The sequence below is a fragment of the Passer domesticus genome, chromosome 3 (assembly GCF_036417665.1).
Source record: "Passer domesticus isolate bPasDom1 chromosome 3, bPasDom1.hap1, whole genome shotgun sequence".
NCBI lineage: Eukaryota > Metazoa > Chordata > Aves > Passeriformes > Passeridae > Passer > Passer domesticus.
Genome location: NC_087476.1, coordinates 81,941,801 through 82,012,692, shown reverse-complemented (window position 1 = coordinate 82,012,692; position 70,892 = coordinate 81,941,801).

The following is a 70,892-nucleotide window of genomic DNA, read 5'->3' as shown; positions in this document are numbered from 1 at the left end:
GGAGTGGCCGTCTGCCTGCTAAAATTCTGGATGGACCAGGATGCATCCCAGATGCAATGTGCCCCCAGAGGCAACTGTGGCTGGTTTGACAGTGCCAAGTGCCTCCTGCAAACTGACATCAGGAACCTGGCCTGGTGACATTTATTTCTCTGGGGAAAGGCCATTGTACGTGTCCAAGGCCTAGTGGCCCAGAGTGGCCGGCTGCTTGCTGGAATTCTGCATGGATCAGGATGCCGCCGAGATGCAAGGTGCCGCCACAGGCACCTGTGGCTGGTTTGACAGTGCCAAGTGCCTCCTGCAAACTGACATCAGGAACCTGGCCTGGTGACTTTTGTTTCTCTGGGGACAGGCCATGGTTCATATCCTACAAACTGTGGCCATGAGTGGCTGGCTGCCTGCTGAAATTCCGCACGGATCAGGATACCTCCCAGATGCAAGGCGCCCCACGGGAAACTGTGGCTGGTTTGACAGTGCCAAGTGCCTCCTGCCAACTGACATCAAGAACCTGGCCTGGTGACTTTTGTTTCTCTGGGGAAAGGCCATGGTTGGTATCCTGAGCCTGGTGTCCTGGAATGGGCGTCTGCCTGCTAAAATTCTGGACGGACCAGGATGCCTCCCAGATGCAAGGTGCCCCCAGAGGCAACTGTGGCTGGTTTGACAGTGCCAAGTGCCTCCTGCAAACTGACATCAGGAACCTGGCCTGGTGACATTTATTTCTCTGGGGATAGGCCATTGTACGTGTCCAATTCCTAGTGGCCTGGAGTGGCCAGCTGCTTGCTGGAATTCTGCATGGATCAGGATGCCGCCGAGATGCAAGGTGCCCCCATAGGCAACTGTGGCTGGTTTGACAGTGCCAAGTGCCTCCTCCAAACAGACATCAGGAACCTGGCCTGGTGACTTTTTTTTCTCTGGGGAAAGGCCATCGTTCTTGTCCGGGTTCCGCCGGCCCGGAGTCGCCGGCTGTCTGCTGAAATTCCACACGGTTGAGGCTACCTCCCAGATGCAAGGTGCCCCACAGGCAACTGTGGCTGGTTTGACAGTGCCATGTGCCCCCTGCAAACTGACATCAGGAGCCTGGCCTGGTGTCTTTTGTTTCTCAGGGGAAAGGCTTTCGTTCCTATCCATGGACGGGTGGCCAATAGTGGCTGGCTGCCTGCTGAAATTCCGCACGGTTGAAGATACCTCCCAGATGGAAAGTACCACCACAGGCAACTGTGGCTGGTTTGACAGTGCCAAGTGCCTCCTGCAAACTGACATCAGGAACCTGGCCTGGTGACTTTTGTTTCTCAGGGGAAAGGGCATCGTTCGTGTCCAGTGCCCGGTGGCCTGGAGTGGCCAGCAGCCTGCTGAACTTCCGCACAGCTGAGGATACCTCCCAGATGCAAGATGCCCATACAGGTACGTGTGGCTGGTTTGACAGTGCCAAGTGCCTCCTGCAAACTGACATCAGGAACCTGGCCAGGTGACTTTTGTTTCTCTGGGGAAAGGCCATCGTTCCACTCCACGGCCAGGTGGCCTGGAGTGGCCGGCTGCCTGTTGAAATTCCGCACGGATGAGGATAACTCCCAGATGAAAGGAGCCCCCAGAGGCAACTGTGGCTGGTTTGACAGTGCCAAGTGCCTCCTGCAAACTGACATCAGGAACCTGGCCTGGTGACTTTTGTTTCTCTGGGGAAAGGCCATGGTTCATGTCCACGGCCTGGTGGCCCGGAGTGTCCGGCTGCCTGCTGAAATTCCGCATGGATCAGGATGCCGCCGCGATGCAAGGTGCCCCACAGGCACCTGTGGCTGCTCCGACAGTGCCAAGTGCTTCCTGCAAACTGACATCAGAAACCTGGCCTGGTGATTTTCTTTCTCAGGGGAAAGGCCATGGCTCATGTCCAGGGCCCGGTGGCCCCTACTTGCCTGCTGCCTGCTGAAATTCCACACGGATCAGGATACCTCCCAGATGTAAGGTGCCACCACAGGCAACTGTGGCTGGTTTGACAGTGCCAAGTGCCTCCTGCAAACTGACATCAGGAACCTGGCCTTGTGAGTTTTGTTTCTCTGGGGAAAGGCCATCATTCTTGTTCAGAGCCCAGTGGCCCGGAGTGGCCGGCTGCCTGCTGAAATTCCGCACAGATCAGGATACCTCCCAGATTCAAGGTGCCGCCACAGGCAACTGTGGCTGGCTTGAGAGTGCCAAGTGCCTCCTGCAAACTGACATCAGGAACCTGGCCTGGTGACTGTTGTTTCTCTGGGGAAAGGCCATCATTCTTTTCCGGGGCCCGCCGGCCCGGAGTGGCCGGCTGCCTTCTGAAATTCCACACGGTTGAGGATACCTCCCAGATGCAAGGTGGACCCACAGACAACTGTGGCTGGTTTGACAGTGCCGAGTGCCTCCTGCAAACTGACATCAGGAACCTGGCCTGGTGACTTTTGTTTCTCTGGGGAAAGGCCATGGTTCTTGTCCACGGCCTGTTGGCCCGGAGTGTCCGGCTGCCTCCTGAAATTCCGCATGGATCAGGATGCCTCCAGGATGAAAAGTGCCCCCATAGGCAACTGTGGCTGGTTTGACAGTGCCAAGTGCCTCCTCCAAACAGACATCAGGAACCTCGCCTGGTAAGTTTTGTTTCTCTGGGGAAAGGCCATCGTTCTTGTCCGGGTTCCGCCGGCCCGGAGTCGCCGGCTGTCTGCTGAAATTCCACACGGTTGAGGCTACCTCCCAGATGCAAGGCGCCCCCACAGGCAACTGTGGCTGGTTTGACAGTGCCATGTGCCTCCTGCAAACTGACATCAGGAACCTGACCTGGTGACTTTCGCTTGTCTGGGGAAAGGCCATAGATGATGTCCAGTGCCCCCTGGCCCGGAGTGGCCGACTGCCTGCTGAAATTCCGCACGGATCAGGATACCTCCCAGATGCAAGGTGCCCCCACAGGCAACTGTGGCTTGTTTGACAGTGCCAAGTGCCTCCTGCAAACTGACATCAGGAACCTGGCCTGGTGAGTTTTGTTTCTCTGGGGAAAGGTCATGGTTCATATCCTGGACCCGTAGTCCAGGAGTGGCCGGCTGCCTGCTGAAATTCTGAACGGATTAGGATGCCGCCCTGATGCAAGGTACCACCACAGGAAACTGTGGCAGGTTTGACAGTGCCAAGTGCCTCCTGCAAACTGACATCAGGAACCTGACCAGGTAAGTTTTGTTTCTCTGGGGAAAGGCCATCGTTCTTGTCCGGGGCCGCCGGCCCGGAGTGGCTGGCTGTCTGCTGAAATTCCACAGGGTTAAGGCTACCTCCCAGATGCAAGGCGCCCCCACAGGCAACTGTGGCTGGTTTGACAGTGCCATGTGCCTCCTGCAAACTGACATCAGGAACCTGGCCTGGTGACTTTTGTTTCTCTGGGGAAAGGCCATGGTTCGTATCCTGGATACGTAGGACCGGAGAGGCCGGCTGTCTGCTGAAATTCCTCACGGATCAGGATGCCACCGAGATGCAAGATGCCCCCACAGGCACCTGTGGCTGCTTCGACAGTGCCAAGTGCCTCCTGCAAACTGACATCAGGAGCCTGGCCTGGTGTCTTTTGTTTCTCAGGGGAAAGGCTTTCGTTCCTATCCATGGACGGGTGGCCAATAGTGGCTGGCTGCCTGCTGAAATTCCGCACAGATGAGGATACCTCCCAGATGCAAGATGCCCATACAGGTACGTGTGGCTGGTTTGACAGTGCTAAGTGCCTCCTGCAAACTGACATCAGGAACCTGGCCAGGTGACTTTTGTTTCTCTGGGGAAAGGCCATCGTTCCACTCCACGGCCAGGTGGCCTGGAGTGGCCGGCTGCCTGTTGAAATTCCGCACGGATGAGGATACCTCCCAGATGAAAGGAGCCCCCAGAGGCAACTGTGGCTGGTTTGACAGTGCCAAGTGCTTCCTGCAAACTGACATCAGAAACCTGGCCTGGTGATTTTCTTTCTCCGGGGAAAGGCCATGGTTCATGTCCAGGGCCCGGTTGCCCCTACTTGCCTGCTGCCTGCTGAAATTCCACACGGATCAGGATACCTCCCAGATGTAAGGTGCCGCCACAGGCAACTGTGGCTGGTTTGACAGTGCCAAGTGCCTCCTGCAAACTGACATCAGGAACCTGGCCTTGTGAGTTTTGTTTCTCTGGGGAAAGGCCATCATTCTTGTTCAGAGCCCAGTGGCCCGGAGTGGCCGGCTGCCTGCTGAAATTCCGCACGGATCAGGATACCTCCCAGATTCAAGGTGCCGCCACAGGCAACTGTGGCTGGCTTGAGAGTGCCAAGTGCCTCCTGCAAACTGACATCAGGAACCTGGCCTGGTGACTTTTGATTCTCTGGGGAAAGGCCATCATGCTTTTCCGGGGCCCGCCGGCCCGGAGTGGCCGGCTGCCTTCTGAAATTCCACACGGTTGAGGATACCTCCCAGATGCAAGGTGCCCCCACAGGCAACTGTGGCTGGTTTGACAGTGCCAAGTGCCTCCTGCAAACTGACATCAGGAACCTGGCCTGGTGACTTTTGTTTCTCTGGGGAAAGGCCATCACTCTTCTCCAATGCCCGGTGGCCCGGAGTGGCCGGCCCCCTGCTGAAATTCCGCACAGGTGAGGATACCTCCCAGATGCAACGTGCCCATAAAGGTAAGTGTGGCTGGTTTGACAGTGCCAAGTGCCTCCTGCAAACTGACATCAGGAACCTGGCCTGGTGAGTTTTGTTTCTCTGGGGAAAGGTCATGGTTCATATCCTGGACCAGTAGTCCAGGAGTGGCCGGCTGCCTGCTGAAATTCTGAACGGATTAGGATGCCGCCCAGATGCAACGTACCACCACAGGCAACTGCGTCTAGTTTGACAGTGCCAAGTGCCTCCTGCAAACTGACATCAGGAACCTGACCTGGTAAGTTTTGTTTCTCTGGGGAAAGGCCATCGTTCCTGTCTGGGGCCCGCTGGCCCGGAGTAGCCGGCTGCCTTCTGAAATTCCACACGGTTGAGGATACCTCCTAGATGCAAGGTGGCCCCACAGGCAACTGTGGCTGCTTCGACAGTGCCAAGTGCCTCCTGCAAACTGACATCAGGAACCTGGCCGGGTGACTTTTGTTTCTCTGGGGAAAGGCCATGGTTCATATCCTGGACCTGTAGGCCAGGAGTGGCCGGCTGCCTGCTGAAATTCCGAACGGATCAGGATGCCTCCCAGATGCAAGGTGCCCCCAGAGGCAATTGTGGCTGGTTTGACAGTGCCAAGTGCCTCCTGCAAACTGACATCAGGAACCTGGCCTGGTGACATTTATTTCTCTGGGGAAAGGCCATTGTACGTGTCCAGGGCCTAGTGGCCCGGAGTGGCCGGCTGCTTGCTGGACTTCTGCATGGATCAGGATGCCGCCAAGATGCAAGGTGCCCCCACAGGCACCTGTGGCTGGTTTGACAGTGCTAAGTGCCTCCTGCAAACTGACATCAGGAACCTGGCCTGGTGACTTTTGTTTCTCTGGGGAAAGGCCATCGTTCATATCCTACAAACTGTGGCCCAGAGTGGCCGGCTGCCTGCTGAAATTCCGCACGGATCAGGATACCTCCCAGATGCAAGGTGCCCCACGGGAAACTGTGGCTGGTTTGACAGTGCCAAGTGCCTCCTGCCAACTGACATCAAGAACCTGGCCTGGTGACTTTTGTTTCTCTGGGGAAAGGCCATGGTTGGTATCCTGAGCCTGGTGTCCTGGAGTGGCCGTCTGCCTGCTGAAATTCTGGACGGACCAGGATGCCTCCCAGATGCAAGGTGCCCCCAGAGGCAACTTTGGCTGGTTTCACAGTGCCAAGTGCGTCCTGCAAATTGACATCAGGAACCTGGCCTGGTGACTTTTGTTTCTCTGGGGAAAGGTTATTATAATTGTTCAGAGCCCGGTGGCTCGGAGTGGCCGGCCCCCTGCTGGAATTCCGAACTGATCAGGATACCTCCCAGACCGATAGTACCACAACAGGCAACTGTGGCTGGTTTGACAGTGCCAAGTGCCTCCTGCAAACTGACATCAGGAACCTGGCCTGGTGACTTTTGTTTCTCTGGGGAAAGGCCATTGTTCCTCTCCAGGGCCCGTAGTCCAGAGTGGCCGACTGCCTGCTGAAATTCCTCATGGATCAGGATGCCTCCCACATGAAAGGTGCCCCCACAGGCAACTACGTCTGATTTGACAGTGCCATGTGCCTCCTGCAAACTGATATCAGGAACCAGGCCTGGTGATTTTTCTTTGTCTGGGGAAAGGCCATTGTACGTGTCCAGAGCCTGGTGGCCCGGAGTGGCCGGCTGCCTGCTGAAATTCCAAACGGGTCAGGATTCCTCCCAGAACGAAAGTACCACCACAGGCAACTGTGGCTGGTTTGACAGTGCCTAGTGCCTCCTGCAAGCTGACATCAGGAACCTGGACTGGTGACTTTTGTTTCTCTGGGGAAAGGCCATCGTTCGTGTCCAGGGCCGGGTGTCCCTGGGTGTCCGGCTGCCTGCTGAAATTCCGAAAGCATCAGGATACCGCCCAGATGCAATGTGCCCCCACAGGCACCTGTGGCTGGTTCGACAGTGCCAAGTGCCTCCTGCAAACTGACATCAGGAACCTGGCCTGGTGACTTTTGTTTCTCATGGGAAAGTCCATGGTTTATATCCTGGACCAGCTGGACCGCAGGGACCGGCTGCTTGCTGAAATTCCGAAAGCACCAGGATGCCTCCCAGATGCAAGCTGTCCCCACAGGTAATTGTGTCTGGTTTGAGAGTGCCAAGTGCCTCCTGCAAACTGACATAGGAAGGCTGGGCTGGTCACTTTGGTTTCTCTGAGGAAAGGCCACGATTCATGTCCAGGGCCTTGCGGCCCGGAGTGGCCCGCTGCCTGCTGAAATTCCGCACAGTTGAGGATACCTCCCTGACGCAAGGTGCCCCCGCAGACAACTGTGGCTGGTTTGACAGTGCCAAGTGCCTTTTGCAAACTGACATCAGGAACCTGGCCGGGTGACTTTTGTTTCTCTGGGGAAAGGTCATGTTTAATGTACAGGGCCGGGTGTCCCGGAGTGGCCAGCTGCCTGCTGAAATTCCGCACGGATCATGATGCCTGCCAGACCACAGGTACCAGCACAGTCAACTGTGGCTGGTTTGACAGTGCCAAGTGCCTCCTGCAAACTGACATCAGGAACCTGGCCTTGTGACTTTCCTTTCTCTGGGGAAAGACCATGATTCATGTCCAGGGCCTTGCGGCCTGGAGTGCCCGGCTGCCTGCTGAAATTCCGCATGGATCGGGATGCCTCCCAGATGGAAAGTGCCCCCAGAGGCAACTGTGGCTGGTTTGACAGTGCCAAGTGCCTCCTGCAAACTGACATCAGGAACCTGGCCGGGTGACTTTTGTTTCCCTAGGGAAAAGCCGTGGTTCTTGTCCAGGGCCTGGTGGCCCGGAGTGGCCGGCCGCCTGCTGAAATTCCGCATGGATCAGGATGCCTCCCAGATGTAAGGCGCCCCCACAGGCACCTGTGGCTGGTTTGACAGTGCCAAGTGCCTCCTGCAAACTGACATCAGGAACCTGGCCTGGTGACTTTTGTTTCTCTGCGGAAAGACCATAGTTCATGTCCACGGCCTGGTGGCCCGGAGTGGCCGGCTGCCTGCTGAAATTCCGCTTGGATCAGGATGCCTCCCAGATGAAAAGTGCCCCCACAGGCACCTGTGGCTGGTTTGACAGTGCCAAGTGCCTCCTGCCAACTGACATCAAGAACCTGGCCTGGTGACTTTTGTTTCTCTGGGGAAAGGCCATCATTCTTTTCCGAGGCCTGGTGGCCCGTAGTGGCCAGCAGCCTGCTGAAATTCCGAACGGATCAGGATACCTCCCACACCGAAACTAAAACCATAGGCAACTGTGGCTGGTTTGATGGTGCCAAGTGCCTCCTGCAAACAGACATCAGGAACCTGGCCTGGTAAGTTTTGTTTCTCTGGGGAAAGGCCATCGTTCTTGTCCGGGGCCCGTCAGCCCGGAGTGGCCGGCTGCCTGCTGAAATTTCACACGGTTGAGGATACCTCCCAGATGCAAGGTGCCCCCACAGGCAACTGTGGCTGGTTTGACAGTGCCATGTGCCTCCTGCAAACTGACATCAGGAACCTGACCCGGTGACATTCGTTTCTCTGGAGAAAGACCATGATTCATGTCCAGGGCCTTGCGGCCTGGAGTGCCCGGCTGCCTGCTGAAATTCCGCATGGATCAGGATGCCTCCCAGATGGAAAGTGCCCCCAGAGGCAACTGTGGCTGGTTTGACAGTGCCAAGTGCCTCCTGCAAACTGACATCAGGAACCTGGCCTGGTGACTTTTGTTTCTCTGGGGAAAGGCCATAGATGATGTCCAGTGCCCCCTGGCCCGGAGTGGCCGACTGCCTGCTGAAATTCCGCACGGATCAGGATACCTCCCAGATGCAAGGTGCCACCACAGGCAACTGTGGCTGGTTTGACAGTGCCAAGTGCCTCCTGCAAACTGACATCAGGAACCTGGCCTGGTGACTTTTGTTTCTCTGGGGAAAGGCCATGGTTCATATCCTGGATACGTAGGACCGGAGAGGCCGGCTGCCTGTTGAAATTCCTCACTGATCAGGATGCCGCCGAGATGCAAGATGCCCCCACAGGCCCCTGTGGCTGCTTCGACAGTGCCAAGTGCCTCCTGCAAACTGACATCAGGAACCTGGCCTGGTGACTTTTGTTTTTCTGGGGAAAGGCCATGGTTCATATCCTGGACCCGTAGTCCCGGAGTGGCCCGCTGCCTGCTGAAATTCCGAACGGATCAGGATGCCTCCCAGATGCAAAGTGCCCCCAGAGGCAATTGTGGCTGGTTTGACAGTGCCAAGTGCCTCCTGCAAACTGACATCAGGAACCTGGCCTGGTGACATTTATTTCTCTGGGGAAAGGCCATTGTACGTGTCCAAGGCCTAGTGGCCCGGAGTGGCCGGCTGCTTGCTGGAATTCTGCATGGCTCAGGATGCCGCCGAGATGCAAGGTGCCCCCTCAGGCACCTGTGGCTGGTTTGACAGTGCCATGTGCCTCCTGCAAACTGACATCAGGAACCTGGCCTGGTGACTTTTGTTTCTCTGGGGAAAGGCCATGGTTCATATCCTACAAACTGTGGCCCATAGTGGCCGGCTGCCTGCTGAAATTCCGCACGGATCAGGATACCTCCCAGATGCAAGGTGCCCCACGGGAAACTGTGGCTGGTTTGACAGTGCCAAGTGCCTCCTGCCAACTGACATCAAGAACCTGGCCTGGTGACTTTTGTTTCTCTGGGGAAAGGCCATGGTTGGTATCCTGAGCCTGGTGTCCTGGAGTGGCCGTCTGCCTGCTAAAATTCTGGACGGACCTGGATGCCGCCAAGATGCAAGGTGCCCCCAGAGGCAACTGTGGCTGGTTTGACAGTGCCAAGTGCTTCCTGCAAACTGACATCAGAAACCTGGCCTGGTGATTTTCTTTCTCAGGGGAAAGGCCATGGTTCATGTCCAGGGCCCGGTGACTCGCAGTTGCCTGCTGCCTGCTGAAATTCCACACGGATCCGGATACCTCCCAGATGCAAGGTGCCCCCACAGGCAACATTGGCTGGTTTGACAGTGCCAAGTGCGTCCTGCAAATTGACATCAGGAACCTGGCCTGGTGACTTTTGTTTCTCATGGGAAGTGCCATCGTTCGTGTCCCGTACTCGGAGGCCAGGAGTGGCCGGCTGCCTGCTGAAATTCCGCACGGATCAGGATACCTCCCAGACCGAAACTAAAAGCATAGGCCGCTGTGGCTGGTTTGACAGTGCCAAGTGCCTCCTGCAAACTGACATCAGGAACCTGGCCTGGTAGGTTTTGTTTCTCTGGGGAAAGGCAATCGTTCTTGTCCGGGGCCCGCCGGCCCGGAGTGGCCGACTGACTGCTGAAATTCCACACGGTTGAAGATACCTCCCAGATGCAAGGTGCCCCCACAGGCAACTGTGGCTGGTTTGACAGTGCCATGTGCCTCCTGCAAAATGACATCAGGAACCTGGCCTTGTGACTTTCCTTTCTCTGGGGAAAGACCATGATTCATGTCCAGAGCCTTGCGGCCTGGAGTGGCCGGCTGCCTGCTGGAATTCCGCATGGATCTGGATACCTCCCAGATGAAAAGTGCCCCCACAGGCAATTGTGGCTGGTTTGACAGTGCCAAGTGCCTCCTGCAAACTGACATCAGGAACCTGGCCTGGTGACTTTTTTTTCTCTGGGGAAAGGCCATCATTCTTTTCCGAGGCCTGGTGGCCCGTAGTGGCCAGCAGCCTGCTGAAATTCCGAACGGATCAGGATACCTCCCACACCGAAACTAAAACCATAGGCAACTGTGGCTGGTTTGACGGTGCCAAGTGCCTCCTGCAAACAGACATCAGGAACCTGGCCTGGTAAGTTTTGTTTCTCTGGGGAAAGGCCATCGTTCTTGTCCGGGGCCCGTCAGCCTGGAGTGGCCGGCTGCCTGCTGAAATTTCACACGGTTGAGGATACCTCCCAGATGCAAGTTGCCCCCACAGGCAACTGTGGCTGGTTTGACAGTGCCATGTGCCTCCTGCAAACTGACATCAGGAACCTGACCCGGTGACATTCGTTTCTCTGGAGAAAGACCATGATTCATGTCCAGGGCCTTGCGGCCTGGAGTGCCCGGCTGCCTGCTGAAATTCCGCATGGATCAGGATGCCTCCCAGATGGAAAGTGCCCCCACAGCCAACTGTGGCTGGTTTGACAGTGCCAAGTGCCTCCTGCAAACTGACATCAGGAACCTGGCCTGGTGACTTTTGTTTCTCTGGGGAAAGGCCATCGTTCTTGTCCGGGGCCCGCTGGCCCGGAGTGGCCGGCTGCCTGCTGAAATTCCACAAGGTTGAGGCTACCTCCCAGATGCAAGGCGCCCCCACAGGCAACTGTGGCTGGTTTGACAGTGCCAAGTGCCTCCTGCAAATTGACATCAGGAACCTGGCCTGGTGACTTTTGTTTCTCTGGGGAAAGGTTATTATTCTTGTTCAGAGCCCGGTGGCTCGGAGTGGCCGGCTGCCTGCTGAAATTCCGCATGGATCCGGATACCTCCCAGGTTCAAGGTGCCGCCACAGGCAACTGTGGCTGGTTTGACAGTGCCAAGCGCCTCCTGCAAACTGACATCAGGAACCTGGCCTGGTGACTTTTGTTTCTCTGGGGAAAGGTCATGGTTAATGTACAGGGCCGGGTGTCCCGGAGTGGCCAGCTGCCTGCTGAAATTCCGCACGGATCAGGATGCCTGCCAGACCAAAGGTACCAGCACAGTCAACTGTGGCTGGTTTGACAGTGCCAAGTGCCTCCTGCAAACTGACATCAGGAACCTGGCCGGGTGACTTTTGTTTCTCTGGGGAAAGGCCATGGTTCATGTCCAGGGCCCGCTGGCCCGGAGTGGCCGTCTGCCTGCTGAAATTCCGCACAGATCAGGATAGCTCCCAGATGAAAGGAGCCCCCACAGGCACCTGTGGCTGGTTTGACAGTGCCAAGTGCATCCTGCAAACTGACATCAGGAACCTGGCCTGGTGACTTTTGTTTCTCTGGGGAAAGGCCATGGTTCATGTCCACGGCCTGGTGGCCCGGAGTGTCCGGCTGCCTGCTGAAATTCTGCATGGATCAGGATGCCTCCCAGATGAAAAATACCCCCAGAGGCAACTGTGGCTGGTTTGACAGTGCCAAGTGCCTCCTGCAAACTGACATCAGGAACCTGGCCTGGTGACTTTTGTTTCTCTGGGGAAAGGCCATCATTCTTTTCCGGGGCCCGCTGGCCCGGAGTGGCCGGCAGCCTGCTGAAATTCCGCACGGATCAGGACACCTCCCAGACCGAAACTAAAATCATAGGCCGCTGTGGCTGGTTTGACAGTGCCAAGTGCCTCCTGCAAACTGACATCAGGAACCTGGCCTGGTGACTTTTGTTTCTCTGGGGAAAGGCAATCGTTCTTGTCCGGGGCCCGCCGGCCCGGAGTGGCCAGCTGCCTGCTGAAATTCCTCACGGATCAGGATACCTCCCAGATGCAAGGTGCCCCCACAGGCAACTGTGGCTGGTTTGACAGTGCCATGTGCCTCCTGCAAAATGACATCAGGAACCTGGCCTTGTGACTTTCCTTTCTCTGGGGAAAGACCATGATTCATGTCCAGGGCCTTGCGGCCTGGAGTGCCCGGCTGCCTGCTGAAATTCCGCATGGATCGGGATGCCTCCCAGATGGAAAGTGCCCCCAGAGGCAACTGTGGCTGGTTTGACAGTGCCAAGTGCCTCCTGCAAACTGACATCAGGAACCTGGCCGGGTGACTTTTGTTTCCCTAGGGAAAAGCCGTGGTTCTTGTCCAGGGCCTGGTGGCCCGGAGTGGCCGGCCGCCTGCTGAAATTCTGCATGGATCAGGATGCCTCCCAGATGAAAAGTGCCCCCACAGGCACCTGTGGCTGGTTTGACAGTGCCAAGTGCCTCCTGCAAACTGACATCAGGAACCTGGCCTGGTGACTTTTGTTTCTCTGCGGAAAGACCATAGTTCATGTCCACGGCCTGGTGGCCCGGAGTGGCCGGCTGCCTGCTGAAATTCCTCTTGGATCAGGATGCCTCCCAGATGAAAAGTGCCCCCACAGGCAACTGTGGCTGGTTTGACAGTGCCAAGTGCCTCCTGCAAACTGACATCAGGAACCTGGCCTGGTAAGTTTTGTTTCTCTGGGGAAAGGCCATCATTCTTGTCCGGGGCCCGTCAGCCCGGAGTGCCCGGCTGCCTGCTGAAATTCCGCATGGATCAGGATGCCTCCCAGATGGAAAGTGCCCCCACAGCCAACTGTGGCTGGTTTGACAGCGCCAAGTGCCTCCTGCAAACTGACATCAGGAACCTGGCCTGGTGACTTTTGTTTCTCTGGGGAAAGGCCATGGTTGGTATCCTGAGCCTCGTGTCCTGGAGTGGCCGTCTGCCTGCTAAAATTCTGGACGGACCAGGATGCCTCCCAGATGCAAGGTGCCCCCAGAGGCAACTGTGGCTGGTTTGACAGTGCCAAGTGCCTCCTGCAAACTGACATCAGGAACCTGCCTGGTGACATTTATTTCTCTGGGGAAAGGCCATTGTACGTGTCCGGGGCCCGTCAGCCCGGAGTGCCCGGCTGCCTGCTGAAATTCCGCATGGATCAGGATGCCTCCCAGATGGAAAGTGCCCCCACAGCCAACTGTGGCTGGTTTGACAGTGCCAAGTGCCTCCTGCAAACTGACATCAGGAACCTGGCCCGGTGACTTTTGTTTCTCTGGGGAAAGGCCATCGTTCATATCCTACAAACTGTGGCCCAGAGTGGCCGGCTGCCTGCTGAAATTCCGCACGGATCAGGATACCTCCCAGATGCAAAGTGCCCCACGGGAAACTGTGGCTGGTTTGACAGTGCCAAGTGCCTCCTGCCAACTGACATCAAGAACCTGGCCTGGTAAGTTTTGTTTCTCTGGGGAAAGGCCATCGTTCTTGTCCGGGGCCGCCGGCCCGGAGTGGCTGGCAGTCTGCTGAAATTCCACAGCGATAAGGCTACCTCCCAGATGCAAGGCGCCCCCACAGGCAACTGTGGCTGGTTTGACAGTGCCATGTGCCTCCTGCAAACTGACATCAGGAACCTGGCCTGGTGACTTTTGTTTCTCTGGGGAAAGGCCATGGTTCGTATCCTGGATACGTAGGACAGGAGAGGCCGGCTGCCTGTTGAAATTCCTCACGGATCAGGATGCCGCCGAGATGCAAGATGCCCCCACAGGCACCTGTGGCTGCTTCGACAGTGCCAAGTGCCTCCTGCAAACTGACATCAGGAACCTGGCCGGGTGACTTTTGTTTCTCTGGGGAAAGGCCATGGTTCATATCCTGGACCCGTAGGCCAGGAGTGGCCGGCTGCCTGCTAAAATTCCGAACGGATCAGGATGCCTCCCAGATGCAAGGTGCCCCCAGAGGCAATTGTGGCTGGTTTGACAGTGCCATGTGCCTCCTGCAAACTGACATCAGGAACCTGACCCGGTGACATTCGTTTCTCTGGAGAAAGACCATGATTCATGTCCAGGGCCTTGCGGCCTGGAGTGCCCGGCTGCCTGCTGAAATTCCGCATGGATCAGGATGCCTCCCAGATGGAAAGTGCCCCCACAGCCAACTGTGGCTGGTTTGACAGTGCCAAGTGCCTCCTGCAAACTGACATCAGGAACCTGGCCTGGTGACTTTTGTTTCTCTGGGGAAAGGCCATCGTTCTTGTCCGGGGCCCGCTGGCCCGGAGTGGCCGGCTGCCTGCTGAAATTCCACAAGGTTGAGGCTACCTCCCAGATGCAAGGCGCCCCCACAGGCAACTGTGGCTGGTTTGACAGTGCCAAGTGCCTCCTGCAAATTGACATCAGGAACCTGGCCTGGTGACTTTTGTTTCTCTGGGGAAAGGTTATTATTCTTGTTCAGAGCCCGGTGGCTCGGAGTGGCCGGCTGCCTGCTGAAATTCCGCATGGATCCGGATACCTCCCAGGTTCAAGGTGCCGCCACAGGCAACTGTGGCTGGTTTGACAGTGCCAAGCGCCTCCTGCAAACTGACATCAGGAACCTGGCCTGGTGACTTTTGTTTCTCTGGGGAAAGGTCATGGTTAATGTACAGGGCCGGGTGTCCCGGAGTGGCCAGCTGCCTGCTGAAATTCCGCACGGATCAGGATGCCTGCCAGACCAAAGGTACCAGCACAGTCAACTGTGGCTGGTTTGACAGTGCCAAGTGCCTCCTGCAAACTGACATCAGGAACCTGGCCGGGTGACTTTTGTTTCTCTGGGGAAAGGCCATGGTTCATGTCCAGGGCCCGCTGTCCCGGAGTGGCCGTCTGCCTGCTGAAATTCCGCACAGATCAGGATAGCTCCCAGATGAAAGGAGCCCCCACAGGCACCTGTGGCTGGTTTGACAGTGCCAAGTGCATCCTGCAAACTGACATCAGGAACCTGGCCTGGTGACTTTTGTTTCTCTGGGGAAAGGCCGTGGTTCATGTCCACGGCCTGGTGGCCCGGAGTGTCCGGCTGCCTGCTGAAATTCTGCATGGATCAGGATGCCTCCCAGATGAAAAATACCCCCAGAGGCAACTGTGGCTGGTTTGACAGTGCCAAGTGCCTCCTGCAAACTGACATCAGGAACCTGGCCTGGTGACTTTTGTTTCTCTGGGGAAAGGCCATCATCCTTTTCCGGGGCCCGCTGGCCCGGAGTGGCCGGCAGCCTGCTGAAATTCCGCACGGATCAGGACACCTCCCAGACCGAAACTAAAATCATAGGCCGCTGTGGCTGGTTTGACAGTGCCAAGTGCCTCCTGCAAACTGACATCAGGAACCTGGCCTGGTGACTTTAGTTTCTCTGGGGAAAGGCAATCGTTCTTGTCCGGGGCCCGCCGGCCCGGAGTGGCCAGCTGCCTGCTGAAATTCCTCACGGATCAGGATACCTCCCAGATGCAAGGTGCCCCCACAGGCAACTGTGGCTGGTTTGACAGTGCCATGTGCCTCCTGCAAAATGACATCAGGAACCTGGCCTTGTGACTTTCCTTTCTCTGGGGAAAGACCATGATTCATGTCCAGGGCCTTGCGGCCTGGAGTGCCCGGCTGCCTGCTGAAATTCCGCATGGATCGGGATGCCTCCCAGATGGAAAGTGCCCCCAGAGGCAACTGTGGCTGGTTTGACAGTGCCAAGTGCCTCCTGCAAACTGACATCAGGAACCTGGCCGGGTGACTTTTGTTTCCCTAGGGAAAAGCCGTGGTTCTTGTCCAGGGCCTGGTGGCCCGGAGTGGCCGGCCGCCTGCTGAAATTCTGCATGGATCAGGATGCCTCCCAGATGAAAAGTGCCCCCACAGGCACCTGTGGCTGGTTTGACAGTGCCAAGTGCCTCCTGCAAACTGACATCAGGAACCTGGCCTGGTGACTTTTGTTTCTCTGCGGAAAGACCATAGTTCATGTCCACGGCCTGGTGGCCCGGAGTGGCCGGCTGCCTGCTGAAATTCCTCTTGGATCAGGATGCCTCCCAGATGAAAAGTGCCCCCACAGGCAACTGTGGCTGGTTTGACAGTGCCAAGTGCCTCCTGCAAACTGACATCAGGAACCTGGCCTGGTAAGTTTTGTTTCTCTGGGGAAAGGCCATCATTCTTGTCCGGGGCCCGTCAGCCCGGAGTGCCCGGCTGCCTGCTGAAATTCCGCATGGATCAGGATGCCTCCCAGATGGAAAGTGCCCCCACAGGCAACTGTGGCTGGTTTGACAGTGCCAAGTGCCTCCTGCAAACTGACATCAGGAACCTGGCCTGGTGACTTTTGTTTCTCTGGGGAAAGGCCATGGTTGGTATCCTGAGCCTCGTGTCCTGGAGTGGCCGTCTGCCTGCTAAAATTCTGGACGGACCAGGATGCCTCCCAGATGCAAGGTGCCCCCAGAGGCAACTGTGGCTGGTTTGACAGTGCCAAGTGCCTCCTGCAAACTGACATCAGGAACCTGCCTGGTGACATTTATTTCTCTGGGGAAAGGCCATTGTACGTGTCCAAGGCCTAGTGGCCCGGACTGGCCGGCTGCTTGCTGGAATTCTGCATGGATCAGGATGCCGCCGAGATGCAAGGTGCCCCCACAGGCACCTGTGGCTGGTTTGACAGTGCCAAGTGCCTCCTGCAAACTGACATCAGGAACCTGGCCTGGTGACTTTTGTTTCTCTGGGGAAAGGCCATGGTTCATATTCTACAAACTGTGGCCCAGAGTGGCCGGCTGCCTGCTGAAATTCCGCACGGATCAGGATACCTCCCAGATGCAAGGTGCCCCACGGGAAACTGCGGCTGGTTTGACAGTGCCAAGTGCCTCCTGCCAACTGACATCAAGAACCTGGCCTGGTGACTTTTGTTTCTCTGGGGAAAGGCCATGGTTGGTATCCTGAGCCTGGTGTCCTGGAGTGGCCGGCTGCCTGCTAAAATTCTGGACGGACCAGGATGCCTCCCAGATGCAAGGTGCCCCCAGAGGCAACTGTGGCTGGTTTGACAGTGCCAAGTGCTTCCTGCAAACTGACATCAGAAACCTGGCCTGGTGATTTTCTTTCTCAGGGGAAACGCCATGGTTCATGTCCAGGGCCCGGTGGCTCGCAGTTGCCTGCTGCCTGCCGAAATTCCACACGGATCCGGATACCTCCCAGATGCAAGGTGCCCCCACCGGCAACTGTGGCTGGTTTGACAGTGCCAAGTGCGTCCTGCAAATTGACATCAGGAACCTGGCCTGGTGACTTTTGTTTCCCAGGGGAAAGGCCATAGATTATGTCCAGTGCCTTCTGGCCTGGAGTGGCCGACTGCCTGCTGAAATTCTGCATGGATCAGGATGCCGCCGAGATGCAAGGTGCCCCACAGGCACCTGTGGCTGGTTTGACAGTGCCAAGTGCTTCCTGCAAACTGACATCAGAAACCTGGCCTGGTGATTTTCTTTCTCCGGGGAAAGGCCATGGTTCATGTCCAGGGCATGGTGGCCCGTACTTGCCTGCTGCCTGCTGAAATTCCACACGGATCAGGATACCTCCCAGATGTAAGGTGCCACCACAGGCAACTGTGGCTGGTTTGACAGTGCCAAGTGCCTCCTGCAAACTGACATCAGGAACCTGGCCCGGTGACTTTTGTTTCTCTGGGGAAAGGCCATCGTTCATATCCTACAAACTGTGGCCCAGAGTGGCCGGCTGCCTGCTGAAATTCCGCACGGATCAGGATACCTCCCAGATGCAAAGTGCCCCACGGGAAACTGTGGCTGGTTTGACAGTGCCAAGTGCCTCCTGCCAACTGACATCAAGAACCTGGCCTGGTAAGTTTTGTTTCTCTGGGGAAAGGCCATCGTTCTTGTCCGGGGCCGCCGGCCCGGAGTGGCTGCCTGTCTGCTGAAATTCCACAGCGATAAGGCTACCTCCCAGATGCAAGGCGCCCCCACAGGCAACTGTGGCTGGTTTGACAGTGCCATGTGCCTCCTGCAAACTGACATCAGGAACCTGGCCTGGTGACTTTTGTTTCTCTGGGGAAAGGCCATGGTTCGTATCCTGGATACGTAGGACAGGAGAGGCCGGCTGCCTGTTGAAATTCCTCACGGATCAGGATGCCGCCGAGATGCAAGATGCCCCCACAGGCACCTGTGGCTGCTTCGACAGTGCCAAGTGCCTCCTGCAAACTGACATCAGGAACCTGGCCGGGTGACTTTTGTTTCTCTGGGGAAAGGCCATGGTTCATATCCTGGACCCGTAGGCCAGGAGTGGCCGGCTGCCTGCTAAAATTCCGAACGGATCAGGATGCCTCCCAGATGCAAGGTGCCCCCAGAGGCAATTGTGGCTGGTTTGACAGTGCCAAGTGCCTCCTGCAAACTGACATCAGGAACCTGGCCTGGTGACATTTATTTCTCTGGGGAAAGGCCATGGTTGGTATCCTGAGCCTGGTGTCCTGGAGTGGCCGTCTGCCTGCTAAAATTCTGGATGGACCAGGATGCATCCCAGATGCAATGTGCCCCAAAGGCAACTGTGGCTGGTTTGACAGTGCCAAGTGCCTCCTGCAAACTGACATCAGGAACCTGGCCTGGTGACATTTATTTCTCTGGGGAAAGGCCATTGTACGTGTCCAAGGCCTAGTGGCCCAGAGTGGCCGGCTGCTTGCTGGAATTCTGCATGGATCAGGATGCCGCCGAGATGCAAGGTGCCGCCACAGGCACCTGTGGCTGGTTTGACAGTGCCAAGTGCCTCCTGCAAACTGACATCAGGAACCTGGCCTGGTGACTTTTGTTTCTCTGGGGACAGGCCATGGTTCATATCCTACAAACTGTGGCCATGAGTGGCCGGCTGCCTGCTGATATTCCGCACGGATCAGGATACCTCCCAGATGCAAGGCGCCCCACGGGAAACTGTGGCTGGTTTGACAGTGCCAAGTGCCTCCTGCCAACTGACATCAAGAACCTGGCCTGGTGACTTTTGTTTCTCTGGGGAAAGGCCATGGTTGGTATCCTGAGCCTGGTGTCCTGGAGTGGGCGTCTGCCTGCTAAAATTCTGGACGGACCAGGATGCCTCCCAGATGCAAGGTGCCCCCAGAGGCAACTGTGGCTGGTTTGACAGTGCCAAGTGCCTCCTGCAAACTGACATCAGGAACCTGGCCTGGTGACATTTATTTCTCTGGGGATAGGCCATTGTACGTGTCCAATTCCTAGTGGCCTGGAGTGGCCAGCTGCTTGCTGGAATTCTGCATGGATCAGGATGCCGCCGAGATGCAAGGTGCCCCCACAGGCAACTGTGGCTGGTTTGACAGTGCCAAGTGCCTCCTCCAAACAGACATCAGGAACCTGGCCTGGTGACTTTTTTTTCTCTGGGGAAAGGCCATCGTTCTTGTCCGGGTTCCGCCGGCCCGGAGTCGCCGGCTGTCTGCTGAAATTCCACACGGTTGAGGCTACCTCCCAGATGCAAGGTGCCCCACAGGCAACTGTGGCTGGTTTGACAGTGCCATGTGCCCCCTGCAAACTGACATCAGGAGCCTGGCCTGGTGTCTTTTGTTTCTCAGGGGAAAGGCTTTCGTTCCTATCCATGGACGGGTGGCCAATAGTGGCTGGCTGCCTGCTGAAATTCCGCACGGTTGAAGATACCTCCCAGATGGAAAGTACCACCACAGGCAACTGTGGCTGGTTTGACAGTGCCAAGTGCCTCCTGCAAACTGACATCAGGAACCTGGCCTGGTGACTTTTGTTTCTCAGGGGAAAGGGCATCGTTCGTGTCCAGTGCCCGGTGGCCTGGAGTGGCCAGCAGCCTGCTGAACTTCCGCACAGCTGAGGATACCTCCCAGATGCAAGATGCCCATACAGGTACGTGTGGCTGGTTTGACAGTGCCAAGTGCCTCCTGCAAACTGACATCAGGAACCTGGCCAGGTGACTTTTGTTTCTCTGGGGAAAGGCCATCGTTCCACTCCACGGCCAGGTGGCCTGGAGTGGCCGGCTGCCTGTTGAAATTCCGCACGGATGAGGATAACTCCCAGATGAAAGGAGCCCCCAGAGGCAACTGTGGCTGGTTTGACAGTGCCAAGTGCCTCCTGCAAACTGACATCAGGAACCTGGCCTGGTAACTTTTGTTTCTCTGGGGAAAGGCCATGGTTCATGTCCACGGCCTGGTGGCCCGGAGTGTCCGGCTGCCTGCTGAAATTCCGCATGGATCAGGATGCCGCCGCGATGCAAGGTGCCCCACAGGCACCTGTGGCTGCTTCGACAGTGCCAAGTGCTTCCTGCAAACTGACATCAGAAACCTGGCCTGGTGATTTTCTTTCTCAGGGGAAAGGCCATGGCTCATGTCCAGGGCCCGGTGGCCCCAACTTGCCTGCTGCCTGCTGAAATTCCACACGGATCAGGATACCTCCCAGATGTAAGGTGCCACCACAGGCAACTGTGGCTGGTTTGACAGTGCCAAGTGCCTCCTGCAAACTGACATCAGGAACCTGGCCTTGTGAGTTTTGTTTCTCTGGGGAAAGGCCATCATTCTTGTTCAGAGCCCAGTGGCCCGGAGTGGCCGGCTGCCTGCTGAAATTCCGCACGGATCAGGATACCTCCCAGATTCAAGGTGCCGCCACAGGCAACTGTGGCTGGCTTGAGAGTGCCAAGTGCCTCCTGCAAACTGACATCAGGAACCTGGCCTGGTGACTGTTGTTTCTCTGGGGAAAGGCCACCATTCTTTTCCGGGGCCCGCCGGCCCGTAGTGGCCGGCTGCCTTCTGAAATTCCACACGGTTGAGGATACCTCCCAGATGCAAGGTGGACCCACAGACAACTGTGGCTGGTTTGACAGTGCCGAGTGCCTCCTGCAAACTGACATCAGGAACCTGGCCTGGTGACTTTTGTTTCTCTGGGGAAAGGCCATGGTTCTTGTCCACGGCCTGGTGGCCCGGAGTGTCCGGCTGCCTCCTGAAATTCCGCATGGATCAGGATGCCTCCAGGATGAAAAGTGCCCCCATAGGCAACTGTGGCTGGTTTGACAGTGCCAAGTGCCTCCTCCAAACAGACATCAGGAACCTGGCCTGGTAAGTTTTGTTTCTCTGGGGAATGGCCATCGTTCTTGTCCGGGTTCCGCCGGCCCGGAGTCGCCGGCTGTCTGCTGAAATTCCACACGGTTGAGGCTACCTCCCAGATGCAAGGCGCCCCCACAGGCAACTGTGGCTGGTTTGACAGTGCCATGTGCCTCCTGCAAACTGACATCAGGAACCTGACCTGGTGACTTTCGCTTGTCTGGGGAAAGGCCATAGATGATGTCCAGTGCCCCCTGGCCCGGAGTGGCCGACTGCCTGCTGAAATTCCGCACGGATCAGGATACCTCCCAGATGCAAGGTGCCCCCACAGGCAACTGTGGCTTGTTTGACAGTGCCAAGTGCCTCCTGCAAACTGACATCAGGAACCTGGCCTGGTGAGTTTTGTTTCTCTGGGGAAAGGTCATGGTTCATATCCTGGACCCGTAGTCCAGGAGTGGCCGGCTGCCTGCTGAAATTCTGAACGGATTAGGATGCCGCCCTGATGCAAGGTACCACCACAGGAAACTGTGGCAGGTTTGACAGTGCCAAGTGCCTCCTGCAAACTGACATCAGGAACCTGACCAGGTAAGTTTTGTTTCTCTGGGGAAAGGCCATCGTTCTTGTCCGGGGCCGCCGGCCCGGAGTGGCTGGCTGTCTGCTGAAATTCCACAGGGTTAAGGCTACCTCCCAGATGCAAGGCGCCCCCACAGGCAACTGTGGCTGGTTTGACAGTGCCATGTGCCTCCTGCAAACTGACATCAGGAACCTGGCCTGGTGACTTTTGTTTCTCTGGGGAAAGGCCATGGTTCGTATCCTGGATACGTAGGACCGGAGAGGCCGGCTGTCTGCTGAAATTCCTCACGGATCAGGATGCCACCGAGATGCAAGATGCCCCCACAGGCACCTGTGGCTGCTTCGACAGTGCCAAGTGCCTCCTGCAAACTGACATCAGGAGCCTGGCCTGGTGTCTTTTGTTTCTCAGGGGAAAGGCTTTCGTTCCTATCCATGGACGGGTGGCCAATAGTGGCTGGCTGCCTGCTGAAATTCCGCACAGATGAGGATACCTCCCAGATGCAAGATGCCCATACAGGTACGTGTGGCTGGTTTGACAGTGCTAAGTGCCTCCTGCAAACTGACATCAGGAACCTGGCCAGGTGACTTTTGTTTCTCTGGGGAAAGGCCATCGTTCCACTCCACGGCCAGGTGGCCTGGAGTGGCCGGCTGCCTGTTGAAATTCCGCACGGATGAGGATACCTCCCAGATGAAAGGAGCCCCCAGAGGCAACTGTGGCTGGTTTGACAGTGCCAAGTGCTTCCTGCAAACTGACATCAGAAACCTGGCCTGGTGATTTTCTTTCTCCGGGGAAAGGCCATGGTTCATGTCCAGGGCCCGGTTGCCCCTACTTGCCTGCTGCCTGCTGAAATTCCACACGGATCAGGATACCTCCCAGATGTAAGGTGCCACCACAGGCAACTGTGGCTGGTTTGACAGTGCCAAGTGCCTCCTGCAAACTGACATCAGGAACCTGGCCTTGTGAGTTTTGTTTCTCTGGGGAAAGGCCATCATTCTTGTTCAGAGCCCAGTGGCCCGGAGTGGCCGGCTGCCTGCTGAAATTCCGCACGGATCAGGATACCTCCCAGATTCAAGGTGCCGCCACAGGCAACTGTGGCTGGCTTGAGAGTGCCAAGTGCCTCCTGCAAACTGACATCAGGAACCTGGCCTGGTGACTTTTGATTCTCTGGGGAAAGGCCATCATGCTTTTCCGGGGCCCGCCGGCCCGGAGTGGCCGGCTGCCTTCTGAAATTCCACACGGTTGAGGATACCTCCCAGATGCAAGGTGCCCCCACAGGCAACTGTGGCTGGTTTGACAGTGCCAAGTGCCTCCTGCAAACTGACATCAGGAACCTGGCCTGGTGACTTTTGTTTCTCTGGGGAAAGGCCATCACTCTTCTCCAATGCCCGGTGGCCCGGAGTGGCCGGCCCCCTGCTGAAATTCCGCACAGGTGAGGATACCTCCCAGATGCAACGTGCCCATAAAGGTAAGTGTGGCTGGTTTGACAGTGCCAAGTGCCTCCTGCAAACTGACATCAGGAACCTGGCCTGGTGAGTTTTGTTTCTCTGGGGAAAGGTCATGGTTCATATCCTGGACCAGTAGTCCAGGAGTGGCCGGCTGCCTGCTGAAATTCTGAACGGATTAGGATGCCGCCCAGATGCAACGTACCACCACAGGCAACTGCGTCTAGTTTGACAGTGCCAAGTGCCTCCTGCAAACTGACATCAGGAACCTGACCTGGTAAGTTTTGTTTCTCTGGGGAAAGGCCATCGTTCCTGTCTGGGGCCCGCTGGCCCGGAGTAGCCGGCTGCCTTCTGAAATTCCACACGGTTGAGGATACCTCCTAGATGCAAGGTGGCCCCACAGGCAACTGTGGCTGCTTCGACAGTGCCAAGTGCCTCCTGCAAACTGACATCAGGAACCTGGCCGGGTGACTTTTGTTTCTCTGGGGAAAGGCCATGGTTCATATCCTGGACCCGTAGGCCAGGAGTGGCCGGCTGCCTGCTGAAATTCCGAACGGATCAGGATGCCTCCCAGATGCAAGGTGCCCCCAGAGGCAATTGTGGCTGGTTTGACAGTGCCAAGTGCCTCCTGCAAACTGACATCAGGAACCTGGCCTGGTGACATTTATTTCTCTGGGGAAAGGCCATTGTACGTGTCCAGGGCCTAGTGGCCCGGAGTGGCCGGCTGCTTGCTGGACTTCTGCATGGATCAGGATGCCGCCAAGATGCAAGGTGCCCCCACAGGCACCTGTGGCTGGTTTGACAGTGCTAAGTGCCTCCTGCAAACTGACATCAGGAACCTGGCCTGGTGACTTTTGTTTCTCTGGGGAAAGGCCATCGTTCATATCCTACAAACTGTGGCCCAGAGTGGCCGGCTGCCTGCTGAAATTCCGCACGGATCAGGATACCTCCCAGATGCAAGGTGCCCCACGGGAAACTGTGGCTGGTTTGACAGTGCCAAGTGCCTCCTGCCAACTGACATCAAGAACCTGGCCTGGTGACTTTTGTTTCTCTGGGGAAAGGCCATGGTTGGTATCCTGAGCCTGGTGTCCTGGAGTGGCCGTCTGCCTGCTGAAATTCTGGACGGACCAGGATGCCTCCCAGATGCAAGGTGCCCCCAGAGGCAACTTTGGCTGGTTTCACAGTGCCAAGTGCGTCCTGCAAATTGACATCAGGAACCTGGCCTGGTGACTTTTGTTTCTCTGGGGAAAGGTTATTATACTTGTTCAGAGCCCGGTGGCTCGGAGTGGCCGGCCCCCTGCTGAAATTCCGAACTGATCAGGATACCTCCCAGACCGATAGTACCACAACAGGCAACTGTGGCTGGTTTGACAGTGCCAAGTGCCTCCTGCAAACTGACATCAGGAACCTGGCCTGGTGACTTTTGTTTCTCTGGGGAAAGGCCATTGTTCCTCTCCAGGGCCCGTAGTCCAGAGTGGCCGACTGCCTGCTGAAATTCCTCATGGATCAGGATGCCTCCCACATGAAAGGTGCCCCCACAGGCAACTACGTCTGATTTGACAGTGCCATGTGCCTCCTGCAAACTGATATCAGGAACCAGGCCTGGTGATTTTTCTTTGTCTGGGGAAAGGCCATTGTACGTGTCCAGAGCCTGGTGGCCCGGAGTGGCCGGCTGCCTGCTGAAATTCCAAACGGGTCAGGATTCCTCCCAGAACGAAAGTACCACCACAGGCAACTGTGGCTGGTTTGACAGTGCCTAGTGCCTCCTGCAAGCTGACATCAGGAACCTGGACTGGTGACTTTTGTTTCTCTGGGGAAAGGCCATCGTTCGTGTCCAGGGCCGGGTGTCCCTGGGTGTCCGGCTGCCTGCTGAAATTCCGAAAGCATCAGGATACCGCCCAGATGCAATGTGCCCCCACAGGCACCTGTGGCTGGTTCGACAGTGCCAAGTGCCTCCTGCAAACGGACATCAGGAACCTGGCCTGGTGACTTTTGTTTCTCATGGGAAAGTCCATGGTTTATATCCTGGACCAGCTGGACCGCAGGGACCGGCTGCTTGCTGAAATTCCGAAAGCACCAGGATGCCTCCCAGATGCAAGCTGTCCCCACAGGTAATTGTGTCTGGTTTGAGAGTGCCAAGTGCCTCCTGCAAACTGACATAGGAAGGCTGGGCTGGTCACTTTGGTTTCTCTGAGGAAAGGCCACGATTCATGTCCAGGGCCTTGCGGCCCGGAGTGGCCCGCTGCCTGCTGAAATTCCGCACAGTTGAGGATACCTCCCTGACGCAAGGTGCCCCCGCAGACAACTGTGGCTGGTTTGACAGTGCCAAGTGCCTTTTGCAAACTGACATCAGGAACCTGGCCGGGTGACTTTTGTTTCTCTGGGGAAAGGTCATGTTTAATGTACAGGGCCGGGTGTCCCGGAGTGGCCAGCTGCCTGCTGAAATTCCGCACGGATCATGATGCCTGCCAGACCACAGGTACCAGCACAGTCAACTGTGGCTGGTTTGACAGTGCCAAGTGCCTCCTGCAAACTGACATCAGGAACCTGGCCTTGTGACTTTCCTTTCTCTGGGGAAAGACCATGATTCATGTCCAGGGCCTTGCGGCCTGGAGTGCCCGGCTGCCTGCTGAAATTCCGCATGGATCGGGATGCCTCCCAGATGGAAAGTGCCCCCAGAGGCAACTGTGGCTGGTTTGACAGTGCCAAGTGCCTCCTGCAAACTGACATCAGGAACCTGGCCGGGTGACTTTTGTTTCCCTAGGGAAAAGCCGTGGTTCTTGTCCAGGGCCTGGTGGCCCGGAGTGGCCGGCCGCCTGCTGAAATTCCGCATGGATCAGGATGCCTCCCAGATGTAAGGCGCCCCCACAGGCACCTGTGGCTGGTTTGACAGTGCCAAGTGCCTCCTGCAAACTGACATCAGGAACCTGGCCTGGTGACTTTTGTTTCTCTGCGGAAAGACCATAGTTCATGTCCACGGCCTGGTGGCCCGGAGTGGCCGGCTGCCTGCTGAAATTCCGCTTGGATCAGGATGCCTCCCAGATGAAAAGTGCCCCCACAGGCACCTGTGGCTGGTTTGACAGTGCCAAGTGCCTCCTGCCAACTGACATCAAGAACCTGGCCTGGTGACTTTTGTTTCTCTGGGGAAAGGCCATCATTCTTTTCCGAGGCCTGGTGGCCCGTAGTGGCCAGCAGCCTGCTGAAATTCCGAACGGATCAGGATACCTCCCACACCGAAACTAAAACCATAGGCAACTGTGGCTGGTTTGATGGTGCCAAGTGCCTCCTGCAAACAGACATCAGGAACCTGGCCTGGTAAGTTTTGTTTCTCTGGGGAAAGGCCATCGTTCTTGTCCGGGGCCCGTCAGCCCGGAGTGGCCGGCTGCCTGCTGAAATTTCACACGGTTGAGGATACCTCCCAGATGCAAGGTGCCCCCACAGGCAACTGTGGCTGGTTTGACAGTGCCATGTGCCTCCTGCAAACTGACATCAGGAACCTGACCCGGTGACATTCGTTTCTCTGGAGAAAGACCATGATTCATGTCCAGGGCCTTGCGGCCTGGAGTGCCCGGCTGCCTGCTGAAATTCCGCATGGATCAGGATGCCTCCCAGATGGAAAGTGCCCCCAGAGGCAACTGTGGCTGGTTTGACAGTGCCAAGTGCCTCCTGCAAACTGACATCAGGAACCTGGCCTGGTGACTTTTGTTTCTCTGGGGAAAGGCCATAGATGATGTCCAGTGCCCCCTGGCCCGGAGTGGCCGACTGCCTGCTGAAATTCCGCACGGATCAGGATACCTCCCAGATGCAAGGTGCCACCACAGGCAACTGTGGCTGGTTTGACAGTGCCAAGTGCCTCCTGCAAACTGACATCAGGAACCTGGCCTGGTGAGTTTTGTTTCTCTGGGGAAAGGCCATGGTTCATATCCTGGATACGTAGGACCGGAGAGGCCGGCTGCCTGTTGAAATTCCTCACTGATCAGGATGCCGCCGAGATGCAAGATGCCCCCACAGGCCCCTGTGGCTGCTTCGACAGTGCCAAGTGCCTCCTGCAAACTGACATCAGGAACCTGGCCTGGTGACTTTTGTTTTTCTGGGGAAAGGCCATGGTTCATATCCTGGACCCGTAGTCCCGGAGTGGCCCGCTGCCTGCTGAAATTCCGAACGGATCAGGATGCCTCCCAGATGCAAAGTGCCCCCAGAGGCAATTGTGGCTGGTTTGACAGTGCCAAGTGCCTCCTGCAAACTGACATCAGGAACCTGGCCTGGTGACATTTATTTCTCTGGGGAAAGGCCATTGTACGTGTCCAAGGCCTAGTGGCCCGGAGTGGCCGGCTGCTTGCTGGAATTCTGCATGGCTCAGGATGCCGCCGAGATGCAAGGTGCCCCCTCAGGCACCTGTGGCTGGTTTGACAGTGCCATGTGCCTCCTGCAAACTGACATCAGGAACCTGGCCTGGTGACTTTTGTTTCTCTGGGGAGAGGCCATGGTTCATATCCTACAAACTGTGGCCCATAGTGGCCGGCTGCCTGCTGAAATTCCGCACGGATCAGGATACCTCCCAGATGCAAGGTGCCCCACGGGAAACTGTGGCTGGTTTGACAGTGCCAAGTGCCTCCTGCCAACTGACATCAAGAACCTGGCCTGGTGACTTTTGTTTCTCTGGGGAAAGGCCATGGTTGGTATCCTGAGCCTGGTGTCCTGGAGTGGCCGTCTGCCTGCTAAAATTCTGGACGGACCTGGATGCCGCCAAGATGCAAGGTGCCCCCAGAGGCAACTGTGGCTGGTTTGACAGTGCCAAGTGCTTCCTGCAAACTGACATCAGAAACCTGGCCTGGTGATTTTCTTTCTCAGGGGAAAGGCCATGGTTCATGTCCAGGGCCCGGTGACTCGCAGTTGCCTGCTGCCTGCTGAAATTCCACACGGATCCGGATACCTCCCAGATGCAAGGTGCCCCCACAGGCAACATTGGCTGGTTTGACAGTGCCAAGTGCGTCCTGCAAATTGACATCAGGAACCTGGCCTGGTGACTTTTGTTTCTCATGGGAAGTGCCATCGTTCGTGTCCCGTACTCGGAGGCCAGGAGTGGCCGGCTGCCTGCTGAAATTCCGCACGGATCAGGATACCTCCCAGACCGAAACTAAAAGCATAGGCCGCTGTGGCTGGTTTGACAGTGCCAAGTGCCTCCTGCAAACTGACATCAGGAACCTGGCCTGGTAGGTTTTGTTTCTCTGGGGAAAGGCAATCGTTCTTGTCCGGGGCCCGCCGGCCCGGAGTGGCCGGCTGCCTGCTGAAATTCCACACGGTTGAAGATACCTCCCAGATGCAAGGTGCCCCCAGAGGCAACTGTGGCTGGTTTGACAGTGCCAAGTGCTTCCTGCAAACTGACATCAGAAACCTGGCCTGGTGATTTTCTTTCTCCGGGGAAAGGCCATGGTTCATGTCCAGAGCCTTGCGGCCTGGAGTGGCCGGCTGCCTGCTGGAATTCCGCATGGATCTGGATACCTCCCAGATGAAAAGCGCCCCCACAGGCTCCTGTGGCTGGTTTGACAGTGCCAAGTGCCTCCTGCAAACTGACATCAGGAACCTGGCCTGGTGACTTTTGTTTCTCTGCGGAAAGACCATAGTTCATGTCCACGGCCTGGTCAGCCCGGAGTGGCCGGCTGCCTGCTGAAATTCCGATTGGATCAGGATGCCTCCCAGATGAAAAGTGCCCCCACAGGCAATTGTGGCTGGTTTGACAGTGCCAAGTGCCTCCTGCAAACTGACATCAGGAACCTGGCCTGGTGACTTTTTTTTCTCTGGGGAAAGGCCATCATTCTTTTCCGAGGCCTGGTGGCCCGGAGTGGCCAGCAGCCTGCTGAAATTCCGAACGGATCAGGATACCTCCCACACCGAAACTAAAACCATAGGCAACTGTGGCTGGTTTGACGGTGCCAAGTGCCTCCTGCAAACAGACATCAGGAACCTGGCCTGGTAAGTTTTGTTTCTCTGGGGAAAGGCCATCGTTCTTGTCCGGGGCCCGTCAGCCTGGAGTGGCCGGCTGCCTGCTGAAATTTCACACGGTTGAGGATACCTCCCAGATGCAAGTTGCCCCCACAGGCAACTGTGGCTGGTTTGACAGTGCCAAGTGCCTCCTGCAAAATGACATCAGGAACCTGGCCTTGTGACTTTCCTTTCTCTGGGGAAAGACCATGATTCATGTCCAGGGCCTTGCGGCCTGGAGTGCCCGGCTGCCTGCTGAAATTCCGCATGGATCGGGATGCCTCCCAGATGGAAAGTGCCCCCAGAGGCAACTGTGGCTGGTTTGACAGTGCCAAGTGCCTCCTGCAAACTGACATCAGGAACCTGGCCGGGTGACTTTTGTTTCCCTAGGGAAAAGCCGTGGTTCTTGTCCAGGGCCTGGTGGCCCGGAGTGGCCGGCCGCCTGCTGAAATTCTGCATGGATCAGGATGCCTCCCAGATGAAAAGTGCCCCCACAGGCACCTGTGGCTGGTTTGACAGTGCCAAGTGCCTCCTGCAAACTGACATCAGGAACCTGGCCTGGTGACTTTTGTTTCTCTGCGGAAAGACCATAGTTCATGTCCACGGCCTGGTGGCCCGGAGTGGCCGGCTGCCTGCTGAAATTCCTCTTGGATCAGGATGCCTCCCAGATGAAAAGTGCCCCCACAGGCAACTGTGGCTGGTTTGACAGTGCCAAGTGCCTCCTGCAAACTGACATCAGGAACCTGGCCTGGTAAGTTTTGTTTCTCTGGGGAAAGGCCATCATTCTTGTCCGGGGCCCGTCAGCCCGGAGTGCCCGGCTGCCTGCTGAAATTCCGCATGGATCAGGATGCCTCCCAGATGGAAAGTGCCCCCACAGCCAACTGTGGCTGGTTTGACAGCGCCAAGTGCCTCCTGCAAACTGACATCAGGAACCTGGCCTGGTGACTTTTGTTTCTCTGGGGAAAGGCCATGGTTGGTATCCTGAGCCTCGTGTCCTGGAGTGGCCGTCTGCCTGCTAAAATTCTGGACGGACCAGGATGCCTCCCAGATGCAAGGTGCCCCCAGAGGCAACTGTGGCTGGTTTGACAGTGCCAAGTGCCTCCTGCAAACTGACATCAGGAACCTGCCTGGTGACATTTATTTCTCTGGGGAAAGGCCATTGTACGTGTCCGGGGCCCGTCAGCCCGGAGTGCCCGGCTGCCTGCTGAAATTCCGCATGGATCAGGATGCCTCCCAGATGGAAAGTGCCCCCACAGCCAACTGTGGCTGGTTTGACAGTGCCAAGTGCCTCCTGCAAACTGACATCAGGAACCTGGCCCGGTGACTTTTGTTTCTCTGGGGAAAGGCCATCGTTCATATCCTACAAACTGTGGCCCAGAGTGGCCGGCTGCCTGCTGAAATTCCGCACGGATCAGGATACCTCCCAGATGCAAAGTGCCCCACGGGAAACTGTGGCTGGTTTGACAGTGCCAAGTGCCTCCTGCCAACTGACATCAAGAACCTGGCCTGGTAAGTTTTGTTTCTCTGGGGAAAGGCCATCGTTCTTGTCCGGGGCCGCCGGCCCGGAGTGGCTGGCAGTCTGCTGAAATTCCACAGCGATAAGGCTACCTCCCAGATGCAAGGCGCCCCCACAGGCAACTGTGGCTGGTTTGACAGTGCCATGTGCCTCCTGCAAACTGACATCAGGAACCTGGCCTGGTGACTTTTGTTTCTCTGGGGAAAGGCCATGGTTCGTATCCTGGATACGTAGGACAGGAGAGGCCGGCTGCCTGTTGAAATTCCTCACGGATCAGGATGCCGCCGAGATGCAAGATGCCCCCACAGGCACCTGTGGCTGCTTCGACAGTGCCAAGTGCCTCCTGCAAACTGACATCAGGAACCTGGCCGGGTGACTTTTGTTTCTCTGGGGAAAGGCCATGGTTCATATCCTGGACCCGTAGGCCAGGAGTGGCCGGCTGCCTGCTAAAATTCCGAACGGATCAGGATGCCTCCCAGATGCAAGGTGCCCCCAGAGGCAATTGTGGCTGGTTTGACAGTGCCATGTGCCTCCTGCAAACTGACATCAGGAACCTGACCCGGTGACATTCGTTTCTCTGGAGAAAGACCATGATTCATGTCCAGGGCCTTGCGGCCTGGAGTGCCCGGCTGCCTGCTGAAATTCCGCATGGATCAGGATGCCTCCCAGATGGAAAGTGCCCCCACAGCCAACTGTGGCTGGTTTGACAGTGCCAAGTGCCTCCTGCAAACTGACATCAGGAACCTGGCCTGGTGACTTTTGTTTCTCTGGGGAAAGGCCATCGTTCTTGTCCGGGGCCCGCTGGCCCGGAGTGGCCGGCTGCCTGCTGAAATTCCACAAGGTTGAGGCTACCTCCCAGATGCAAGGCGCCCCCACAGGCAACTGTGGCTGGTTTGACAGTGCCAAGTGCCTCCTGCAAATTGACATCAGGAACCTGGCCTGGTGACTTTTGTTTCTCTGGGGAAAGGTTATTATTCTTGTTCAGAGCCCGGTGGCTCGGAGTGGCCGGCTGCCTGCTGAAATTCCGCATGGATCCGGATACCTCCCAGGTTCAAGGTGCCGCCACAGGCAACTGTGGCTGGTTTGACAGTGCCAAGCGCCTCCTGCAAACTGACATCAGGAACCTGGCCTGGTGACTTTTGTTTCTCTGGGGAAAGGTCATGGTTAATGTACAGGGCCGGGTGTCCCGGAGTGGCCAGCTGCCTGCTGAAATTCCGCACGGATCAGGATGCCTGCCAGACCAAAGGTACCAGCACAGTCAACTGTGGCTGGTTTGACAGTGCCAAGTGCCTCCTGCAAACTGACATCAGGAACCTGGCCGGGTGACTTTTGTTTCTCTGGGGAAAGGCCATGGTTCATGTCCAGGGCCCGCTGTCCCGGAGTGGCCGTCTGCCTGCTGAAATTCCGCACAGATCAGGATAGCTCCCAGATGAAAGGAGCCCCCACAGGCACCTGTGGCTGGTTTGACAGTGCCAAGTGCATCCTGCAAACTGACATCAGGAACCTGGCCTGGTGACTTTTGTTTCTCTGGGGAAAGGCCGTGGTTCATGTCCACGGCCTGGTGGCCCGGAGTGTCCGGCTGCCTGCTGAAATTCTGCATGGATCAGGATGCCTCCCAGATGAAAAATACCCCCAGAGGCAACTGTGGCTGGTTTGACAGTGCCAAGTGCCTCCTGCAAACTGACATCAGGAACCTGGCCTGGTGACTTTTGTTTCTCTGGGGAAAGGCCATCATCCTTTTCCGGGGCCCGCTGGCCCGGAGTGGCCGGCAGCCTGCTGAAATTCCGCACGGATCAGGACACCTCCCAGACCGAAACTAAAATCATAGGCCGCTGTGGCTGGTTTGACAGTGCCAAGTGCCTCCTGCAAACTGACATCAGGAACCTGGCCTGGTGACTTTAGTTTCTCTGGGGAAAGGCAATCGTTCTTGTCCGGGGCCCGCCGGCCCGGAGTGGCCAGCTGCCTGCTGAAATTCCTCACGGATCAGGATACCTCCCAGATGCAAGGTGCCCCCACAGGCAACTGTGGCTGGTTTGACAGTGCCATGTGCCTCCTGCAAAATGACATCAGGAACCTGGCCTTGTGACTTTCCTTTCTCTGGGGAAAGACCATGATTCATGTCCAGGGCCTTGCGGCCTGGAGTGCCCGGCTGCCTGCTGAAATTCCGCATGGATCGGGATGCCTCCCAGATGGAAAGTGCCCCCAGAGGCAACTGTGGCTGGTTTGACAGTGCCAAGTGCCTCCTGCAAACTGACATCAGGAACCTGGCCGGGTGACTTTTGTTTCCCTAGGGAAAAGCCGTGGTTCTTGTCCAGGGCCTGGTGGCCCGGAGTGGCCGGCCGCCTGCTGAAATTCTGCATGGATCAGGATGCCTCCCAGATGAAAAGTGCCCCCACAGGCACCTGTGGCTGGTTTGACAGTGCCAAGTGCCTCCTGCAAACTGACATCAGGAACCTGGCCTGGTGACTTTTGTTTCTCTGCGGAAAGACCATAGTTCATGTCCACGGCCTGGTGGCCCGGAGTGGCCGGCTGCCTGCTGAAATTCCTCTTGGATCAGGATGCCTCCCAGATGAAAAGTGCCCCCACAGGCAACTGTGGCTGGTTTGACAGTGCCAAGTGCCTCCTGCAAACTGACATCAGGAACCTGGCCTGGTAAGTTTTGTTTCTCTGGGGAAAGGCCATCATTCTTGTCCGGGGCCCGTCAGCCCGGAGTGCCCGGCTGCCTGCTGAAATTCCGCATGGATCAGGATGCCTCCCAGATGGAAAGTGCCCCCACAGGCAACTGTGGCTGGTTTGACAGTGCCAAGTGCCTCCTGCAAACTGACATCAGGAACCTGGCCTGGTGACTTTTGTTTCTCTGGGGAAAGGCCATGGTTGGTATCCTGAGCCTCGTGTCCTGGAGTGGCCGTCTGCCTGCTAAAATTCTGGACGGACCAGGATGCCTCCCAGATGCAAGGTGCCCCCAGAGGCAACTGTGGCTGGTTTGACAGTGCCAAGTGCCTCCTGCAAACTGACATCAGGAACCTGCCTGGTGACATTTATTTCTCTGGGGAAAGGCCATTGTACGTGTCCAAGGCCTAGTGGCCCGGACTGGCCGGCTGCTTGCTGGAATTCTGCATGGATCAGGATGCCGCCGAGATGCAAGGTGCCCCCACAGGCACCTGTGGCTGGTTTGACAGTGCCAAGTGCCTCCTGCAAACTGACATCAGGAACCTGGCCTGGTGACTTTTGTTTCTCTGGGGAAAGGCCATGGTTCATATTCTACAAACTGTGGCCCAGAGTGGCCGGCTGCCTGCTGAAATTCCGCACGGATCAGGATACCTCCCAGATGCAAGGTGCCCCACGGGAAACTGCGGCTGGTTTGACAGTGCCAAGTGCCTCCTGCCAACTGACATCAAGAACCTGGCCTGGTGACTTTTGTTTCTCTGGGGAAAGGCCATGGTTGGTATCCTGAGCCTGGTGTCCTGGAGTGGCCGGCTGCCTGCTAAAATTCTGGACGGACCAGGATGCCTCCCAGATGCAAGGTGCCCCCAGAGGCAACTGTGGCTGGTTTGACAGTGCCAAGTGCTTCCTGCAAACTGACATCAGAAACCTGGCCTGGTGATTTTCTTTCTCAGGGGAAACGCCATGGTTCATGTCCAGGGCCCGGTGGCTCGCAGTTGCCTGCTGCCTGCCGAAATTCCACACGGATCCGGATACCTCCCAGATGCAAGGTGCCCCCACCGGCAACTGTGGCTGGTTTGACAGTGCCAAGTGCGTCCTGCAAATTGACATCAGGAACCTGGCCTGGTGACTTTTGTTTCCCAGGGGAAAGGCCATAGATTATGTCCAGTGCCTTCTGGCCTGGAGTGGCCGACTGCCTGCTGAAATTCTGCATGGATCAGGATGCCGCCGAGATGCAAGGTGCCCCACAGGCACCTGTGGCTGGTTTGACAGTGCCAAGTGCTTCCTGCAAACTGACATCAGAAACCTGGCCTGGTGATTTTCTTTCTCCGGGGAAAGGCCATGGTTCATGTCCAGGGCATGGTGGCCCGTACTTGCCTGCTGCCTGCTGAAATTCCACACGGATCAGGATACCTCCCAGATGTAAGGTGCCACCACAGGCAACTGTGGCTGGTTTGACAGTGCCAAGTGCCTCCTGCAAACTGACATCAGGAACCTGGCCCGGTGACTTTTGTTTCTCTGGGGAAAGGCCATCGTTCATATCCTACAAACTGTGGCCCAGAGTGGCCGGCTGCCTGCTGAAATTCCGCACGGATCAGGATACCTCCCAGATGCAAAGTGCCCCACGGGAAACTGTGGCTGGTTTGACAGTGCCAAGTGCCTCCTGCCAACTGACATCAAGAACCTGGCCTGGTAAGTTTTGTTTCTCTGGGGAAAGGCCATCGTTCTTGTCCGGGGCCGCCGGCCCGGAGTGGCTGCCTGTCTGCTGAAATTCCACAGCGATAAGGCTACCTCCCAGATGCAAGGCGCCCCCACAGGCAACTGTGGCTGGTTTGACAGTGCCATGTGCCTCCTGCAAACTGACATCAGGAACCTGGCCTGGTGACTTTTGTTTCTCTGGGGAAAGGCCATGGTTCGTATCCTGGATACGTAGGACAGGAGAGGCCGGCTGCCTGTTGAAATTCCTCACGGATCAGGATGCCGCCGAGATGCAAGATGCCCCCACAGGCACCTGTGGCTGCTTCGACAGTGCCAAGTGCCTCCTGCAAACTGACATCAGGAACCTGGCCGGGTGACTTTTGTTTCTCTGGGGAAAGGCCATGGTTCATATCCTGGACCCGTAGGCCAGGAGTGGCCGGCTGCCTGCTAAAATTCCGAACGGATCAGGATGCCTCCCAGATGCAAGGTGCCCCCAGAGGCAATTGTGGCTGGTTTGACAGTGCCAAGTGCCTCCTGCAAACTGACATCAGGAACCTGGCCTGGTGACATTTATTTCTCTGGGGAAAGGCCATGGTTGGTATCCTGAGCCTGGTGTCCTGGAGTGGCCGTCTGCCTGCTAAAATTCTGGATGGACCAGGATGCATCCCAGATGCAATGTGCCCCAAAGGCAACTGTGGCTGGTTTGACAGTGCCAAGTGCCTCCTGCAAACTGACATCAGGAACCTGGCCTGGTGACATTTATTTCTCTGGGGAAAGGCCATTGTACGTGTCCAAGGCCTAGTGGCCCAGAGTGGCCGGCTGCTTGCTGGAATTCTGCATGGATCAGGATGCCGCCGAGATGCAAGGTGCCGCCACAGGCACCTGTGGCTGGTTTGACAGTGCCAAGTGCCTCCTGCAAACTGACATCAGGAACCTGGCCTGGTGACTTTTGTTTCTCTGGGGACAGGCCATGGTTCATATCCTACAAACTGTGGCCATGAGTGGCCGGCTGCCTGCTGATATTCCGCACGGATCAGGATACCTCCCAGATGCAAGGCGCCCCACGGGAAACTGTGGCTGGTTTGACAGTGCCAAGTGCCTCCTGCCAACTGACATCAAGAACCTGGCCTGGTGACTTTTGTTTCTCTGGGGAAAGGCCATGGTTGGTATCCTGAGCCTGGTGTCCTGGAGTGGGCGTCTGCCTGCTAAAATTCTGGACGGACCAGGATGCCTCCCAGATGCAAGGTGCCCCCAGAGGCAACTGTGGCTGGTTTGACAGTGCCAAGTGCCTCCTGCAAACTGACATCAGGAACCTGGCCTGGTGACATTTATTTCTCTGGGGATAGGCCATTGTACGTGTCCAATTCCTAGTGGCCTGGAGTGGCCAGCTGCTTGCTGGAATTCTGCATGGATCAGGATGCCGCCGAGATGCAAGGTGCCCCCACAGGCAACTGTGGCTGGTTTGACAGTGCCAAGTGCCTCCTCCAAACAGACATCAGGAACCTGGCCTGGTGACTTTTTTTTCTCTGGGGAAAGGCCATCGTTCTTGTCCGGGTTCCGCCGGCCCGGAGTCGCCGGCTGTCTGCTGAAATTCCACACGGTTGAGGCTACCTCCCAGATGCAAGGTGCCCCACAGGCAACTGTGGCTGGTTTGACAGTGCCATGTGCCCCCTGCAAACTGACATCAGGAGCCTGGCCTGGTGTCTTTTGTTTCTCAGGGGAAAGGCTTTCGTTCCTATCCATGGACGGGTGGCCAATAGTGGCTGGCTGCCTGCTGAAATTCCGCACGGTTGAAGATACCTCCCAGATGGAAAGTACCACCACAGGCAACTGTGGCTGGTTTGACAGTGCCAAGTGCCTCCTGCAAACTGACATCAGGAACCTGGCCTGGTGACTTTTGTTTCTCAGGGGAAAGGGCATCGTTCGTGTCCAGTGCCCGGTGGCCTGGAGTGGCCAGCAGCCTGCTGAACTTCCGCACAGCTGAGGATACCTCCCAGATGCAAGATGCCCATACAGGTACGTGTGGCTGGTTTGACAGTGCCAAGTGCCTCCTGCAAACTGACATCAGGAACCTGGCCAGGTGACTTTTGTTTCTCTGGGGAAAGGCCATCGTTCCACTCCACGGCCAGGTGGCCTGGAGTGGCCGGCTGCCTGTTGAAATTCCGCACGGATGAGGATAACTCCCAGATGAAAGGAGCCCCCAGAGGCAACTGTGGCTGGTTTGACAGTGCCAAGTGCCTCCTGCAAACTGACATCAGGAACCTGGCCTGGTAACTTTTGTTTCTCTGGGGAAAGGCCATGGTTCATGTCCACGGCCTGGTGGCCCGGAGTGTCCGGCTGCCTGCTGAAATTCCGCATGGATCAGGATGCCGCCGCGATGCAAGGTGCCCCACAGGCACCTGTGGCTGCTTCGACAGTGCCAAGTGCTTCCTGCAAACTGACATCAGAAACCTGGCCTGGTGATTTTCTTTCTCAGGGGAAAGGCCATGGCTCATGTCCAGGGCCCGGTGGCCCCAACTTGCCTGCTGCCTGCTGAAATTCCACACGGATCAGGATACCTCCCAGATGTAAGGTGCCACCACAGGCAACTGTGGCTGGTTTGACAGTGCCAAGTGCCTCCTGCAAACTGACATCAGGAACCTGGCCTTGTGAGTTTTGTTTCTCTGGGGAAAGGCCATCATTCTTGTTCAGAGCCCAGTGGCCCGGAGTGGCCGGCTGCCTGCTGAAATTCCGCACGGATCAGGATACCTCCCAGATTCAAGGTGCCGCCACAGGCAACTGTGGCTGGCTTGAGAGTGCCAAGTGCCTCCTGCAAACTGACATCAGGAACCTGGCCTGGTGACTGTTGTTTCTCTGGGGAAAGGCCACCATTCTTTTCCGGGGCCCGCCGGCCCGTAGTGGCCGGCTGCCTTCTGAAATTCCACACGGTTGAGGATACCTCCCAGATGCAAGGTGGACCCACAGACAACTGTGGCTGGTTTGACAGTGCCGAGTGCCTCCTGCAAACTGACATCAGGAACCTGGCCTGGTGACTTTTGTTTCTCTGGGGAAAGGCCATGGTTCTTGTCCACGGCCTGGTGGCCCGGAGTGTCCGGCTGCCTCCTGAAATTCCGCATGGATCAGGATGCCTCCAGGATGAAAAGTGCCCCCATAGGCAACTGTGGCTGGTTTGACAGTGCCAAGTGCCTCCTCCAAACAGACATCAGGAACCTGGCCTGGTAAGTTTTGTTTCTCTGGGGAATGGCCATCGTTCTTGTCCGGGTTCCGCCGGCCCGGAGTCGCCGGCTGTCTGCTGAAATTCCACACGGTTGAGGCTACCTCCCAGATGCAAGGCGCCCCCACAGGCAACTGTGGCTGGTTTGACAGTGCCATGTGCCTCCTGCAAACTGACATCAGGAACCTGACCTGGTGACTTTCGCTTGTCTGGGGAAAGGCCATAGATGATGTCCAGTGCCCCCTGGCCCGGAGTGGCCGACTGCCTGCTGAAATTCCGCACGGATCAGGATACCTCCCAGATGCAAGGTGCCCCCACAGGCAACTGTGGCTTGTTTGACAGTGCCAAGTGCCTCCTGCAAACTGACATCAGGAACCTGGCCTGGTGAGTTTTGTTTCTCTGGGGAAAGGTCATGGTTCATATCCTGGACCCGTAGTCCAGGAGTGGCCGGCTGCCTGCTGAAATTCTGAACGGATTAGGATGCCGCCCTGATGCAAGGTACCACCACAGGAAACTGTGGCAGGTTTGACAGTGCCAAGTGCCTCCTGCAAACTGACATCAGGAACCTGACCAGGTAAGTTTTGTTTCTCTGGGGAAAGGCCATCGTTCTTGTCCGGGGCCGCCGGCCCGGAGTGGCTGGCTGTCTGCTGAAATTCCACAGGGTTAAGGCTACCTCCCAGATGCAAGGCGCCCCCACAGGCAACTGTGGCTGGTTTGACAGTGCCATGTGCCTCCTGCAAACTGACATCAGGAACCTGGCCTGGTGACTTTTGTTTCTCTGGGGAAAGGCCATGGTTCGTATCCTGGATACGTAGGACCGGAGAGGCCGGCTGTCTGCTGAAATTCCTCACGGATCAGGATGCCACCGAGATGCAAGATGCCCCCACAGGCACCTGTGGCTGCTTCGACAGTGCCAAGTGCCTCCTGCAAACTGACATCAGGAGCCTGGCCTGGTGTCTTTTGTTTCTCAGGGGAAAGGCTTTCGTTCCTATCCATGGACGGGTGGCCAATAGTGGCTGGCTGCCTGCTGAAATTCCGCACAGATGAGGATACCTCCCAGATGCAAGATGCCCATACAGGTACGTGTGGCTGGTTTGACAGTGCTAAGTGCCTCCTGCAAACTGACATCAGGAACCTGGCCAGGTGACTTTTGTTTCTCTGGGGAAAGGCCATCGTTCCACTCCACGGCCAGGTGGCCTGGAGTGGCCGGCTGCCTGTTGAAATTCCGCACGGATGAGGATACCTCCCAGATGAAAGGAGCCCCCAGAGGCAACTGTGGCTGGTTTGACAGTGCCAAGTGCTTCCTGCAAACTGACATCAGAAACCTGGCCTGGTGATTTTCTTTCTCCGGGGAAAGGCCATGGTTCATGTCCAGGGCCCGGTTGCCCCTACTTGCCTGCTGCCTGCTGAAATTCCACACGGATCAGGATACCTCCCAGATGTAAGGTGCCACCACAGGCAACTGTGGCTGGTTTGACAGTGCCAAGTGCCTCCTGCAAACTGACATCAGGAACCTGGCCTTGTGAGTTTTGTTTCTCTGGGGAAAGGCCATCATTCTTGTTCAGAGCCCAGTGGCCCGGAGTGGCCGGCTGCCTGCTGAAATTCCGCACGGATCAGGATACCTCCCAGATTCAAGGTGCCGCCACAGGCAACTGTGGCTGGCTTGAGAGTGCCAAGTGCCTCCTGCAAACTGACATCAGGAACCTGGCCTGGTGACTTTTGATTCTCTGGGGAAAGGCCATCATGCTTTTCCGGGGCCCGCCGGCCCGGAGTGGCCGGCTGCCTTCTGAAATTCCACACGGTTGAGGATACCTCCCAGATGCAAGGTGCCCCCACAGGCAACTGTGGCTGGTTTGACAGTGCCAAGTGCCTCCTGCAAACTGACATCAGGAACCTGGCCTGGTGACTTTTGTTTCTCTGGGGAAAGGCCATCACTCTTCTCCAATGCCCGGTGGCCCGGAGTGGCCGGCCCCCTGCTGAAATTCCGCACAGGTGAGGATACCTCCCAGATGCAACGTGCCCATAAAGGTAAGTGTGGCTGGTTTGACAGTGCCAAGTGCCTCCTGCAAACTGACATCAGGAACCTGGCCTGGTGAGTTTTGTTTCTCTGGGGAAAGGTCATGGTTCATATCCTGGACCAGTAGTCCAGGAGTGGCCGGCTGCCTGCTGAAATTCTGAACGGATTAGGATGCCGCCCAGATGCAACGTACCACCACAGGCAACTGCGTCTAGTTTGACAGTGCCAAGTGCCTCCTGCAAACTGACATCAGGAACCTGACCTGGTAAGTTTTGTTTCTCTGGGGAAAGGCCATCGTTCCTGTCTGGGGCCCGCTGGCCCGGAGTAGCCGGCTGCCTTCTGAAATTCCACACGGTTGAGGATACCTCCTAGATGCAAGGTGGCCCCACAGGCAACTGTGGCTGCTTCGACAGTGCCAAGTGCCTCCTGCAAACTGACATCAGGAACCTGGCCGGGTGACTTTTGTTTCTCTGGGGAAAGGCCATGGTTCATATCCTGGACCCGTAGGCCAGGAGTGGCCGGCTGCCTGCTGAAATTCCGAACGGATCAGGATGCCTCCCAGATGCAAGGTGCCCCCAGAGGCAATTGTGGCTGGTTTGACAGTGCCAAGTGCCTCCTGCAAACTGACATCAGGAACCTGGCCTGGTGACATTTATTTCTCTGGGGAAAGGCCATTGTACGTGTCCAGGGCCTAGTGGCCCGGAGTGGCCGGCTGCTTGCTGGACTTCTGCATGGATCAGGATGCCGCCAAGATGCAAGGTGCCCCCACAGGCACCTGTGGCTGGTTTGACAGTGCTAAGTGCCTCCTGCAAACTGACATCAGGAACCTGGCCTGGTGACTTTTGTTTCTCTGGGGAAAGGCCATCGTTCATATCCTACAAACTGTGGCCCAGAGTGGCCGGCTGCCTGCTGAAATTCCGCACGGATCAGGATACCTCCCAGATGCAAGGTGCCCCACGGGAAACTGTGGCTGGTTTGACAGTGCCAAGTGCCTCCTGCCAACTGACATCAAGAACCTGGCCTGGTGACTTTTGTTTCTCTGGGGAAAGGCCATGGTTGGTATCCTGAGCCTGGTGTCCTGGAGTGGCCGTCTGCCTGCTGAAATTCTGGACGGACCAGGATGCCTCCCAGATGCAAGGTGCCCCCAGAGGCAACTTTGGCTGGTTTCACAGTGCCAAGTGCGTCCTGCAAATTGACATCAGGAACCTGGCCTGGTGACTTTTGTTTCTCTGGGGAAAGGTTATTATACTTGTTCAGAGCCCGGTGGCTCGGAGTGGCCGGCCCCCTGCTGAAATTCCGAACTGATCAGGATACCTCCCAGACCGATAGTACCACAACAGGCAACTGTGGCTGGTTTGACAGTGCCAAGTGCCTCCTGCAAACTGACATCAGGAACCTGGCCTGGTGACTTTTGTTTCTCTGGGGAAAGGCCATTGTTCCTCTCCAGGGCCCGTAGTCCAGAGTGGCCGACTGCCTGCTGAAATTCCTCATGGATCAGGATGCCTCCCACATGAAAGGTGCCCCCACAGGCAACTACGTCTGATTTGACAGTGCCATGTGCCTCCTGCAAACTGATATCAGGAACCAGGCCTGGTGATTTTTCTTTGTCTGGGGAAAGGCCATTGTACGTGTCCAGAGCCTGGTGGCCCGGAGTGGCCGGCTGCCTGCTGAAATTCCAAACGGGTCAGGATTCCTCCCAGAACGAAAGTACCACCACAGGCAACTGTGGCTGGTTTGACAGTGCCTAGTGCCTCCTGCAAGCTGACATCAGGAACCTGGACTGGTGACTTTTGTTTCTCTGGGGAAAGGCCATCGTTCGTGTCCAGGGCCGGGTGTCCCTGGGTGTCCGGCTGCCTGCTGAAATTCCGAAAGCATCAGGATACCGCCCAGATGCAATGTGCCCCCACAGGCACCTGTGGCTGGTTCGACAGTGCCAAGTGCCTCCTGCAAACGGACATCAGGAACCTGGCCTGGTGACTTTTGTTTCTCATGGGAAAGTCCATGGTTTATATCCTGGACCAGCTGGACCGCAGGGACCGGCTGCTTGCTGAAATTCCGAAAGCACCAGGATGCCTCCCAGATGCAAGCTGTCCCCACAGGTAATTGTGTCTGGTTTGAGAGTGCCAAGTGCCTCCTGCAAACTGACATAGGAAGGCTGGGCTGGTCACTTTGGTTTCTCTGAGGAAAGGCCACGATTCATGTCCAGGGCCTTGCGGCCCGGAGTGGCCCGCTGCCTGCTGAAATTCCGCACAGTTGAGGATACCTCCCTGACGCAAGGTGCCCCCGCAGACAACTGTGGCTGGTTTGACAGTGCCAAGTGCCTTTTGCAAACTGACATCAGGAACCTGGCCGGGTGACTTTTGTTTCTCTGGGGAAAGGTCATGTTTAATGTACAGGGCCGGGTGTCCCGGAGTGGCCAGCTGCCTGCTGAAATTCCGCACGGATCATGATGCCTGCCAGACCACAGGTACCAGCACAGTCAACTGTGGCTGGTTTGACAGTGCCAAGTGCCTCCTGCAAACTGACATCAGGAACCTGGCCTTGTGACTTTCCTTTCTCTGGGGAAAGACCATGATTCATGTCCAGGGCCTTGCGGCCTGGAGTGCCCGGCTGCCTGCTGAAATTCCGCATGGATCGGGATGCCTCCCAGATGGAAAGTGCCCCCAGAGGCAACTGTGGCTGGTTTGACAGTGCCAAGTGCCTCCTGCAAACTGACATCAGGAACCTGGCCGGGTGACTTTTGTTTCCCTAGGGAAAAGCCGTGGTTCTTGTCCAGGGCCTGGTGGCCCGGAGTGGCCGGCCGCCTGCTGAAATTCCGCATGGATCAGGATGCCTCCCAGATGTAAGGCGCCCCCACAGGCACCTGTGGCTGGTTTGACAGTGCCAAGTGCCTCCTGCAAACTGACATCAGGAACCTGGCCTGGTGACTTTTGTTTCTCTGCGGAAAGACCATAGTTCATGTCCACGGCCTGGTGGCCCGGAGTGGCCGGCTGCCTGCTGAAATTCCGCTTGGATCAGGATGCCTCCCAGATGAAAAGTGCCCCCACAGGCACCTGTGGCTGGTTTGACAGTGCCAAGTGCCTCCTGCCAACTGACATCAAGAACCTGGCCTGGTGACTTTTGTTTCTCTGGGGAAAGGCCATCATTCTTTTCCGAGGCCTGGTGGCCCGTAGTGGCCAGCAGCCTGCTGAAATTCCGAACGGATCAGGATACCTCCCACACCGAAACTAAAACCATAGGCAACTGTGGCTGGTTTGATGGTGCCAAGTGCCTCCTGCAAACAGACATCAGGAACCTGGCCTGGTAAGTTTTGTTTCTCTGGGGAAAGGCCATCGTTCTTGTCCGGGGCCCGTCAGCCCGGAGTGGCCGGCTGCCTGCTGAAATTTCACACGGTTGAGGATACCTCCCAGATGCAAGGTGCCCCCACAGGCAACTGTGGCTGGTTTGACAGTGCCATGTGCCTCCTGCAAACTGACATCAGGAACCTGACCCGGTGACATTCGTTTCTCTGGAGAAAGACCATGATTCATGTCCAGGGCCTTGCGGCCTGGAGTGCCCGGCTGCCTGCTGAAATTCCGCATGGATCAGGATGCCTCCCAGATGGAAAGTGCCCCCAGAGGCAACTGTGGCTGGTTTGACAGTGCCAAGTGCCTCCTGCAAACTGACATCAGGAACCTGGCCTGGTGACTTTTGTTTCTCTGGGGAAAGGCCATAGATGATGTCCAGTGCCCCCTGGCCCGGAGTGGCCGACTGCCTGCTGAAATTCCGCACGGATCAGGATACCTCCCAGATGCAAGGTGCCACCACAGGCAACTGTGGCTGGTTTGACAGTGCCAAGTGCCTCCTGCAAACTGACATCAGGAACCTGGCCTGGTGAGTTTTGTTTCTCTGGGGAAAGGCCATGGTTCATATCCTGGATACGTAGGACCGGAGAGGCCGGCTGCCTGTTGAAATTCCTCACTGATCAGGATGCCGCCGAGATGCAAGATGCCCCCACAGGCCCCTGTGGCTGCTTCGACAGTGCCAAGTGCCTCCTGCAAACTGACATCAGGAACCTGGCCTGGTGACTTTTGTTTTTCTGGGGAAAGGCCATGGTTCATATCCTGGACCCGTAGTCCCGGAGTGGCCCGCTGCCTGCTGAAATTCCGAACGGATCAGGATGCCTCCCAGATGCAAAGTGCCCCCAGAGGCAATTGTGGCTGGTTTGACAGTGCCAAGTGCCTCCTGCAAACTGACATCAGGAACCTGGCCTGGTGACATTTATTTCTCTGGGGAAAGGCCATTGTACGTGTCCAAGGCCTAGTGGCCCGGAGTGGCCGGCTGCTTGCTGGAATTCTGCATGGCTCAGGATGCCGCCGAGATGCAAGGTGCCCCCTCAGGCACCTGTGGCTGGTTTGACAGTGCCATGTGCCTCCTGCAAACTGACATCAGGAACCTGGCCTGGTGACTTTTGTTTCTCTGGGGAGAGGCCATGGTTCATATCCTACAAACTGTGGCCCATAGTGGCCGGCTGCCTGCTGAAATTCCGCACGGATCAGGATACCTCCCAGATGCAAGGTGCCCCACGGGAAACTGTGGCTGGTTTGACAGTGCCAAGTGCCTCCTGCCAACTGACATCAAGAACCTGGCCTGGTGACTTTTGTTTCTCTGGGGAAAGGCCATGGTTGGTATCCTGAGCCTGGTGTCCTGGAGTGGCCGTCTGCCTGCTAAAATTCTGGACGGACCTGGATGCCGCCAAGATGCAAGGTGCCCCCAGAGGCAACTGTGGCTGGTTTGACAGTGCCAAGTGCTTCCTGCAAACTGACATCAGAAACCTGGCCTGGTGATTTTCTTTCTCAGGGGAAAGGCCATGGTTCATGTCCAGGGCCCGGTGACTCGCAGTTGCCTGCTGCCTGCTGAAATTCCACACGGATCCGGATACCTCCCAGATGCAAGGTGCCCCCACAGGCAACATTGGCTGGTTTGACAGTGCCAAGTGCGTCCTGCAAATTGACATCAGGAACCTGGCCTGGTGACTTTTGTTTCTCATGGGAAGTGCCATCGTTCGTGTCCCGTACTCGGAGGCCAGGAGTGGCCGGCTGCCTGCTGAAATTCCGCACGGATCAGGATACCTCCCAGACCGAAACTAAAAGCATAGGCCGCTGTGGCTGGTTTGACAGTGCCAAGTGCCTCCTGCAAACTGACATCAGGAACCTGGCCTGGTAGGTTTTGTTTCTCTGGGGAAAGGCAATCGTTCTTGTCCGGGGCCCGCCGGCCCGGAGTGGCCGGCTGCCTGCTGAAATTCCACACGGTTGAAGATACCTCCCAGATGCAAGGTGCCCCCAGAGGCAACTGTGGCTGGTTTGACAGTGCCAAGTGCTTCCTGCAAACTGACATCAGAAACCTGGCCTGGTGATTTTCTTTCTCCGGGGAAAGGCCATGGTTCATGTCCAGAGCCTTGCGGCCTGGAGTGGCCGGCTGCCTGCTGGAATTCCGCATGGATCTGGATACCTCCCAGATGAAAAGCGCCCCCACAGGCTCCTGTGGCTGGTTTGACAGTGCCAAGTGCCTCCTGCAAACTGACATCAGGAACCTGGCCTGGTGACTTTTGTTTCTCTGCGGAAAGACCATAGTTCATGTCCACGGCCTGGTCAGCCCGGAGTGGCCGGCTGCCTGCTGAAATTCCGATTGGATCAGGATGCCTCCCAGATGAAAAGTGCCCCCACAGGCAATTGTGGCTGGTTTGACAGTGCCAAGTGCCTCCTGCAAACTGACATCAGGAACCTGGCCTGGTGACTTTTTTTTCTCTGGGGAAAGGCCATCATTCTTTTCCGAGGCCTGGTGGCCCGGAGTGGCCAGCAGCCTGCTGAAATTCCGAACGGATCAGGATACCTCCCACACCGAAACTAAAACCATAGGCAACTGTGGCTGGTTTGACGGTGCCAAGTGCCTCCTGCAAACAGACATCAGGAACCTGGCCTGGTAAGTTTTGTTTCTCTGGGGAAAGGCCATCGTTCTTGTCCGGGGCCCGTCAGCCTGGAGTGGCCGGCTGCCTGCTGAAATTTCACACGGTTGAGGATACCTCCCAGATGCAAGTTGCCCCCACAGGCAACTGTGGCTGGTTTGACAGTGCCATGTGCCTCCTGCAAACTGACATCAGGAACCTGACCCGGTGACATTCGTTTCTCTGGAGAAAGACCATGATTCATGTCCAGGGCCTTGCGGCCTGGAGTGCCCGGCTGCCTGCTGAAATTCCGCATGGATCAGGATGCCTCCCAGATGGAAAGTGCCCCCACAGCCAACTGTGGCTGGTTTGACAGTGCCAAGTGCCTCCTGCAAACTGACATCAGGAACCTGGCCTGGTGACTTTTGTTTCTCTGGGGAAAGGCCATAGATGATGTCCAGTGCCCCCTGGCCCGGAGTGGCCGACTGCCTGCTGAAATTCCGCACGGATCAGGATACCTCCCAGATGCAAGGTGCCACCTCAGGCAACTGTGGCTGGTTTGACAGTGCCAAGTGCCTCCTGCAAACTGACATCAGGAACCTGGCCGGGTAACTTTTGTTTCTCTGGGGAAAGGCCATCGTTCTTGTCCGGGGCCCGCTGGCCCGGAGTGGCCGGCTGCCTGCTGAAATTCCACAAGGTTGAGGCTACCTCCCAGATGCAAGGCGCCCCCACAGGCAACTGTGGCTGGTTTGACAGTGCCAAGTGCCTCCTGCAAATTGACATCAGGAACCTGGCCTGGTGACTTTTGTTTCTCTGGGGAAAGGTTATTATTCTTGTTCAGAGCCCGGTGGCTCGGAGTGGCCGGCTGCCTGCTGAAATTCCGCATGGATCCGGATACCTCCCAGGTTCAAGGTGCCGCCACAGGCAACTGTGGCTGGTTTGACAGTGCCAAGCGCCTCCTGCAAACTGACATCAGGAACCTGGCCTGGTGACTTTTGTTTCTCTGGGGAAAGGTCATGGTTAATGTACAGGGCCGGGTGTCCCGGAGTGGCCAGCTGCCTGCTGAAATTCCGCACGGATCAGGATGCCTGCCAGACCAAAGGTACCAGCACAGTCAACTGTGGCTGGTTTGACAGTGCCAAGTGCCTCCTGCAAACTGACATCAGGAACCTGACCTGGTGACTTTCGCTTGTCTGGGGAAAGGCCATAGATGATGTCCAGTGCCCCCTGGCCCGGAGTGGCCGACTGCCTGCTGAAATTCCGCACGGATCAGGATACCTCCCAGATGCAAGGTGCCCCCACAGGCAACTGTGGCTTGTTTGACAGTGCCAAGTGCCTCCTGCAAACTGACATCAGGAACCTGGCCTGGTGAGTTTTGTTTCTCTGGGGAAAGGTCATGGTTCATATCCTGGACCCGTAGTCCAGGAGTGGCCGGCTGCCTGCTGAAATTCTGAACGGATTAGGATGCCGCCCTGATGCAAGGTACCACCACAGGAAACTGTGGCAGGTTTGACAGTGCCAAGTGCCTCCTGCAAACTGACATCAGGAACCTGACCAGGTAAGTTTTGTTTCTCTGGGGAAAGGCCATCGTTCTTGTCCGGGGCCGCCGGCCCGGAGTGGCTGGCTGTCTGCTGAAATTCCACAGGGTTAAGGCTACCTCCCAGATGCAAGGCGCCCCCACAGGCAACTGTGGCTGGTTTGACAGTGCCATGTGCCTCCTGCAAACTGACATCAGGAACCTGGCCTGGTGACTTTTGTTTCTCTGGGGAAAGGCCATGGTTCGTATCCTGGATACGTAGGACCGGAGAGGCCGGCTGTCTGCTGAAATTCCTCACGGATCAGGATGCCACCGAGATGCAAGATGCCCCCACAGGCACCTGTGGCTGCTTCGACAGTGCCAAGTGCCTCCTGCAAACTGACATCAGGAGCCTGGCCTGGTGTCTTTTGTTTCTCAGGGGAAAGGCTTTCGTTCCTATCCATGGACGGGTGGCCAATAGTGGCTGGCTGCCTGCTGAAATTCCGCACAGATGAGGATACCTCCCAGATGCAAGATGCCCATACAGGTACGTGTGGCTGGTTTGACAGTGCTAAGTGCCTCCTGCAAACTGACATCAGGAACCTGGCCAGGTGACTTTTGTTTCTCTGGGGAAAGGCCATCGTTCCACTCCACGGCCAGGTGGCCTGGAGTGGCCGGCTGCCTGTTGAAATTCCGCACGGATGAGGATACCTCCCAGATGAAAGGAGCCCCCAGAGGCAACTGTGGCTGGTTTGACAGTGCCAAGTGCTTCCTGCAAACTGACATCAGAAACCTGGCCTGGTGATTTTCTTTCTCCGGGGAAAGGCCATGGTTCATGTCCAGAGCCTTGCGGCCTGGAGTGGCCGGCTGCCTGCTGGAATTCCGCATGGATCTGGATACCTCCCAGATGAAAAGCGCCCCCACAGGCTCCTGTGGCTGGTTTGACAGTGCCAAGTGCCTCCTGCAAACTGACATCAGGAACCTGGCCTGGTGACTTTTGTTTCTCTGCGGAAAGACCATAGTTCATGTCCACGGCCTGGTCAGCCCGGAGTGGCCGGCTGCCTGCTGAAATTCCGATTGGATCAGGATGCCTCCCAGATGAAAAGTGCCCCCACAGGCAATTGTGGCTGGTTTGACAGTGCCAAGTGCCTCCTGCAAACTGACATCAGGAACCTGGCCTGGTGACTTTTGTTTCTCTGGGGAAAGGCCATCATTCTTTTCCGAGGCCTGGTGGCCCGGAGTGGCCAGCAGCCTGCTGAAATTCCGAACGGATCAGGATACCTCCCACACCGAAACTAAAACCATAGGCAACTGTGGCTGGTTTGACGGTGCCAAGTGCCTCCTGCAAACAGACATCAGGAACCTGGCCTGGTAAGTTTTGTTTCTCTGGGGAAAGGCCATCGTTCTTGTCCGGGGCCCGTCAGCCTGGAGTGGCCGGCTGCCTGCTGAAATTTCACACGGTTGAGGATACCTCCCAGATGCAAGTTGCCCCCACAGGCAACTGTGGCTGGTTTGACAGTGCCATGTGCCTCCTGCAAACTGACATCAGGAACCTGACCCGGTGACATTCGTTTCTCTGGAGAAAGACCATGATTCATGTCCAGGGCCTTGCGGCCTGGAGTGCCCGGCTGCCTGCTGAAATTCCGCATGGATCAGGATGCCTCCCAGATGGAAAGTGCCCCCACAGCCAACTGTGGCTGGTTTGACAGTGCCAAGTGCCTCCTGCAAACTGACATCAGGAACCTGGCCTGGTGACTTTTGTTTCTCTGGGGAAAGGCCATAGATGATGTCCAGTGCCCCCTGGCCCGGAGTGGCCGACTGCCTGCTGAAATTCCGCACGGATCAGGATACCTCCCAGATGCAAGGTGCCACCTCAGGCAACTGTGGCTGGTTTGACAGTGCCAAGTGCCTCCTGCAAACTGACATCAGGAACCTGGCCGGGTAACTTTTGTTTCTCTGGGGAAAGGCCATCGTTCTTGTCCGGGGCCCGCTGGCCCGGAGTGGCCGGCTGCCTGCTGAAATTCCACAAGGTTGAGGCTACCTCCCAGATGCAAGGCGCCCCCACAGGCAACTGTGGCTGGTTTGACAGTGCCAAGTGCCTCCTGCAAATTGACATCAGGAACCTGGCCTGGTGACTTTTGTTTCTCTGGGGAAAGGTTATTATTCTTGTTCAGAGCCCGGTGGCTCGGAGTGGCCGGCTGCCTGCTGAAATTCCGCATGGATCCGGATACCTCCCAGGTTCAAGGTGCCGCCACAGGCAACTGTGGCTGGTTTGACAGTGCCAAGCGCCTCCTGCAAACTGACATCAGGAACCTGGCCTGGTGACTTTTGTTTCTCTGGGGAAAGGTCATGGTTAATGTACAGGGCCGGGTGTCCCGGAGTGGCCAGCTGCCTGCTGAAATTCCGCACGGATCAGGATGCCTGCCAGACCAAAGGTACCAGCACAGTCAACTGTGGCTGGTTTGACAGTGCCAAGTGCCTCCTGCAAACTGACATCAGGAACCTGACCTGGTGACTTTCGCTTGTCTGGGGAAAGGCCATAGATGATGTCCAGTGCCCCCTGGCCCGGAGTGGCCGACTGCCTGCTGAAATTCCGCACGGATCAGGATACCTCCCAGATGCAAGGTGCCCCCACAGGCAACTGTGGCTTGTTTGACAGTGCCAAGTGCCTCCTGCAAACTGACATCAGGAACCTGGCCTGGTGAGTTTTGTTTCTCTGGGGAAAGGTCATGGTTCATATCCTGGACCCGTAGTCCAGGAGTGGCCGGCTGCCTGCTGAAATTCTGAACGGATTAGGATGCCGCCCTGATGCAAGGTACCACCACAGGAAACTGTGGCAGGTTTGACAGTGCCAAGTGCCTCCTGCAAACTGACATCAGGAACCTGACCAGGTAAGTTTTGTTTCTCTGGGGAAAGGCCATCGTTCTTGTCCGGGGCCGCCGGCCCGGAGTGGCTGGCTGTCTGCTGAAATTCCACAGGGTTAAGGCTACCTCCCAGATGCAAGGCGCCCCCACAGGCAACTGTGGCTGGTTTGACAGTGCCATGTGCCTCCTGCAAACTGACATCAGGAACCTGGCCTGGTGACTTTTGTTTCTCTGGGGAAAGGCCATGGTTCGTATCCTGGATACGTAGGACCGGAGAGGCCGGCTGTCTGCTGAAATTCCTCACGGATCAGGATGCCACCGAGATGCAAGATGCCCCCACAGGCACCTGTGGCTGCTTCGACAGTGCCAAGTGCCTCCTGCAAACTGACATCAGGAGCCTGGCCTGGTGTCTTTTGTTTCTCAGGGGAAAGGCTTTCGTTCCTATCCATGGACGGGTGGCCAATAGTGGCTGGCTGCCTGCTGAAATTCCGCACAGATGAGGATACCTCCCAGATGCAAGATGCCCATACAGGTACGTGTGGCTGGTTTGACAGTGCTAAGTGCCTCCTGCAAACTGACATCAGGAACCTGGCCAGGTGACTTTTGTTTCTCTGGGGAAAGGCCATCGTTCCACTCCACGGCCAGGTGGCCTGGAGTGGCCGGCTGCCTGTTGAAATTCCGCACGGATGAGGATACCTCCCAGATGAAAGGAGCCCCCAGAGGCAACTGTGGCTGGTTTGACAGTGCCAAGTGCTTCCTGCAAACTGACATCAGAAACCTGGCCTGGTGATTTTCTTTCTCCGGGGAAAGGCCATGGTTCATGTCCAGGGCCCAGTTGCCCCTACTTGCCTGCTGCCTGCTGAAATTCCACACGGATCAGGATACCTCCCAGATGTAAGGTGCCACCACAGGCAACTGTGGCTGGTTTGACAGTGCCAAGTGCCTCCTGCAAACTGACATCAGGAACCTGGCCTTGTGAGTTTTGTTTCTCTGGGGAAAGGCCATCATTCTTGTTCAGAGCCCAGTGGCCCGGAGTGGCCGGCTGCCTGCTGAAATTCCGCACGGATCAGGATACCTCCCAGGTTCAAGGTGCCGCCACAGGCAACTGTGGCTGGCTTGAGAGTGCCAAGTGCCTCCTGCAAACTGACATCAGGAACCTGGCCTGGTGACTTTTGATTCTCTGGGGAAAGGCCATCATGCTTTTCCGGGGCCCGCCGGCCCGGAGTGGCCGGCTGCCTTCTGAAATTCCACACGGTTGAGGATACCTCCCAGATGCAAGGTGCCCCCACAGGCAACTGTGGCTGGTTTGACAGTGCCAAGTGCCTCCTGCAAACTGACATCAGGAACCTGGCCTGGTGACTTTTGTTTCTCTGGGGAAAGGCCATCACTCTTCTCCAATGCCCGGTGGCCCGGAGTGGCCGGCCCCCTGCTGAAATTCCGCACAGGTGAGGATACCTCCCAGATGCAACGTGCCCATAAAGGTAAGTGTGGCTGGTTTGACAGTGCCAAGTGCCTCCTGCAAACTGACATCAGGAACCTGGCCTGGTGAGTTTTGTTTCTCTGGGGAAAGGTCATGGTTCATATCCTGGACCAGTAGTCCAGGAGTGGCCGGCTGCCTGCTGAAATTCTGAACGGATTAGGATGCCGCCCAGATGCAACGTACCACCACAGGCAACTGCGTCTAGTTTGACAGTGCCAAGTGCCTCCTGCAAACTGACATCAGGAACCTGACCTGGTAAGTTTTGTTTCTCTGGGGAAAGGCCATCGTTCCTGTCTGGGGCCCGCTGGCCCGGAGTAGCCGGCTGCCTTCTGAAATTCCACACGGTTGAGGATACCTCCTAGATGCAAGGTGGCCCCACAGGCAACTGTGGCTGCTTCGACAGTGCCAAGTGCCTCCTGCAAACTGACATCAGGAACCTGGCCGGGTGACTTTTGTTTCTCTGGGGAAAGGCCATGGTTCATATCCTGGACCCGTAGGCCAGGAGTGGCCGGCTGCCTGCTGAAATTCCGAACGGATCAGGATGCCTCCCAGATGCAAGGTGCCCCCAGAGGCAATTGTGGCTGGTTTGACAGTGCCAAGTGCCTCCTGCAAACTGACATCAGGAACCTGGCCTGGTGACATTTATTTCTCTGGGGAAAGGCCATTGTACGTGTCCAGGGCCTAGTGGCCCGGAGTGGCCGGCTGCTTGCTGGACTTCTGCATGGATCAGGATGCCGCCAAGATGCAAGGTGCCCCCACAGGCACCTGTGGCTGGTTTGACAGTGCTAAGTGCCTCCTGCAAACTGACATCAGGAACCTGGCCTGGTGACTTTTGTTTCTCTGGGGAAAGGCCATCGTTCATATCCTACAAACTGTGGCCCAGAGTGGCCGGCTGCCTGCTGAAATTCCGCACGGATCAGGATACCTCCCAGATGCAAGGTGCCCCACGGGAAACTGTGGCTGGTTTGACAGTGCCAAGTGCCTCCTGCCAACTGACATCAAGAACCTGGCCTGGTGACTTTTGTTTCTCTGGGGAAAGGCCATGGTTGGTATCCTGAGCCTGGTGTCCTGGAGTGGCCGTCTGCCTGCTGAAATTCTGGACGGACCAGGATGCCTCCCAGATGCAAGGTGCCCCCAGAGGCAACTTTGGCTGGTTTCACAGTGCCAAGTGCGTCCTGCAAATTGACATCAGGAACCTGGCCTGGTGACTTTTGTTTCTCTGGGGAAAGGTTATTATACTTGTTCAGAGCCCGGTGGCTCGGAGTGGCCGGCCCCCTGCTGAAATTCCGAACTGATCAGGATACCTCCCAGACCGATAGTACCACAACAGGCAACTGTGGCTGGTTTGACAGTGCCAAGTGCCTCCTGCAAACTGACATCAGGAACCTGGCCTGGTGACTTTTGTTTCTCTGGGGAAAGGCCATTGTTCCTCTCCAGGGCCCGTAGTCCAGAGTGGCCGACTGCCTGCTGAAATTCCTCATGGATCAGGATGCCTCCCACATGAAAGGTGCCCCCACAGGCAACTACGTCTGATTTGACAGTGCCATGTGCCTCCTGCAAACTGATATCAGGAACCAGGCCTGGTGATTTTTCTTTGTCTGGGGAAAGGCCATTGTACGTGTCCAGAGCCTGGTGGCCCGGAGTGGCCGGCTGCCTGCTGAAATTCCAAACGGGTCAGGATTCCTCCCAGAACGAAAGTACCACCACAGGCAACTGTGGCTGGTTTGACAGTGCCTAGTGCCTCCTGCAAGCTGACATCAGGAACCTGGACTGGTGACTTTTGTTTCTCTGGGGAAAGGCCATCGTTCGTGTCCAGGGCCGGGTGTCCCTGGGTGTCCGGCTGCCTGCTGAAATTCCGAAAGCATCAGGATACCGCCCAGATGCAATGTGCCCCCACAGGCACCTGTGGCTGGTTCGACAGTGCCAAGTGCCTCCTGCAAACTGACATCAGGAACCTGGCCTGGTGACTTTTGTTTCTCATGGGAAAGTCCATGGTTTATATCCTGGACCAGCTGGACCGCAGGGACCGGCTGCTTGCTGAAATTCCGAAAGCACCAGGATGCCTCCCAGATGCAAGCTGTCCCCACAGGTAATTGTGTCTGGTTTGAGAGTGCCAAGTGCCTCCTGCAAACTGACATAGGAAGGCTGGGCTGGTCACTTTGGTTTCTCTGAGGAAAGGCCACGATTCATGTCCAGGGCCTTGCGGCCCGGAGTGGCCCGCTGCCTGCTGAAATTCCGCACAGTTGAGGATACCTCCCTGACGCAAGGTGCCCCCGCAGACAACTGTGGCTGGTTTGACAGTGCCAAGTGCCTTTTGCAAACTGACATCAGGAACCTGGCCGGGTGACTTTTGTTTCTCTGGGGAAAGGTCATGGTTAATGTACAGGGCCGGGTGTCCCGCAGTGGCCAGCTGCCTGCTGAAATTCCGCACGGATCATGATGCCTGCCAGACCACAGGTACCAGCACAGTCAACTGTGGCTGGTTTGACAGTGCCAAGTGCCTCCTGCAAACTGACATCAGGAACCTGGCCTTGTGACTTTCCTTTCTCTGGGGAAAGACCATGATTCATGTCCAGGGCCTTGCGGCCTGGAGTGCCCGGCTGCCTGCTGAAATTCCGCATGGATCGGGATGCCTCCCAGATGGAAAGTGCCCCCACAGGCACCTGTGGCTGGTTTGACAGTGCCAAGTGCCTCCTGCAAACTGACATCAGGAACCTGGCCTGGTGACTTTTGTTTCTCTGCGGAAAGACCATAGTTCATGTCCACGGCCTGGTGGCCCGGAGTGGCCGGCTGCCTGCTGAAATTCCGCTTGGATCAGGATGCCTCCCAGATGAAAAGTGCCCCCACAGGCACCTGTGGCTGGTTTGACAGTGCCAAGTGCCTCCTGCCAACTGACATCAAGAACCTGGCCTGGTGACTTTTGTTTCTCTGGGGAAAGGCCATCATTCTTTTCCGAGGCCTGGTGGCCCGTAGTGGCCAGCAGCCTGCTGAAATTCCGAACGGATCAGGATACCTCCCACACCGAAACTAAAACCATAGGCAACTGTGGCTGGTTTGATGGTGCCAAGTGCCTCCTGCAAACAGACATCAGGAACCTGGCCTGGTAAGTTTTGTTTCTCTGGGGAAAGGCCATCGTTCTTGTCCGGGGCCCGTCAGCCCGGAGTGGCCGGCTGCCTGCTGAAATTTCACACGGTTGAGGATACCTCCCAGATGCAAGGTGCCCCCACAGGCAACTGTGGCTGGTTTGACAGTGCCATGTGCCTCCTGCAAACTGACATCAGGAACCTGACCCGGTGACATTCGTTTCTCTGGAGAAAGACCATGATTCATGTCCAGGGCCTTGCGGCCTGGAGTGCCCGGCTGCCTGCTGAAATTCCGCATGGATCAGGATGCCTCCCAGATGGAAAGTGCCCCCAGAGGCAACTGTGGCTGGTTTGACAGTGCCAAGTGCCTCCTGCAAACTGACATCAGGAACCTGGCCTGGTGACTTTTGTTTCTCTGGGGAAAGGCCATAGATGATGTCCAGTGCCCCCTGGCCCGGAGTGGCCGACTGCCTGCTGAAATTCCGCACGGATCAGGATACCTCCCAGATGCAAGGTGCCACCACAGGCAACTGTGGCTGGTTTGACAGTGCCAAGTGCCTCCTGCAAACTGACATCAGGAACCTGGCCTGGTGAGTTTTGTTTCTCTGGGGAAAGGCCATGGTTCATATCCTGGATACGTAGGACCGGAGAGGCCGGCTGCCTGTTGAAATTCCTCACTGATCAGGATGCCTCCCAGATGCAAAGTGCCCCCAGAGGCAATTGTGGCTGGTTTGACAGTGCCAAGTGCCTCCTGCAAACTGACATCAGGAACCTGGCCTGGTGACATTTATTTCTCTGGGGAAAGGCCATTGTACGTGTCCAAGGCCTAGTGGCCCGGAGTGGCCGGCTGCTTGCTGGAATTCTGCATGGCTCAGGATGCCGCCGAGATGCAAGGTGCCCCCTCAGGCACCTGTGGCTGGTTTGACAGTGCCATGTGCCTCCTGCAAACTGACATCAGGAACCTGGCCTGGTGACTTTTGTTTCTCTGGGGAAAGGCCATGGTTCATATCCTACAAACTGTGGCCCATAGTGGCCGGCTGCCTGCTGAAATTCCGCACGGATCAGGATACCTCCCAGATGCAAGGTGCCCCACGGGAAACTGTGGCTGGTTTGACAGTGCCAAGTGCCTCCTGCCAACTGACATCAAGAACCTGGCCTGGTGACTTTTGTTTCTCTGGGGAAAGGCCATGGTTGGTATCCTGAGCCTGGTGTCCTGGAGTGGCCGTCTGCCTGCTAAAATTCTGGACGGACCTGGATGCCGCCAAGATGCAAGGTGCCCCCAGAGGCAACTGTGGCTGGTTTGACAGTGCCAAGTGCTTCCTGCAAACTGACATCAGAAACCTGGCCTGGTGATTTTCTTTCTCAGGGGAAAGGCCATGGTTCATGTCCAGGGCCCGGTGACTCGCAGTTGCCTGCTGCCTGCTGAAATTCCACACGGATCCGGATACCTCCCAGATGCAAGGTGCCCCCACAGGCAACATTGGCTGGTTTGACAGTGCCAAGTGCGTCCTGCAAATTGACATCAGGAACCTGGCCTGGTGACTTTTGTTTCTCATGGGAAGTGCCATCGTTCGTGTCCCGTACTCGGAGGCCAGGAGTGGCCGGCTGCCTGCTGAAATTCCGCACGGATCAGGATACCTCCCAGACCGAAACTAAAAGCATAGGCCGCTGTGGCTGGTTTGACAGTGCCAAGTGCCTCCTGCAAACTGACATCAGGAACCTGGCCTGGTAGGTTTTGTTTCTCTGGGGAAAGGCAATCGTTCTTGTCCGGGGCCCGCCGGCCCGGAGTGGCCGGCTGCCTGCTGAAATTCCACACGGTTGAAGATACCTCCCAGATGCAAGGTGCCCCCACAGGCAACTGTGGCTGGTTTGACAGTGCCATGTGCCTCCTGCAAAATGACATCAGGAACCTGGCCTTGTGACTTTCCTTTCTCTGGGGAAAGACCATGATTCATGTCCAGAGCCTTGCGGCCTGGAGTGGCCGGCTGCCTGCTGGAATTCCGCATGGATCTGGATACCTCCCAGATGAAAAGCGCCCCCACAGGCTCCTGTGGCTGGTTTGACAGTGCCAAGTGCCTCCTGCAAACTGACATCAGGAACCTGGCCTGGTGACTTTTGTTTCTCTGCGGAAAGACCATAGTTCATGTCCACGGCCTGGTCAGCCCGGAGTGGCCGGCTGCCTGCTGAAATTCCGATTGGATCAGGATGCCTCCCAGATGAAAAGTGCCCCCACAGGCAATTGTGGCTGGTTTGACAGTGCCAAGTGCCTCCTGCAAACTGACATCAGGAACCTGGCCTGGTGACTTTTTTTTCTCTGGGGAAAGGCCATCATTCTTTTCCGAGGCCTGGTGGCCCGTAGTGGCCAGCAGCCTGCTGAAATTCCGAACGGATCAGGATACCTCCCACACCGAAACTAAAACCATAGGCAACTGTGGCTGGTTTGACGGTGCCAAGTGCCTCCTGCAAACAGACATCAGGAACCTGGCCTGGTAAGTTTTGTTTCTCTGGGGAAAGGCCATCGTTCTTGTCCGGGGCCCGTCAGCCTGGAGTGGCCGGCTGCCTGCTGAAATTTCACACGGTTGAGGATACCTCCCAGATGCAAGTTGCCCCCACAGGCAACTGTGGCTGGTTTGACAGTGCCATGTGCCTCCTGCAAACTGACATCAGGAACCTGACCCGGTGACATTCGTTTCTCTGGAGAAAGACCATGATTCATGTCCAGGGCCTTGCGGCCTGGAGTGCCCGGCTGCCTGCTGAAATTCCGCATGGATCAGGATGCCTCCCAGATGGAAAGTGCCCCCACAGCCAACTGTGGCTGGTTTGACAGTGCCAAGTGCCTCCTGCAAACTGACATCAGGAACCTGGCCTGGTGACTTTTGTTTCTCTGGGGAAAGGCCATAGATGATGTCCAGTGCCCCCTGGCCCGGAGTGGCCGACTGCCTGCTGAAATTCCGCACGGATCAGGATACCTCCCAGATGCAAGGTGCCACCTCAGGCAACTGTGGCTGGTTTGACAGTGCCAAGTGCCTCCTGCAAACTGACATCAGGAACCTGGCCGGGTAACTTTTGTTTCTCTGGGGAAAGGCCATCGTTCTTGTCCGGGGCCCGCTGGCCCGGAGTGGCCGGCTGCCTGCTGAAATTCCACAAGGTTGAGGCTACCTCCCAGATGCAAGGCGCCCCCACAGGCAACTGTGGCTGGTTTGACAGTGCCAAGTGCCTCCTGCAAATTGACATCAGGAACCTGGCCTGGTGACTTTTGTTTCTCTGGGGAAAGGTTATTATTCTTGTTCAGAGCCCGGTGGCTCGGAGTGGCCGGCTGCCTGCTGAAATTCCGCATGGATCCGGATACCTCCCAGGTTCAAGGTGCCGCCACAGGCAACTGTGGCTGGTTTGACAGTGCCAAGCGCCTCCTGCAAACTGACATCAGGAACCTGGCCTGGTGACTTTTGTTTCTCTGGGGAAAGGTCATGGTTAATGTACAGGGCCGGGTGTCCCGGAGTGGCCAGCTGCCTGCTGAAATTCCGCACGGATCAGGATGCCTGCCAGACCAAAGGTACCAGCACAGTCAACTGTGGCTGGTTTGACAGTGCCAAGTGCCTCCTGCAAACTGACATCAGGAACCTGGCCGGGTGACTTTTGTTTCTCTGGGGAAAGGCCATGGTTCATGTCCAGGGCCCGCTGTCCCGGAGTGGCCGTCTGCCTGCTGAAATTCCGCACAGATCAGGATAGCTCCCAGATGAAAGGAGCCCCCACAGGCACCTGTGGCTGGTTTGACAGTGCCAAGTGCATCCTGCAAACTGACATCAGGAACCTGGCCTGGTGACTTTTGTTTCTCTGGGGAAAGGCCATGGTTCATGTCCACGGCCTGGTGGCCCGGAGTGTCCGGCTGCCTGCTGAAATTCTGCATGGATCAGGATGCCTCCCAGATGAAAAATACCCCCAGAGGCAACTGTGGCTGGTTTGACAGTGCCAAGTGCCTCCTGCAAACTGACATCAGAAACCTGGCCTGGTGACTTTTGTTTCTCTGGGGAAAGGCCATCATTCTTTTCCGGGGCCCGCTGGCCCGGAGTGGCCGGCAGCCTGCTGAAATTCCGCACGGATCAGGATACCTCCCAGACCGAAACTAAAATCATAGGCCGCTGTGGCTGGTTTGACAGTGCCAAGTGCCTCCTGCAAACTGACATCAGGAACCTGGCCTGGTGACTTTTGTTTCTCTGGGGAAAGGCAATCGTTCTTGTCCGGGGCCCGCCGGCCCGGAGTGGCCAGCTGCCTGCTGAAATTCCTCACGGATCAGGATACCTCCCAGATGCAAGGTGCCCCCACAGGCAACTGTGGCTGGTTTGACAGTGCCATGTGCCTCCTGCAAAATGACATCAGGAACCTGGCCTTGTGACTTTCCTTTCTCTGGGGAAAGACCATGATTCATGTCCAGGGCCTTGCGGCCTGGAGTGCCCGGCTGCCTGCTGAAATTCCGCATGGATCGGGATGCCTCCCAGATGGAAAGTGCCCCCAGAGGCAACTGTGGCTGGTTTGACAGTGCCAAGTGCCTCCTGCAAACTGACATCAGGAACCTGGCCGGGTGACTTTTGTTTCCCTAGGGAAAAGCCGTGGTTCTTGTCCAGGGCCTGGTGGCCCGGAGTGGCCGGCCGCCTGCTGAAATTCTGCATGGATCAGGATGCCTCCCAGATGAAAAGTGCCCCCACAGGCACCTGTGGCTGGTTTGACAGTGCCAAGTGCCTCCTGCAAACTGACATCAGGAACCTGGCCTGGTGACTTTTGTTTCTCTGCGGAAAGACCATAGTTCATGTCCACGGCCTGGTGGCCCGGAGTGGCCGGCTGCCTGCTGAAATTCCTCTTGGATCAGGATGCCTCCCAGATGAAAAGTGCCCCCACAGGCAACTGTGGCTGGTTTGACAGTGCCAAGTGCCTCCTGCAAACTGACATCAGGAACCTGGCCTGGTAAGTTTTGTTTCTCTGGGGAAAGGCCATCATTCTTGTCCGGGGCCCGTCAGCCCGGAGTGCCCGGCTGCCTGCTGAAATTCCGCATGGATCAGGATGCCTCCCAGATGGAAAGTGCCCCCACAGCCAACTGTGGCTGGTTTGACAGTGCCAAGTGCCTCCAGCAAACTGACATCAGGAACCTGGCCTGGTGACTTTTGTTTCTCTGGGGAAAGGCCATGGTTGGTATCCTGAGCCTCGTGTCCTGGAGTGGCCGTCTGCCTGCTAAAATTCTGGACGGACCAGGATGCCTCCCAGATGCAAGGTGCCCCCAGAGGCAACTGTGGCTGGTTTGACAGTGCCAAGTGCCTCCTGCAAACTGACATCAGGAACCTGCCTGGTGACATTTATTTCTCTGGGGAAAGGCCATTGTACGTGTCCAAGGCCTAGTGGCCCGGACTGGCCGGCTGCTTGCTGGAATTCTGCATGGATCAGGATGCCGCCGAGATGCAAGGTGCCCCCACAGGCACCTGTGGCTGGTTTGACAGTGCCAAGTGCCTCCTGCAAACTGACATCAGGAACCTGGCCTGGTGACTTTTGTTTCTCTGGGGAAAGGCCATGGTTCATATTCTACAAACTGTGGCCCAGAGTGGCCGGCTGCCTGCTGAAATTCCGCACGGATCAGGATACCTCCCAGATGCAAGGTGCCCCACGGGAAACTGCGGCTGGTTTGACAGTGCCAAGTGCCTCCTGCCAACTGACATCAAGAACCTGGCCTGGTGACTTTTGTTTCTCTGGGGAAAGGCCATGGTTGGTATCCTGAGCCTGGTGTCCTGGAGTGGCCGTCTGCCTGCTAAAATTCTGGACGGACCAGGATGCCTCCCAGATGCAAGGTGCCCCCAGAGGCAACTGTGGCTGGTTTGACAGTGCCAAGTGCTTCCTGCAAACTGACATCAGAAACCTGGCCTGGTGATTTTCTTTCTCAGGGGAAACGCCATGGTTCATGTCCAGGGCCCGGTGGCTCGCAGTTGCCTGCTGCCTGCCGAAATTCCACACGGATCCGGATACCTCCCAGATGCAAGGTGCCCCCACAGGCAACTTTGGCTGGTTTGACAGTGCCAAGTGCGTCCTGCAAATTGACATCAGGAACCTGGCCTGGTGACTTTTGTTTCTCTGAGGAAATGTTATTATTCTTGTTCAGAGCCCGGTGGCTCGGAGTGGCCGGACGCCTGCTGAAATTCCGCACAGATCAGGATACCTCCCAGATGAAAGGAGCCCCCACAGGCAACTGTGGCTGGTTTGACAGTGCCAAGTGCCTCCTGCAAACTGACATCAGGAACCTTGCCTGGTGAGTTTTGTTTCTCTGGGGAAAAGTCATGGTTTATATCCTGGACCCGTAGTCCCGGAGTGGCCGGCTGCCTGCTGGAATTCTGCATGGATCAGGATGCCGCCGAGATACAAGGTGCCCCCATAGGCACCTGTGGCTGTTTTGACAGTGCCAAGTGCCTCCTGCAAACTGACATCAGGAACCTGGCCTGGTGACTTTTGTTTCTCTGGGGAAAGGCCATCATTCTTTTCCGGGGCCCGCTGGCCCGGAGTGGCAGGCAGCCTGCTGAAATTCCGCATGGATCAGGATACCTCCCAGACCGAAACTAAAAGCATAGGCACCTGTGGCTGGTTTGACAGTGCCAAGTGCCTCCTGCAAACTGACATCAGGAACCTGGCCTGGTAAGTTTTGTTTCTCTGGGGAAAGGCAATCGTTCTTGTCCCGGGCCCGCCGGCCCGGAGTGGCCGGCTGCCTGCTGAAATTCCACACGGTTGAGGATACCTCGTAGATGGAAGGTGCCCCCACAGGCAACTGTGGCTGGTTTGACAGTGCCATGTGCCTCCTGCAAAATGACATCAGGAACCTGGCCTTGTGACTTTCCTTTCTCTGGGGAAAGACCATGATTCATGTCCAGGGCCTTGCGGCCTGGAGTGCCCGGCTGCCTGCTGAAATTCCGCATGGATCGGGATACCTCCCAGATGGAAAGTGCCCCCACAGGCAACTGTGGCTTGTTTGACAGTGCCAAGTGCCTCCTGCAAACTGACATCAGGAACCTGGCCTGGTGACTTTTGTTTCTCTGGGGAAAGGGCATCGTTCGTGTCCAGTGCCCGGTGGCCTGGTGTGGCCAGCAGCCTGCTGAACTTCCGCACAGATGAGGATACCTCCCAGATGCAAGGTGCCCATACAGTTACGTGTGGCAGGTTTGACAGTGCCAAGTGCCTCCTGCAAACTGACATCAGGAACCTGGCCTGGTGACTTTTATTTCTCTGGGGAAAGGCCATTGTAAGTGTCCAAGGTCTAATGGCCCGGAGTGGCCGGCTGCCTGCTGAAATTCCTCACGGACCAGGATACCTCCCAGATGCAAGTGGCCCGCAGAGGCAACAGTGGCTGGTTTGACAGTGCCAAGTGCCTCCTGCAATTTGACATCAGGAACCTGGCCTGGTGACTTTTGTTTCTCTGGGGAAAAGATATCCTTTCTGTCCAGGGCCCGGTGACCGATTGTGGTCAGCTGCCTGCTGAAATTCCAAATATCTCAGAATGCCTCCCAGAAGAAGCAAGGCGCCACCACAGGCAAATGTGGCTGGTGTGACAGTGCCAAGTGTATTCTGAAAACTTACATCAGGAACCTGGCCGGCTGAGTTTTGTTTCTCAGAGAAAAGGCCATAGATCATGTCCAGCATCCGGTGGGCCATAGTGGCCGTGTGCATTTTGATGTTCCGTATGTCTCAGGATGCCTCCCTGAAGCAAGATGCCACCACAAGCAACTGTGGCTGGTTTGACAGTGCCAAGTGCCTCCTGCAAACTGACCTCGGTAACCTGGCCTGGTGAGTTTTGTTTCTGAGAGAGAAGGCCACGTTTCCTGTCGTGGTTCCGGTGGCGCAATGTGGCCTGGTGCCTCTTAAAATTCCGAACATCTCAGGATGCCTCTCAGAAGCAAGGTGCCGCCAGAGTCAACTGTGGCTGGTTTGACAGTGCCAAGTGCCTCCTGCAAACTGACATCAGGAAGCTGGCCTGGTGAGTTTTGTTTCTCAGAGTAAAAGCCATTGTTCTTCTCCTGTATCCAGCAGTGGCCGGCTGTGTGCCGTAATTCTGAACGTCTCAATATACATCATAGAAGCAAGGCTCCACAACAGGCAACTGTGCCTGGTTTGACTGTGACAAGTGCCTCCTGCAAACTGACATCAGGAACCTGGCCTGGTGAGTTATGTTTCCAGGGTAAATGGCCAGTATTTTTATCCAAGTTTCATTGTCAGAGAGTGGCCGCCTGCCTGCTGAAATTCCGAATATCACAGGATGCCCCCAGATGCAAGGTTCCACCATCAGCAACTGTGGCTGGCTTGACAGTGCCACTTGCTTCCTGCAAACTGACATCAGGAACCTGTCCAGGTGAATTTTGTTTCCCAGGGAAAAGGGCCGGCTACCCTGTCCATGGGAAAGAGGCCAGAAATGTCTGGAGGCCTGCAGAAATTCCGAACGTCACAGGATGCCTCCCAGACCCATGGTGTCACGACATGCAACGATGGCTGGATTAACAGTGCCAAGTGCCTCCTGCAAACGGGCTGGTCAGTTTCATTTCCCGGGTGAAAGAGCCCGCGTTTTTGGCTATTGGCCAGTGGCCCAGAGAGGATTGGTGGCTGCTGAACTTCCAAACCTTGCAGGATTCCTCCCGGACGCAAGGTGACACCAGAGGCAACTGTGGCTGTTTTGACAGTGCCAAGTGCCTCCTGTAAACGGACATCAGGAACTCGGGCTAGTGAGTTTCCTTTCCCAGGGAAAAGGGACAGCGTTCATGTCCAGGGGCCAGTGGCACTAAGTGGCCAGCTGCCTGCTGTAATTCTAAATCTCACAGGATGCCTCTTAGACGCAAGGGGGCACCATCAGCAACTATGGCTAGTTGGACAGTGCCAAGTGCCTCCTGCAAACTGAAATCGGGAATTTGGGCTCACGAGTTGCATTTCCCACTGAAAACAGACAACGTTTGTGTCCAGGGGCCAGTGGCCCACAGAGGATTGGTGCCTGATGAAATTCCAAATGTCTCAGGATGTCTCCTGGATGCAAGGTGCAACTGTCAGCAACTGTGAGTGTTGACAGTGCCAAGAGCCTCCTGCAAATTGACATCAGTAACCTGGCCTGGCATGTTTTGTTTCCCAGTGAAAAGTGACGTCATTTGTGTCCAACGACCAGTGCCACAGAGTGACTGTTTCCCGGCAGAAAATCCAAAAATCGCGGGATGCCTCCGAGAAGAAGGTGACTACCTTGTTGCTAGTTCTGCCCCAGCCTACCATAGATAACCTGGCTCTTCCCTTGAGGCTCTGAGATGCCAAGAACTTGTCAACTTCAAAGGGCGGGCCGGGCTACATCTACTCAGCTGCCACAGTTTCTCCTTGCTAGACCTAGTGGGAAAGCATTTTGCTGAGATGCAGAAGGCAAGAAACGCAGAATACGGAGACGCGGAGCTGTCCCAAGTGCCGCTGCCAGGCGTCTTTCCGCAGAAGGAGCGCCCCGGAGCGCACCGCAACCGGCACCGTCATCTCTGCGCAAAGAGCCAAAATATTTTCAAACCCGCCAAAACTAATCCAAAAATATTTTCAAACCCGCCAAAATAGAAAACCAGACAGAAGTGATCAATATATTCGATAAAACCTGACAAAACATGATAAAGCCCACCAAAGCTAATCCAAACACACCAAAAACTGGGCTAAACAGAATCAAAACAAATCTAAACGTTCTAAAAACCGGCCAAAATATTTAAAAACCCGTCAAAACTAATCAAAACCTTCCGAATACCCGCCAAAATAATTTAGACCCACAAAACTCATCAAAACATTCTGAAAAAATGCCAAAACATTAGAAAACCAGCCAGAACTGATCAAAACATTCAAAAAACTTGGCAAAACATCATAAAAACAAATCAAAACCAACCAAAACATTCCAAAAACCTGACAAAATAGTTTACAACCTGCCAAAACTGATCAAAACATTCTGAAAAGATGCCAAAATATTATAAAACCAGTCAGAAGTGATCAAAACATACAAAAAACATGCCAAAACATAATAAAAACAAATCTAAACAAACCAAAACATTCTAAAAACCTGCCAAAATATTTTAAAGCCAGAAAAATGAATCAAAACTTTACGAAAACATGCCAAAACATAAAACAAATCTAAACAAAAAAACATTCCACACACTAGCGAAAATATTTTAGAACTCCCCAAAAACTGGTCAAAACATACTGAAAACCTGCCAAAATATTATAAAATTAGTCAGAAGTGAATAAAACATTCAAAAAACTAATCCAAACACACCAAAAACATGACTAAACATAAAAAAAACAAATCAAAACCACCCAAAAAAATCCGAAAAACCCCCCCAAAGTAATCTAAACATTCTAAAAGCCCTCCAAAACATAATAAAGATATAGGAAAACCAAACAAAATATTCTAAAAACCTGCCAAAATATATTAAATCCCGCCAAAACCGATCAAAACATTCTGAATAGATGCCAAAATACTAGAGAACCAGCCAGAACTGATCCAAATATTTCAAAAAGCTTGCCAAAACATAATAAAAACAAATCAAAACCAGCTAAAACATTGTAAAAACTCGCCAAATTATTTTAAGCCCCCAAATTATTTTAAAACTCGCCAAAACGAATCAAAATTTTCCAAAAACTTTATAAAAACAAATCAAAACAAACCAAGAAATTCCAAACACCAGGCAAAATATTGTAAAACAAATCAAAAGTAATCAAAATTTCCCAAACCAGCTGAAATATTGTAAAAAAAATCAAAACAAATCAAAACATACCAAAAACCTGCCAAAATGTTAATACACCCGCCGAAACTGATCACAACATTCCCAATAGACGCAAAAAACATTCAAAAAATCCGTCAAAACATTAAAAAGAAAATCAATGCTAACCAAAATATTCCAAAAACCCGCTAAAATACTTAAAAATACGCAAAAATGAACCAAACATTTCCAAGAACCCACCAAAACATAAGAAAAACAAATCCAAACAAATTAAAACAATGCAAAATAGTTTAGAACCCGCCAAAAGTGATCAAAACATTTGGAAAACACGCCAAAATACTAGAAAACCAGCCAGGACTGATCAAAACACACAAAAACCTTGCCAAAAAATAATAAAAACAAATAAAAACATTTTAAAAATCCGGGCAAAATATTTAAAAACCCGCCGAAAGGAACCGAAATATTCCAAAACTCTCCAAAACTTCACAAAAACGAACCAAAACATCCCAAAAACCCACAAAAATATTTAGAACCGCGATCAGCACCAGCGCTCTCTGCGCAAACACCCGCTAGATGGCATCCGAGAGACGGAGAGCGCGGTACTTTCTAGGATGCGAAGAGTGAAGCCGCACAACACCCGGACTGTGTCCGCAGCTTTCTAACTGCTAGAAGTTCATGGCTTAGCACTTGCCTGCCTCTTCAATTGCCATTAGCATCCGAACGGAAGGTATTCTTGGACAACTTTGCTGTGCTTGCTTCTAGTTCTGCCCCAGCCTACAATAGATGACCTGGCTCTTCCCTTGAGGCTCTGAGATGCCGAGAACTTGGGAATTGAGAACACAAGTCCGGGGACGTATACTGTGCTGGCACAGTTTCTCCTTGCTAGACACAGTGGAAAAGCATTTTGCTGAGACGCAGAAGACAAGAAATGCAGAAAACGGAGATACGGAGCTCTCCGAAGTTAAATGCCGCTGCCAGGCGTCTTTCGGCAGAAAGAGAGCTCCGGAGCGCACAGTGACCGGCACAGTGCTCTCTGCGCGAAGAGCCGCTTGATCGCATCCGAGAGACGGAGAGCGCCGTACCTTCTAGGATGCGAAGAGTGAAGCCGCACAACACCCGGACTGTGTCCGCAGCTTTCTAACTGCTAGAATTTCAAGGCTTAGCACTCGCCTGCCTCTTCAATTGCCATTAGCATCCGAACGGAAGGTATTCTTGGACAACTTTGCTCTGCTTGCTTCTAGTTCTGCCCCAGCCCACCATAGATAACCTTGCTCTTCCCTTTAGTTTCTGAGATGCCGAGAACTCGGGAATTGAGAACACAAGTCCGGGGACGTATACTGTGCTGGCACAGTTTCTCCTTGCTAGACACAGTGGAAAAGCATTTTGCTGAGACGCAGAAGACAAGAAATGCAGAAAACGGAGATACGGAGCTCTCCGAAGTTAAATGCCGCTGCCAGGCGTCTTTCGGCAGAAAGAGAGCTCCGGAGCGCACAGTGACCGGCACAGTGCTCTCTGCGCGAAGAGCCGCTTGATCGCATCCGAGAGACGGAGAGCGCCGTACCTTCTAGGATGCGAAGAGTGAAGCCGCACAACACCCGGACTGTGTCCGCAGCTTTCTAACTGCTAGAATTTCAAGGCTTAGCACTCGCCTGCCTCTTCAATTGCCATTAGCATCCGAACGGAAGGTATTCTTGGACAACTTTGCTCTGCTTGCTTCTAGTTCTGCCCCAGCCCACCATAGATAACCTTGCTCTTCCCTTTAGTTTCTGAGATGCCGAGAACTCGGGAATTGAGAACACAAGTCCGGGGACGTATACTGTGCTGGCACAGTTTCTCCTTGCTAGACACAGTGGAAAAGCATTTTGCTGAGACGCAGAAGACAAGAAATGCAGAAAACGGAGATACGGAGCTCTCCGAAGTTAAGTGCCGCTGCCAGGCGTCTTTCGGCAGAAAGAGAGCTGCGGAGCGCACAGTGACCGGCACAGTGCTCTCTGCGCGAAGAGCCGCTTGATCGCATCCGAGAGACGGAGAGCGCGGTACTTTCTAGGATGCGAAGAGTGAAGCCGCACAACACCCGGACTGTGTCCGCAGCTTTCTAACTGCTAGAATTTCAAGGCTTAGCACTCGCCTGCCTCTTCAATTGCCATTAGCATCCGAACGGAAGGTATTCTTGGACAACTTTGCTCTGCTTGCTTCTAGTTCTGCCCCAGCCCACCATAGATAACCTTGCTCTTCCCTTTAGTTTCTGAGATGCCGAGAACTCGGGAATTGAGAACACAAGTCCGGGGACGTATACTGTGCTGGCACAGTTTCTCCTTGCTAGACACAGTGGAAAAGCATTTTGCTGAGACGCAGAAGACAAGAAATGCAGAAAACGGAGATACGGAGCTCTCCGAAGTTAAGTGCCGCTGCCAGGAGTCTTTCGGCAGAAAGAGAGCTGCGGAGCGCACAGTGACCGGCACAGTGCTCTCTGCGCGAAGAGCCGCTTGATCGCATCCGAGAGACGGAGAGCGCGGTACTTTCTAGGATGCGAAGAGTGAAGCCGCACAACACCCGGACTGCGTCCGCAGCTTTCTAACTGCTAGAATTTCAAGGCTTAGTACTCGCCTGCCTCTTCAATTGCCATTAGCATCCGAACGGAAGGTATTCTTGGACAACTTTGCTCTGCTTGCTTCTAGTTCTGCCCCAGCCCACCATAGATAACCTTGCTCTTCCCTTTAGTTTCTGAGATGCCGAGAACTCGGGAATTGAGAACACAAGTCCGGGGACGTATACTGTGCTGGCACAGTTTCTCCTTGCTAGACACAGTGGAAAAGCATTTTGCTGAGACGCAGAAGACAAGAAATGCAGAAAACGGAGATACGGAGCTCTCCGAAGTTAAGTGCCGCTGCCAGGAGTCTTTCGGCAGAAAGAGAGCTCCGGAGCGCACAGTGACCGGCACAGTGCTCTCTGCGCGAAGAGCCGCTTGATCGCATCCGAGAGACGGAGAGCGCGGTACTTTCTAGGATGCGAAGAGTGAAGCCGCACAACACCCGGACTGCGTCCGCAGCTTTCTAACTGCTAGAATTTCAAGGCTTAGCACTCGCCTGCCTCTTCAATTGCCATTAGCATCCGAACGGAAGGTATTCTTGGACAACTTTGCTGTGCTTGCTTCTAGTCCTGCCCCAGCCCACCATAGATAACCTTGCTCTTCCCTTTAGTTTCTGAGATGCCGAGAACTCGGGAATTGAGAACACAAGTCCGGGGACGTATACTGTGCTGGCACAGTTTCTCCTTGCTAGACACAGTGGAAAAGCATTTTGCTGAGACGCAGAAGACAAGAAATGCAGAAAACGGAGATACGGAGCTGTCCGAAGTTAAATGCCGCTGCCAGGCGTCGTTCGGCAGAAAGAGAGCTGCGGAGCGCACAGTGACCGGCACAGTGCTCTCTGCGCGAAGAGCCGCTTGATCGCATCCGAGAGACGGAGAGCGCGGTACTTTCTAGGATGCGAAGAGTGAAGCCGCACAACAGCCGGACTGTGTCCGCAGCTTTCTAACTGCTAGAATTTCAAGGCTTAGCACTCGCCTGCCTCTTCAATTGCCATTAGCATCCGAACGGAAGGTATTCTTGGACAACTTTGCTCTGCTTGCTTCTAGTTCTGCCCCAGCCCACCATAGATAACCTTGCTCTTCCCTTTAGTTTCTGAGATGCCGAGAACTCGGGAATTGAGAACACAAGTCCGGGGACGTATACTGTGCTGGCACAGTTTCTCCTTGCTAGACACAGTGGAAAAGCATTTTGCTGAGACGCAAAAGACAAGAAATGCAGAAAACGGAGATACGGAGCTCTCCGAAGTTAAATGCCGCTGCCAGGCGTCTTTCGGCAGAAAGAGAGCTGCGGAGCGCACAGTGACCGGCACAGTGCTCTCTGCGCGAAGAGCCGCTTGATCGCATCCGAGAGACGGAGAGCGCGGTACTTTCTAGGATGCGAAGAGTGAAGCCGCACAACACCCGGACTGCGTCCGCAGCTTTCTAACTGCTAGAATTTCAAGGCTTAGTACTCGCCTGCCTCTTCAATTGCCATTAGCATCCGAACGGAAGGTATTCTTGGACAACTTTGCTCTGCTTGCTTCTAGTTCTGCCCCAGCCCACCATAGATAACCTTGCTCTTCCCTTTAGTTTCTGAGATGCCGAGAACTCGGGAATTGAGAACACAAGTCCGGGGACGTATACTGTGCTGGCACAGTTTCTCCTTGCTAGACACAGTGGAAAAGCATTTTGCTGAGACGCAGAAGACAAGAAATGCAGAAAACGGAGATACGGAGCTCTCCGAAGTTAAGTGCCGCTGCCAGGAGTCTTTCGGCAGAAAGAGAGCTCCGGAGCGCACAGTGACCGGCACAGTGCTCTCTGCGCGAAGAGCCGCTTGATCGCATCCGAGAGACGGAGAGCGCGGTACTTTCTAGGATGCGAAGAGTGAAGCCGCACAACACCCGGACTGCGTCCGCAGCTTTCTAACTGCTAGAATTTCAAGGCTTAGCACTCGCCTGCCTCTTCAATTGCCATTAGCATCCGAACGGAAGGTATTCTTGGACAACTTTGCTGTGCTTGCTTCTAGTCCTGCCCCAGCCCACCATAGATAACCTTGCTCTTCCCTTTAGTTTCTGAGATGCCGAGAACTCGGGAATTGAGAACACAAGTCCGGGGACGTATACTGTGCTGGCACAGTTTCTCCTTGCTAGACACAGTGGAAAAGCATTTTGCTGAGACGCAGAAGACAAGAAATGCAGAAAACGGAGATACGGAGCTGTCCGAAGTTAAATGCCGCTGCCAGGCGTCGTTCGGCAGAAAGAGAGCTGCGGAGCGCACAGTGACCGGCACAGTGCTCTCTGCGCGAAGAGCCGCTTGATCGCATCCGAGAGACGGAGAGCGCGGTACTTTCTAGGATGCGAAGAGTGAAGCCGCACAACAGCCGGACTGTGTCCGCAGCTTTCTAACTGCTAGAATTTCAAGGCTTAGCACTCGCCTGCCTCTTCAATTGCCATTAGCATCCGAACGGAAGGTATTCTTGGACAACTTTGCTCTGCTTGCTTCTAGTTCTGCCCCAGCCCACCATAGATAACCTTGCTCTTCCCTTTAGTTTCTGAGATGCCGAGAACTCGGGAATTGAGAACACAAGTCCGGGGACGTATACTGTGCTGGCACAGTTT